The sequence below is a fragment of the Onychostruthus taczanowskii genome, unplaced genomic scaffold (assembly GCF_017590055.1).
Source record: "Onychostruthus taczanowskii isolate IOZ18803 unplaced genomic scaffold, ASM1759005v1 scaffold94, whole genome shotgun sequence".
Classification (NCBI taxonomy): Eukaryota; Metazoa; Chordata; class Aves; order Passeriformes; family Passeridae; genus Onychostruthus; species Onychostruthus taczanowskii.
In genome coordinates, this window is record NW_024507435.1 from 469,584 (window position 1) to 541,672 (window position 72,089).

The following is a 72,089-nucleotide window of genomic DNA, read 5'->3' on the forward strand; positions in this document are numbered from 1 at the left end:
GTGAATTTTTTTTTGTGCAGGGACTAGCTCTGCTGAGGCATACTGTGTGGGGACATGCTATTCCTAGAAAACACCTCTTGAATTCATGGTCAGGAGGTGGTAGCACTTTACAGAAGCTTGCTAGGTTTTAGGTGAGGCTGAGGAGCTGTTGTCTCCACATCCCTTGGCAGCTGGGGCTCACTGATCCTCCTGTGAACATCTCAGGCTGGCTACATCTCAGTGCCCCATCTGCTGCTTGCTGCCCTCCACTTTCATGGCATTTAGGCTAAATTGGGTCCTGCTTAGTCAGACATGGAGAAGGAAAGACCTAGAAGCAAGCTGAACTTCTTGATCAAGCCTTACTGCAGAGGTTCATGGAACCTTGGCACTTAAAGTAAATTGTATGAACGCTGTGAGTGGTCTCCAGCCTTTCTAAACTTTCTGGAATAAAGGTTCATGCGTGCAGTGGCTAGGGGAGGCGGTCCTCATTCCTGGCTCAGTCTGCTGTAATGCAAACAAGAGATATTAATCACAGACCAGCCAGACTGGATGTGTTTCAGACACACATCTAGCCCATCCCTCACTAACCAGTTCATAAAGCTCCCTGGTGATGGGGATTCCACATGTCAGACAGGAGTTTATATCAGGCCCTGGATCATATGCCCTTCTTGCTACTTTAGCTTCCCACCTTTTGGCATACCTGTTAATTTTTGCATGTCAGTATTTTTTGCAAATATTGTTGATTTTTCTCGTTCACTTGCAGGGTTATTTGATCTGTGTCTGATTTAGAAGGAGACCCAGTGCACGCATTTTATACAGTGTGAACACCTCAGTGCACTTTAGTACTCAAGATCATAGAGCTCTTTTGTAAACAGAGAGAAAAAAAACAGAAAGAAAATAACCTCACAACTGTTTTATTTCCTTGAAATATGTCCTTAAAAGCATACTAATGCTCTTAATGCTCATATAGCTACCTTAAAAAAAAAAGTAAAAAGAAAACACATTCTTTCTAATCCCTACTATATATCCTTGGAGTTGGATGATGAGTATTTCAAAGTGTGTTCTGTCAAAGCTTTTCTGACAAGCAGTGATATTTGCTGTGAATCTTAAACTTCAAAAGATAGGAGTATTTAGTAAATGAATTCATTTCAAAGGATTAGACTTTCACTGCAGATGTTTTTGTCTGCCTTATTTCCCTTGAATCTTATAATTGCATCTCTCTCCTGTATCTGCAACAGATTAATAATCTTTGCTTTTATCACACTCCAGTAGCTTTGGTTTGTTTTTATCAGCTGCTTCTAATAGTTTTGATTTTCTTTACTTAAATCTGAAATGGAAGCATCAGTGGCAAGGTAATATGCTAAGTGATAATAATATGCAATGATGCCTTCAATCTCCTTTTTTCTCACCTCCCCCCCTCACTCTAATGACATTCACATGATAGTAAAAGTAAACAAAGAGCACATGTATACAAAAAAGGGAGAAAGTTCTTTATATTTTGCTAAGCTTTTATATTGTTAAAATGCTAAATTTATGCTGGTCTCTGTATATGGGCCCATGGCATGAGATGGAAAATCTATGGATCAAGGGCTCCAGTGCAATGCTCACAGTCTCTAGTCTGACTGACCATATAGCTGAGACTATATCGACATTTCTGCACCAGCCTGGAGAGGGTGGTAACTGGGATCATGAGTCACATATTTCAGAGCTTTCTTTTCTCAGTTCTTGTTCTGGAGGGGCCTGATGCACTCACCATCAGGCCACTTGAAGTGCCTCTCCCGAGCAAACGTGCTGCAGCAGGAGCAGGGAACTTTCTGTTCGTCTTTTGTGAATTCTCCGGTGATTTCAGTGAGTGGGTTTCTTTCCCTTGAGAAAATGGAATGTGCCTCCCATTTTCCAGCCACCAGGAGATATGAGTCATTTGATGGGAACACAATAAAGCCTACTATCACAATAACCTGGGACTGTGCTAGTTATAGGCAAGGAGGTTACAGCCCTTGATCTTATTTGTGTGTGTGTGTGTAATGGTTTAGGAATGGTGTTCCTAGATTTAGTATTCTCACAAAAAAAAAACCCCTGCCCCTCTGCTACAGGATGTTCTTTGAAGCTTTGCTTTGGTAAGTGCTATCACCTGTCCCAGGAAAGAAGGAATAAAGGCAGAATTCTTTCTACAGACAATTCTAACACCCTTGTTTATAAATGGTGCCATTATTTATTTCTGCTGTTTTTTTTGCTGCAGTTCCTAGGAACTTGTGTCATTCAAAATAAATTTAAATTTAAAAAGAAGTATTTTAACATCTAGTTCCAAACCCACTGAAATCAGTGTAAAAACTGTTAGTGATTTGGATGGGACTTTTGTATCATAAATCCACACCTAGCTGAGAATGGACATGATTTATGTACCCAGGCAGTGCCTTTATCAGCCATCTAAAATTATGGAGAGGTAGAACATTTTCAGTTTGGGGGCTTCAGAAGAGAATGGAGTTAAATTGTAAATAGCAGGACATTATAATTGACTTAACAATGCTCTGAGAATGTTTAATAAAAAAAAAAAATTATCGCCACCACAGAATTTACTTTTTTCTATAGTTTTGTGGTGGACTGCAATATTCTGAATTGTCTCTGAATGGATTGTGCTCTTTTGTTTGGCTGGGTAATTGTGTTTAAACCAATACACATGTTCAGCTTGTTTTACATGAACAGTGTGTTGGGTAGTTAATGTCAGCATTAGGATAAACTATTAACAATATATCTGCATGGATTTTAACACTATTTAATTAGGGGAGAGATTTTTTTTACCTAAGCTACAGGGTGTGTGTTGCTCCTATCGCATTGTCAAAGAGTAGATTGAAAGTTTTTCTGTGATCTCTCAGATAATTTTTTGTCTTTTTCCAGAAAGTGGCCTTTCCTCCACAGAGAGCATAATGACAGAAATATGTCCCTTAAGATTTAACCTGAGGAGAGAGAAAGAGAAACAAAGGTCATTGGTCTTTGAAGACAGGTGGAATATAAAAGACATGTCTCCTGTGCTGCTGTACAGATAATTTAATCATGTGGATTTTTCAGTGTTAAATAATGGATACTACAGTCTGTAATTTGGCAGTTGTTTTAAGGTTTGTGTGTTACTCAGTGGATTGACTTACACCATTTTTTTAGATAATAAGTGGACATGTACTACAGAGAGGACTCATGGGAATATCAGTTTTCCTCTTTTTAGTAACTGCAGAAGGTCTGAAGATGAGCATGCCGTGGAAAGTTACTTTTATTATGATGCTGTTCTCTCAAATATATCGCAACAACAACCACAAAATTAAGAAAACACATAGTGGACATTGCTTTTTCTCCATGTTCTCTCTGACTAGGTAGAATACTTCAGCTTTCAAGGTCACAAACAGGCATGTTTCAGAAACATGAGACTAATTTAAAATTCCAAGATGTTTTAAAAGATGAATAAACACATTTGATCAGATCATCCTGTGCTCCTGAAGGTTCTCTTTTCCTTCCTCAGAACTCTGTAGTCATCCAGTCAGAGGTACAGCCCATGGACACGATTTGAGTGCCCACTGTAAATGCAGGGAGCTGGGCTGCCTCTGGGGTGTTTATCAAACACCTCTGGGGTGTTTATCAGATTTGTCCATGCCTCAGTGTGATGGATCTCTTGGGGCACTGACTACAGGCAGTGGTCTACAGTGCTCTAGGACTGTGCTTTGAAAGTCTGGTGCTGTATTGTTTGTAAATGAAGCCTTTTGTTCGATGAGATTTACAGACATGTTTGGGCAAATAAAGCATCTAATTTGAGTGATCTAATTGCTGACTCTAAAATGCTGTTTGCACATTACACTGTTTAATTACTTCAGTCTAGTAGTTGTCTAGCAATGTCTCAATCTGTTATATCTGCCAGAATTAAAGTGGGGGGAAGGAATTTATTTGGGTGACATTCACTGTGCAACAATTGTGCAAAACCTTAAATGGAGAAGCAATGTTTGTCCATTTTAATACTTTTTGTTACAGTGCCACAATAGCATAAAATAAGGAAAAAAGTAAAATCTGTGCAGCTTCTCTCTAAGGTTTTGTGGTTCTTGACAGCAGTAAAATGTAGTCTGAGAATGCAGTTCATAAAATAAATGCCAACAAATTACAAACTAGCATAGTCTCTACATTTTTCCAACACAGCTCTTAAGATGAAATGAAATTATATGAGAGTATAAAGGGAAGAATAAATGCAATTAGCCACATTGTGCACTCTGCTCTACTTAATTCAAATTGTGAGAGCACAACTTGTATTAGCTTTATATATAGCTCCATTTAACTCACAACTCTCAGCAATCCTACCACAGTTATGCACATTCTTTACAAGGGATGAAAAAGTAACAAAGCTGGCTATCTTTTCAGGACATCACATTGCCTTCTAAACATGTGCTTGCATATTTGTAATCTGTTGTCCTCTTGGTAAAACTTGTCTAAGAAAAATGCTGGAGTGGGAATGGAGTCTCTATATGCAGCTGCTCATCACAGTATTTTTAAATCAAAGACTACCTCACCTTGTGGGAAAAAATAAAGAACATTAGCAGTATTTTCCCTTTGCTATCCTCTTGGTTATGAGTATTGCATTTATCACTTTGATAATTTCTAATTGTTCATGTTTGTGGAAACCTGTATTTTCTGCAAAGGTTTCATGAGGCATTGTACAGTGCCTCAAAGTTTATTGGGTTTGGTTATGAGTGGGAGCGCTGATTCCCTAAAGAATTCTTTCTTGGGGAACAGTATCTCACACAGGCCAAGAAGATATGAAGGAGGATTTGCCTGGAGTGCCTTTTTGCTGTCTTCTGCCATTTAATGTGATCGCCATCCAGATAAGCACAAAGAGAGCCAAGGAGAAGCTGCTCTTTTTTTAACACTGAGTTGGACCTTGGTGTCACACCCTTCTCAATACATCTGACTTCTGTAACTCCTTGGGAACTTTGGATATGAGACTATAAATGCAGAGGGAAAGCTGTTATTTATATATTTAAGAGTGCCATGCGGCATTGGTTTGTTTTGAAAGAACTGCATGTGTAAGGTAAACATCTGATTGACCTTTCTGTAATTTCTCAAGCCTTGACTTTCTTCCCCTCCTTTCCAAACATCATCTGTTCAGAACTGAAATCCTACTCTTTGCTACAAGTCACAGTCTGTGTTTGTTTCTGAGGGATATTTCCTGTGTTGCAAGATGAGAACCAGCAGAGATGTAAGCACTGTGGTATATTCCCTGAAGCTTCTCTAAAATGTTTATGCCAGTGGCAAAGATCCTGTTTGACATTTCAGCACAATAGGTTTGAATGCAAGAGCTTCAGGCGACTGCTGTGCACTCTGCTGACATTCACTTGCCTGCAGTGGTTGGAGGAAAAATCCCATTGCACTTGGTTTCTGCTCCTAACTTGCCAGACACCAGTCTCTTGTCTTTGTTAGGCTCTGCTCTTAAACTGAAACTTCCTCAGATCACTTAGGCTGCGCCTCAGGTAGCAGACGCGTAGGTACGTCTGGGTCAATGACTTGACTGCTGCTGGCCCTTTCTGCATATATCTAAATACCTTCTAACTCTCCCCGGGATGAATAATCTCTTAACCTGTGCTTGGGGAGTATTTTCAGTTTGAGTTGGCTGCTAAGCCCATGGGAACAAACTAATGTTCTGGTACTGTTAGCAGCTACTGGTGTGACCACTCCATTCCATATATTATCCATGTTTGTTCCTTCTAAGATGTTTTTGAAAACTGGATGGTCTTGGAGCTAAAAGTAAAATAAGTGCTGGGCATGCTGCCTCTTCATCTCACTTGTAAATACTTTTTGAAAGCTCTAGAAGTTTTTAATTGGCAGTGAAGCTGAAGAAATTAAAATCCCAAATCAGACCATGACTTTTCAGATGTGGAAATTCCGATGTCTTGGTTCTTATTCTATTTGCAATATTAATTCTGATAAAGATGTAAATTCCAGTATTGATTTTGGACTTTATTATTTCTTGTGGACTTACATATTAGTAGGAATCTGTTTTATAATCACACTCATAGACTCTTGGTGTTGCAGGGAATTGTGGTCAACTACATTTATTTTTATTGCAGTATTAGGACTATTCTGATTGGCTAAACATGCTACAAAAATAAATCCACAATTGTACTTGAAATGAAAATTAGTTTTAAAGTTTCCTGTTGTTTATGATACACTTTCGCTTTTCTATTGAGCATAATTTTAGTAAAACTCCTCTTCCTCCCTAAAGATTTTAATAATGAACTAAGATATTTTCCAGTCTGAAAATATAGGTAAATAAATAAATAAAATAGGTAAATTCTGAGGTCTCATATTCATTATTAGCAGTTCTCCTGCAACTCTGGTGGTGTACAAAGAAAGCAGATATCAGAAACTCTATTTAAGTGTTTTTAAGGGGGTACCAGTAATGATGAGTAGAACAGTCTGGACAAATTATAAACTGCTTTGTCTTTATGTCTTGCTGCCTTTTACCTTCTCTCCAGCTATTTTAGAAACTTTAACATTCTTTAGTCTTTTGCTTTTATTTTAGTCTGTGCTCCTTCTATTCTTTTAGGATTCAAAGAATCCAAGTTCTCCACAGCAACTGCTTTCACAAACTCAAGATTTGGAGATTTAAGGTAGGCTCAGAAATTGCTTTGATATTCAGTCACATCCATCGAGACAATGAAAGTAACACTAGTAGTGGTGATAGTATTAATGATTTGTCATTCCATGTCTTAGATGAATCAAATCTGAGAAAGTGTTTACAACAGATTTATGAAAAAAAAAAGTTGAGCAAAAGGACACACTTCATTGCAAATGTTGCAGAAAATTTCCAAAAAATTGAGTGTTTAGTTTTATTTAATTAGACACTGTGGAAACACAGATCTCTTCTATTTCCTGTAAATAGATTGTCTTCCTGATTAAATTATTAGTATTGAGCAAACATAGGAGATAAAGGGGAACAAGCAGTGACTGATAAAAGACAATTCACAGATTTTTATTTAGCTAATTCATAAAGCAGTTTTAATATGCTGATATATTCTTTGAAAGTTTTGATCAATTTAGTGGCATTATGTTATAAAACAGACAAAATTCAATAAGCACATTAAAAATAGAGAAGGTTTGATTGGATTTCCTTATTAGCTGTTTTGGTTGTTTTTTTTTTTGAAAATTAGGGTTTATGACGTATGGAAAGATGGTGGCTTAGGAATGTTAGATCATAACTTTTTCAGTCTGATAGACTTGATAGAATTTTCTATTAATTTAATTTAACTACCATTGCCTGCTGCTAAGTCTTCCTTTTAGTTGATAAATTAACAATACAGCCATTTAAAATGTTTTATTTTTGTGCTTATTTTAGAGATATATTTAAAGGAAAACCCCATACTTAGGCCTTTCCTGTACAGCGTTGCCATTTCTTTCATATTTCTCAGAGTTAAAAAAAGATGAACATTCTAAACTTACTTACAGTGTACACTGCACGCTAAAGAAGCTGTGTACTTATTTTTTTCTTTCATGGACTCATTTTATTAAATGACTATGACTACCTGTTTTATCCAGATTTTCTTCTGTTTTGGGAGGAAAATCTCAACAGAATTTATTTTTTTTTTCATTACTTCTGTCACTGGGAGTGTTTCTCTCTTAAAGAGTGTGAAGTAATGATTTTAGAGATTGCTCAAAGTTTCAAGAAAATATTTCCAACTAGGGTCTGATATCTTGCAACATGACCTAGTTCTAATTAATTTTCTGCATTTGGGACACAGCCTTGGGGGTGGAGTTGAATCCTGCTGCCATGGGTGGAAGGCGTCCATCATCTCTGCAACACACAGGTGCAGGAGAGAGGAGTGTTTGCCACGCAGGTTGCTCTGGTGGTGGTTTGCTGGCCATTCAGCTTCCAAAGGTCCTACTGTCTCCAGGCTGTCTGGGTGCTTCCTCTTGGAGCTGCTCATGTTTTGGCTGCTGCGCTTGTGCTCCTGCCAAGTACTGATGCTCCTTTAATTGTCCTTCTCACTTTCACTCAGTAAAGTGGATGAGTGAAATGGCTCTGGCTGTAAGACCCAAGGCCTCACAAATTTCCTAGCGAGCAGCACTGGTTTTTACACAGCCGGTTTGTATCTGTGGCTCTTCTGAGCTGCAGAGCTGAGGGAAGGGTTCAGCTTTTCTGTCTTTAGCCATTCACAAGTTTGCCTACCCAGGTGCTTCTATATTAAGCCCGGAGAGAGACAGGCGCTTCTAGTGCCGTGCTAAGAGGAATGAATCACCTTTCAGCATACCAGCCTGGTGCCTGATGCACAATCAGCACTGATGTTTAGCTGCTGAATGAATGAAGTTTTGTAGGAGGACTCTTGTAAAGAAGGATGTGTCTGCAGAAGCGCACAGCAAAGTCAGCATGCAGGTGAGCCCTGGTTTTCTTTTATTCTCCATGTAACTCTTTGTGTTCAAGTGGAATGACAACAACATCAAGAAGTGCAAGTAAATCTTGGCATATGTTTGCTATCAGGTGACTTAAATGTGCCCTTCCCCCCCCCCCCCCCCCCCCCCCCTCCCTTTCATACTTTGGCACATAAACAGAAAGAGCAGAGTAATAGGTCAGAAAGTTAGCTATTAGCCAAGTTTCAAATCTTGCTGATGAGTGATAGTTGGTGTTTCACTGGCCTGGCAGCTCTCTTGTGATGCTGGTGAGGCAGGTGTTTTAAGCCAATCATCAGTATCAGATGCAACTTTTAAATAAACTCATCTATCATGAGTATTCATGTTTGGGCAGCAGTTGCCCAGCTGTGCTTAGACTGTGGCACTGAGCATGTCAAGTGTCACCCTGCACAGACAAGCTCAGGAAAAAGTTTCCCCAGGGCCATTAATATCTTCATCAATGCAAGCCAACAGACATCTTCTGACAAAGTGTGGACAGAGAGTGGGGGGAGGAAATGCACTGTATGAACTAATATAAATTCAGGCTGTGCAAAATCCCTATGGGTTCCAAGGCAGAACCAGTGATTGAGAGGATTGCAGGTAGTCCTGTGGTGATGGAGGATGAGAGGGATTCATATCTGACCAGGTATAAAGGGTGTAGCAGATCAAATGCTTTGCTTCTGTCAAACAAAAACAAAACAAAAAGGGCTTTTAGTTAAGGAAATACTTAATGAATAAGCAAAGAGAACAGAAACATTAGCATTGAACCTCTGCCCCCTTATGAGGGGGTTTGAGTCTGTGTTCTTGCTTTATCGCTTCAGAACAGACACAGGTTTTTTTAATAGAAAAATTCTGGAGGTGAGCACTGACTACATTAAAATGTCATCTCACAAAGTAGGGGCTTTAAAACAGGATTTTAACAGAGTATTGCCCAAGCAGGCCATGAATAGTAAGCAGAGATATATTGCAAAAGGAGTCCATCTTACTTAAATGAGTTTCATTAGCCAGCCTCCAAACACACTAAATATGGGTAGACTGAAGTTGCATGTGGTATTCACAAGCTTGGTTTTCCTAGTAGGTAATTTTGAGTTTTCTCAAACAGATTCACACCTAATGTGAACTTTTCAGAATCACTGTAGCCTTAGAAGATGAAATATCCTTGAGGGGGAAATTGATAGTGTTTTCATTTAAAGGGAAATATGTCTTATTGCTGTTAAAGTATAAAAATCAAATTACTGTGCAGGGGATGAAAGTGAATTAAGGGAAATAAATGTGGGTCTTCAGACAAATTTTCATTTAAACCACCTGTATCTCAATGAATTTCAGGCATGGCATTCAGATTAGTTTTTGTGAGTTTTTTTTTTTTCTTTTTGCACATAAACAGAAGTCTTTGCAGTAGCTGCAAAAGCAGATTTCATCTGTACTGCACTGGTTTCCAAACTGTTGCTTGTGGAGGGACTTGTTTCACTCTGTGCTCTTCCCCAGACCCTATGCCCTGGCTTTATTTGAAGCTTTTGTGCTACAACATTCATGTTGCTAAGGATGTGGAAAATGTGACATTCAGAGGAAGGAAGAGAAGCATTAAATCACTTTACCAAGTGTGCCATGCTGTACAGAGGTAAATGTGCTTAGTTATCATCAGAAAGAGATTCCTTGTGTAAAATTTAAGTGAAAATCAAAAACTGCACTTTGAACTTGTCTGTCAGTAGCCCTCTTCTATAGCTATTTGTCTGCTTTTCCTCTAGGTGAGTTTTTCTTTAGGATTTGGGGATTTTTAAAATTTTTTATTATGCTGGAATATTTCATCTATTATCTCCTTTTCACATGAGTGTTTGCATGGAATATATAGGCCTGTATCTCTAGAATACACCCAATATGGGACCATCTAGGTCAGATCACGAGCAGTCAAGTTGTCCCCAGAATTTAAATCCAAGTTTGACATCAGATTGCAAAACATTCTCAGAATAATGCTCCCTAGAGTTTAAAAAACCATGCTAATACATTCATATTAATTTGAATGGCAAGCCCTGTTTCTGTCCTTGGGCTGAGCCTTAAACCAATAACGTGCCTGGGGGATTATTGTTAGTAGAAGAAAAAGTATTGGTTACAGTTACACAGAAGACTGAGAACTGTGACATTTATAGGAAAAACTCAGTAGAAAAATCCTTTTGGAACAAAAGGGGAACAGGAAGGAAAAAAGTCATCAGCAAATCTCATGTGTTCAATGCATAATGCCACATATTCTGTTGGCTTCTAAAGGCTTTCTCAGATTCCGGCCGTTCCATGGCTTTCTCTTACCCATATGGGTGAGATGCTCTGATGTTGCCTAACTGCAGAGATCAGTTTTGATTTACTGATTTCACCAGATGTCAGACAGCTGAGAAGCTGGCTCACATTACCTGTCTGAAGGTCTCTGTGGGTGACTGACTTCCATGGACTTTAGAGAAGATGAGACCTGTCTGTACCTGCTGGCGAGGCTGGAAAACAGAAGTCCCAGTTCTTTTCTGCTGGTGCAAGCAAGACCTAACTCCATCGAATTAGATGAATTAGCCGTTCCCTGAAGCTGCAAATGAAATGAGACTCAAAAGCAGCCATTTAGTAACAACATAGATAATGGCTAATTCAAAGTATGAGAGAGGTCAATAAAGGGTGAAGTCTAATTGCACAGTCCCATGGAAATAATAACCTTTTGTGATAAATACTCAAAGAAAGCACATGGAGATAAGTTGTTTGCATGTCAGCTTAGGTATGAAGATCTTTTATTGAAAGTGTAAAGGCTGTAGATACAGTGCAGTTTGCATAATTGAAAGAGTAGAGGGGACAAATTTTGTTTTAAGGAATTGGCAGTGATACAAATTGTTCAACCCTCAATGTTTAGAAGGTCCTGAAATAGGCTTAAAAATTAGACTCAACAAATAATCACTGTTTTCTTACATTTACTTTCTGAGCCATTAGATGTGGGTCACATTTTGTTTTCCAGTTATATAATCCCTGGACATTAGTCTTTGCAGCTTGAAAAATACCTGTTATTGTCTGCCTGGCAATGAAACTCTGAGAACTAACAATAGCCTAAAAGTGGCACTGAGTCTCAAAAAGATCAAATCAAATTTTGTAGTTTGTGAAACAAAACTGTTGTTCAAGTCAATGGGTACGCAACAGAGCTGATGTTAAAAAGGGGGGAAATTTTTTTTGATGACTGGAGACAGAATCTGATGCTTAGAAACAGAGGTATAAGGAGACATTTCAGTCAAGTTTCAGCTGCAGCCTGCTTGCAGTCCGTCTAATCCAGTAGCTGCCAGTCCTTTAGGATAACCTCTGAGAGGATTAGTCTGTATGAGCCTGTACAAGGGCCAGGAGTGGCACTTGATGCCATGGTGGTGCCTGCCAATGAAGGCAGAGTGACTGCAGCTGGGGTGGGTTTCCAGGGCACCCCGAGTGCAGGGCTGTCACCTTGGCACGGAGCAGATCAGGCTTCCCTTTGTCTCCACAAGGGCTGCATGCTGCCAGCATCACTCCAGGATGAAAAGCCTGGTACTGGGCTCTCCACTGAATGTGGTAGCAGAGTAAATGGTTGGGAGGGACCTGCTCACTCCTTTTGCATCCCAGCTCCACTGAGGACGGTCCTCTTGTCCCTCTGCTCCCTCACACGTCTGCGCCCCCCCCCCCCCCCCCTTTTTTCCCCCACTTTTAAATTTGATTTAATCCTTCCAACATTTGTCCCAGCTTTTGGGGACTTGTGATAGATGGGAATGAAAATACAGCTTTCCAATTGCAGCTAACCCAGGTGGAGAACAAGGAATAGGTAATTAACTGGGAGCCACTGGATGAGTGCTGGGCAGGCAGCTGCAAAACCTCTGTGCATGCATAGACCAAATCCTGCCTGAACTGTGTGGAAAAGGCAAGGATGTGCATTTCCAATGACAATCTCTCTGCAAGTCCTGGGCTAAATATTTTGCTCTCTGGGCATGTAGGTGGATTTCTCCCGACATGATTAAAATTTGATCCAATATCTTCAAGCCTAATCCCTTTAACTGTTTGAACCCACTACATTTTGTTCTCCCTGAGTCTATTCCACTCTCTTTTGGGTAGATGTAAACTTGCTGCATTTCTAAAACTTATTTCTGCTGCTTTGATGTGTCAGAAGGTGTGATGTTGCATTTTAGTTAAATGGTATGCCCTGTCTCACCCTTCCAAAATGTACGGTTTATTCCAAGCCTGTGGTCCTGCCCTGAAGGATCATGTATCTGTAATCCCATTGACCCAAGTCTTATTCTGCGCCCACTTTGAATCTCCTTGTTAAGCTGTGTGAGGCAGACCAGACACTCTCTTGGCCCTTCTCTCCCCTAGGCTCTCTCTCTCTGCCCCTCTGTCCCCCTTCCCCCCTTCTCCCTCAGAAACCATGTTGCTCCTGGGGGTGGGACCCCCAATAAACCCTCATCTAATCAGCACCCTCAGAAGCTGTGTGGAGTCTCCTTGGCTGCTACCAGCCAACATACAGCTTAGAGCCTCCCCCCGCCCCCCCCGGGGGACTCTCTGGGGTGTCCCCCCCCCAAACGAAATGTAACAAGAAAGCAGCTGTTAAAGTTGATGAAGTGGGTGACCCAAAGTCACAGGGAGCCTGAAGGTTCAGACCAAGTTTTTCTCTAGCTGTATTGTCCTTCTCCTGCTCCCCTTGTACAGTGTTGGGACCCAGGACATTCCTTGGGCTGCCCCCTGGCAGGGGGCTCAGAGACCTTGGCACAGAGCCAAAGACACCTGTGCCTTTGATTATAAGCCATGAGAGTTTAAGTAGAATAATAGTTTGTCACAGGGTGAAAAAGCAGAATTTTGGGGGTTTTAGAATGGGGGTTCAGGAGGCAATGTGGAGGGATTTGGGTGTGTCCTGTCCTTTCTCCTTCTTAACCTCCATCTTCTGTGTGATGCTGGCACTTTTAGATTGGTTTAGAGTAGAGACAGACTATCAAACATAGATTATAGGTATTGAAAAATTATTGTAAACAAAGGGCACGTAGTTCTTAGTATAAAATGTTGACCCCACCCCAAGGGCAGACACTGTGTCATGAACTGACCTGCTAGAGAGACCTCAGTAGGTCAGAAAAAGAATGTATTAGATAAGAGAAAATAGCCTTGAAAACCAGAGCAAAGGAATCCTGACTCCTTCTTCAATCATGGGGCTGGGAAAAAGAGACTTTTTAACATCTCAGGGTCATCTCGACCGCAGAGACTCAGAGATTACAGGATAGCAGAGGGCCCTGCAGACACGAAGATCCTTGTGTAGCTCCTGTACCAGCAGCACTGCATCCTTGTCTTTAGTCTAGCCAAGTCACTGAGCCAGCCATTGCTCCATCTCCTCCAGGCTGTTGTTGGCTACTTAGTGCCCCACCAAGGGTACAGAGACAGCAGCTGGCTTTTGATGTAGATGCAAGTAAATTCCAAAACAGAGATGGAGGGAGATAAGACATAGTGGTTGATCTTTGTCAGTGGTGGCTGACAAACTGTAAGGAGAACTGAGGTTTTAAAGATCATTGGATTGTGGTTTTTCTTTGGGACATGGTGATAAAGTGGGGAGCAGAGGGAACTCTGATATACTGGCTTGCATGGGCATCATGGCAGGTCAGCTGTGGGGAGAAGAGAAGCAAATGTGCTGAGTAGGAAAAATGGGCAAGGAGACAATCATGAACTCAGAGAACAAAGTGAGAAAGGCAGGCTTTGAAGAACAAATATACTGATGGTTTAAATCTGTCCAAGCTGAGAGGCAAAGCCGTTTCACAGATGTTAACAGCTCTTCCAAAATTCAGTCTACTAGGACAGAAAGGACTTTCATTTTCACGTGAAATCAGTAAGTAGCTAAGTAATCCTCTCTTTTCTCTATTTTAAGGCTAACAGTGATAAAGCTCAAGCGGGAAAGTTTTCAATCAAGTAATTGTTTTATTAATTGCAATGCACATTTAAGTGCCAGGGGCTGATGATGACTGCATAGAGTAGCAAAAATTCAGTGGCTGAGAGGAACTGTACAGTGAGAGGTAGACACCTGATGAAAATGTGACTTTTTGTGTATTCTGCAGCACTGTGTAAATTAGGTGTTGAGAGCTTTGTAACAAGCTGGCTCCTGGATAAGGGCCACAGCCAGATTAATCTGCCTGAGATACAAACAGGAGAAATGTAGAGGATTTTGTAGATAGTTAGCTAGCTAACAAAGATCATGCTGGAAGCAAGAAGGAGACGAGGATAAAAGCGGCAAGGTCACTGTGCCCTTGCCGAAACTTGAGGTTGTGGGAGAAGCTCGTTAGCTAGCAAGAATGAAGGAACGATAGTAGAAACCATAACAAGGTGAACACAAGAATGTAAACGTAGACGTAGTTGACTGATAAATGACTAACCAATGATGAGCTCAATTTTTGCAATATGCATTAGCCTTATTAACACTGCTATAAATGTGTGTGCCTATTCAATAAACTTTTGAGGCTTGTTGTTCATCATCTGGTGCGCAAGCCTTCCTTCTCCATCAAATGGCTGACCCCGACGTTGATCCGACTACGGACGAACACGGCTGCCACGGATCGGAGAAGTAGGAGTGAGTCCCTCTGAAAAAGGGGGGGGATGGCAAGCGGACCGACTGCAAGTTCGCTGCCCTGGGAGCTGTATAGACAGTCTCAGCCTACGTGCTGCCGAAGCCTGAAGCATTGCAACAGTGCTGATTAGGTATGGATAGGCAAGCAGCATATTATCTTTTTACTAGTTTTCTGCGTAAGAGGCAGATTAAGGGGATAGACTTGAAAAAGGATTTACCGGGGTTGTTAACTTACGGGTATGCGCAAGGACTTTTTCAGAATCCTCTCACAGTACATGAATTAATGGGGTGGTGCAAGTTCAGGACCATAAGGGCAATAGGGGCCACGGGAGAGGCCGGGGTAGACGCGGCAGCGAAGATGCGCGTGGCGGCGGCGGTATGCTCCGTGCCGGCGGCGGCGGCGGACACGCGCACCGCGGGTCCAGTGACGCGCACGGTGGCAAAAGCTTGCACGGCAGCTGTCTGCAGGGAAAGCGCACAGGTCGTGAGGAAAGTGCCGGCCAGGGCCAGACGTGGGGACCGAATACACGGCAGCGACAAGTGACCATGTGCAATTAGACAACTATCTCTACTCATACCTAATACTTCCATAATTTTAAATATGAGCCGTCACCGTCATTGAAATAAAAGAATAGCCCATGCATTTGTTGCTGACTGCCAAAACAATGTAGTATTTTAGTCCCCAGAGGCCAGAGTAGCAGCATCCTTGTTGACTCCAGGAGTATCAACAGCAGGTGCACATGACATTGTAAATAAGCTAGGATGCTAGCTCGCTAAACAAACTAATGCCACTTCTTTAACACTTTCTAGCCTTTTGCTTGATGTTGATTCTATTCGCCATGCAACACTGCAAAATAGAGCAGCAATTGATTTTTTATTATTGGCTCAAGGCCATGGCTGTAAGGAATTTGAGGGTATGTGTTGTATGAACTTATCAGATCATTCTGTATCAATACATACAAAAATTAAAGAACTCCAGAAAAGGCTACACGCCCTGAAAGAAGATGATAGATTGAGACTAGAAAGATGGTTAAAGAACCTGAGACTGAGCCCTTGGCTAAGAACAATAATTATGTATGCTATAGGTATATTAAGTGTGATAGTATTGCTGATGCTTGTATTACCATGCTTGCTTAGTTGCGTACAAAGAATGGTGAGTCAGATGATGGAAAAGGCTTAGAAAACAACACTTCTGGCCCAAAAAGAAAACGGGGGAAGTGTTGAGAGCTTTGTAACAAGCTGGCTCCTGGATAAGGGCCACGGCCAGATTAATCTGCCTGAGATACAAACAGGAGAAATGTAGAGGATTTTGTAGATAGTTAGCTAGCTAACAAAGATCATGCTGGAAGCAAGAAGGAGACGAGGATAAAAGCGGCAAGGTCACTGTGCCCTTGCCGAAACTTGAGGTTGTGGGAGAAGCTCGTTAGCTAGCAAGAATGAAGGAACGATAGTAGAAACCATAACAAGGTGAACACAAGAATGTAAACGTAGATGTAGTTGACTGATAAATGACTAACCAATGATGAGCTCAACTTTTGCAATATGCATTAGCCTTATTAACACTGCTATAAATGTGTGTGCCTATTCAATAAACTTTTGAGACTTGTTGTTCATCATCTGGTGTGCAAGTCTTCCTTCTCCATCAATTAGGTATAGCAGAACAACATTATTTCTCAGAAAATATTCCTGTCAAGATACTGCTCCTTGTAAATCATCAGTCAAGGTGACAAATGGATGCTTGTTTTGCTAAGACAGGCCGCACAGGTACTGCTTAAGCAAAGATTACTCTCAAACATCTTGACGTGTTTGGGGTGTTTCAGGTTTTTGCATCCTGTGCAGTAAAGGCATAGTGTTTTGGGTGTGGTGCACTCTTGTACAAAATCATCAGCCTTCTCAGTTCACCCTGGTGGGGATCTGGTGTTGGCATCTGTGTGCTACAGCTGTGCCTTCAGCATGGCTCTGGGAGGAGCCCCCAGCTCTGCCCAGATTCCTTCCTGCCCTGGAAGAGGAGGTGTTTCCAGAAACAAGCTCTCTTTCCTCCAGTCCAGCCTTTTCTTTTCAGCCCTGTGAAATCCATAAACAAAACATGGCCTGCTGATTTCAAACCCACTTTGTGCAGCACAGCAGCAGACACCCTTGCTGCAAGATGTTTTAGCTCCAGCTGATAATTCTGCTCCATTGAATTTTACATTTGATTTGGGCAGAAGAACTGACTGCACTACATGTATCATCTAGTCTCCATCAAGAGCAGTGATGGTTGTTGTGCCTTGTGCTTTTATATCTTTCTTTAATAATAATAAATTCATTTTCAGTAAAGAAAATTAATCTGTTAGCGCCTTGTTAATGGGTTTTCAATGACCTTATAAAGCAGGGCATATGTTTCTTGAATTCTTTTTACTCCAGCCCTTTCCAGCTCTTTCCCTAAGCTGTGGTAGTAACTATCTGTTTGGGGAGCCTGTGATATTCATCACACGAATATGCTTTCAGTACAGGAGAGCTCCCTCTCCTCTGAGCAGGATAAACCCAGGACTGAAGTGCCTTGACCACTGTCACAAAGTTGACCATCCAAGAACAATCAATTTCTAAATGTGCTTGAACCTTGGGTGACCTGAATTACAGCAGCAAGTGTTACAAGCTGGGACATCTGGTGGGCAATAAAATTTTTTTTATTTGTTTTTCCATGAAGCAGCTGTACTTGAGCAGATGACCAGGGGCTGTGCAATCAAAGTGTGAATAGCTGAATTAGCAAATTATATTGGGCTTCTTAAGCACTTATTTGAATGCTGCATGCTCTTTTTTTTAATTTTGCTTTATTAACATCTACCAAAAACGCAGCAGTGTTGGCATTATTGTTATTAGTGACTTATTTGCTTCATTAAAATTTACAGCACGTTTTACATTCACCATCTGGGACAGCTTCTCCCATGTTCACGGTTAAAATGCAACTTAAACCCAGGCCTAATACTCTAAAATAAAAGATTTTATAGATAAAACTCTTTATTTGGATGCCAGTGTTACCTCTTTTTGCTAGTGTGCAAACAGAATTCTACTTTGCTCTGTTACTGTGGAACAACTTAGTGCTAGGATACAGAAAAATATTTCTGCTTTCATTAAAACTTGTTGTTGTACATAAGGCAAAGGTCAATCATGCTATTACTTGGAAAGCTGCAGCTTTTGGGGTATGGCTGGGGTGGGAATTGGACAACTCAGAGAGACTTGAGACTAAAGGATCTTCTGGGTCACTGAGTCTAAACCCCTGCTATTGCAAGTAACTACCTTGGATAATCCTTTTCCAAAGAACTGGAGCAAGAATAAGCAGTGCAAGACAAACGTGAATGTGGTGAGAGGCAGCATGCAGGAGCTGAACCTCAGCTCTGAACCTGAGCTAATGTTTCTGGATTTGTGCTGCCTTGCTCTTAATCATTTCAAAGCATTGTCAGAGTATGTTTTCACTCAAATGCATATGCATAGCTTTTCATTCTTCCTCCCTCTTCCTGTATTGCTTTACTGTTCAGCAGTGAGGATGGGATACCATTTTCTTATTTGTTCAGGCTGGGAGTGTGGAAAGGATGTGTACTCTGATGGCAAAATGGAGGGAGATGGAAAGGAGAATTTGATATACTATCACTAAGAACTAGTACTAGGAATGTCTTCCTCACTTTTGAGTCTGAAAAAAAAAAATCAAATTTGAATATTTAAATGAGTATTTTTTTTTACTGCTCCTTGGGAGTCCAAACATTGAAATATGCATTCACTCTCCTCTCCCTTCCCATCCCTCACATTTTTTATTCTGCAAAGACATCTATTCTCCACAAAACAAAAAATTTGAAGTTAGCAAAAAATTAGTAAAAACTGTAGTCCTTAGCAGCTTTGTGAGCACACAGGCCCTCACTGGGTCACAATGTGGGAACTACAGATGCATTTGGGTGTCTCAGAATCTATGGGTTTACATGTGCTCCTGTGATTTTTCCCTTATTTAATCTACTATTTAGATGTGTAGCTCAGGTGCTGGGAGAATGACAATAACCTGGACATTATGGGCAGTACATACCCTTGTTTTTTGTGATTTCCTACTGCTGCCTCATCAGGATTTGCAGAACCTTTGGATTTCAGCATTATCTGAGAGATGCAGTTATGTGAGTAGCTTTTTCTGCCTCTTCTGCTGTGACTCTCTCTAGGCTTCAGTGCAAATTCCATGCTGTTTCTTTTCTTTTTTGAAGCTGTTGTATCTAATGGATGTTTTTTTTTTCATTTTTCTCTTTTGCCTTGCATATCTTCAATTAATCGTTTACAAGTAGAGCTGCCTGGAAATACCTTAGAAGGGAGAAAATGATGAATATGATTGATTAATAATAATCTGATCAAAAATCCTGAAGCTTTTCTCTTTGAAGTGCTTTCCTGTCTTACTGCCCTTGAAAATTCTCTTACCAGTATATCATGAATAAACAAGAATAAAGTGTAGAAAATACAAGTAACATTGATTGTGCTTCATAAATTTAAATGGAGAGCAGGTTTCAAATGTAGCTTGAACTTTTCTATCTGTCTTATAGATTGAATTCAGTTGGAAAATGGATGCTGAGATTTTTTGGGAATTTTTTCACCTATATATGTATTGTAATATATTTAATTCTCCAGTTATAATACTTGGTTACTCCCACTGCCTACAGACGTGTGAGAGCCATTGATGATTCTTTATTTCTCTGTAATTTTTATTGACTCTAAATGATTATAAACTCAATATTCTGCTTTTAAAAACTTTTATTTTGATGAAATAAATGTCAACACTTTCAGCTTCTTGGTAGATGTGCTTTGTATGTGCTTTTCCTCTCTTTACACTGCTAAAAGTGGTTCTCAAAATCCTAAGATGAGTGCAAAGCACTCATAGTTTGAGGGGTTCTTTTTGGTCATTCTTGCAATCTTTTGCATGTATATTTTCATTTTCTTGAAAGTTTCTTGGTTTCTCTCTCCTATGAGTTTCTAGTGTTCCTGTTTGGTGCTCTGTTTTGGAGTTCTTTTTGCTTTACCCCTTCCTTTCCCTTTTTACCTCTATCTACCCACAGCTTTTTTTCCTTCTCAGTGACTGGAATTAGAGCATGCAAAAGCCACCACTCTTTTCCTATTTCTGTTTTTTTACAGACACTTAAATGCAATATACTTGGCAAAAAAGGGCTGCCTGTTTGTGTGCTGCGTTTGTTTGTGGGTGAGGTTGTTTTCTCTCACTCTCTCATGCTGTGTTAGTCTGTGTGTTAACAGTTTATGGTTGAGCTGCTCAGGAGGTCTGAGCCATCTCACGAAAAAACCAAGATGAAAATCAGTTGTTACTACAAAATTGTCTTTAAAAACCTGATGAATGTTTGATTTTTGGACATGCTGGGTCTGAATAATGGACAACAGGTGTGTGAAGATAAATGAAATTTTGTTTGCATGCGATGTTAACTACTATAGATTGATAGATCAATGCTTAGATGCAGTTACAGGCAGAGCTGAATGCCAAATTAAGTATAGGCTCCTCAATGCTATAACATAGATGTAGCATTATGGAAATGTAGATCTAATATATTGACCTACCTTCTGTACTCTTTAAAGCAATATTGCTAAACATACTGTTTTAAATATCTGTCTTTCCCAGGCCTGGACAACACTCCTATATCAATCTCATGGCTCATAATTTGAGCCTCTGTCTTCAGTCATCTAGAACTGAAATTTGTCTGACTGCAGTTGAGTTATACAACATTCTATTGCACAAGGAGATGGACAGTTCCCATGTAACATCTGTTTCAAAACAGTTATTAGAAGACTGGAAGCCATGAAGAAAAGGGGAAGAGCACCTGAAAAAGGAAGCACAAAGAAAGCCATTCACTATCTTTAGTAAAACTTTTGCAAGTTTTCTTTCTAAAAATGAAATAGTTCCATGTGCCTGGTTCAAAGCTATTGTTGTCATTCACAGGACATAAATTAAAGACACTTCCCATCTATATGATTTTAAATACGGGTTTAAAAAATCCCCCCCCAAAAATAAAAAAAAAGACAAAAAACCCAACCACAAAAGACATGAAGACTGAAGTTCTCACTTAGCATAAACTGTTGTTCCATCACTAGGATTTGGCAAATTAGACATTTGATAGAAGAAATGTAGGCAGTAAACTGTCATGCAGATGCTATGCTGGCAGGGAGAATGGTCTCATCTTGAATTCTGTTCCTAAAATTCTTATAATAGAGATCAGCATCAATATATAGTGGTCTTTTTTATTAATGTAAAATTTACAAACGTAAAACAATCAGGATCAGAGACTACAGTAAATATGAATTTTCAGTTTCATATATAAATAATCCCATCTCTTTTGATTGAGCATTTAAGCAAATGTTTAAATTTCACTGTGTGATATCACTGATCTCCCATTGCAAGATTATGCATATGTTAGATATTCATTGAATAATTGATATTATTTGAGAAGTAATTATTTTTATCTTTCTCTTTTAGCATTTATAATCCTATGAACTCTGTCACTGCAAGTTCTGACTTTGTAAATAATTGAATATGGCAGAAATCTCAAATATAGGCTTTACATCAGAATATATAGTGTTCACAAGCTCTAATGTCCGTCCATCCATCCATCCATCCATCCATCCATCCATCCATCCATCCACTTTCCTCATTTGTGGCTGTTTTCTTTGTCAAGTTCATCTCCCTTCTCTCTGAAGTAATATGTATTTTTTCTACTCAAAACTCACTTTTCAGTGAAAACTTAGCTGTTTCAATTTTTTTAGGAAATAAAGCATTAATTGTGTTTGGCCATACATAATAATAAAATTGAGAGAGAATATGCATTTTATGATTCTTTAATCTCACTTTAGTATTACAGAAAGCACTGACTAATATATGTTGCTTTTCTTCAAACAGTGTAATATCTACCTGTTGTGTTCCAAAACCCTTAAATTCCATGTTCAGCTAAACACTAATTTTTGGGGTAGGGGAGAAGCAGGAAGGAATAATGGCCATATAGAAAAATATCAGACTAGGCCTGACCCCTTCTTCTCTAGTTTGGTGTAGAATAGAAGCCAGAAGATTTCACATTGATCTTGGACAAATAGTTTTCTTTCTTAATGCTTCTCCTGTCTTCCACTTCTATGAGCTTCTTTTGTTTGGACTGTGATTTATTTGGTGAAGAGACATTGTATATTTATTTCAGAATGCACTGAGGCAAAGTTTGTCCTGTCTCACAGGGGACTGCTGAGTGTGCTGTTCTTCTTCTTCCTGTACATGAAAGGTAAATGCATCTTATTCCTGCCATGACCTTCTGGCACACTCCTTCAGCTGTGACTGTCTTATTACCTTTAAAAGGTTCAATGTGATTTTTTAAATGCACATTTTAAGAAGTTTCTTCAGCTGATATATTAGTTTATAGTTACTGTTAGCTTTAATAAATTTATTATTAGTTTATTTTCTTTTCTGGATGTTCCAGAGCTGTTCTGACACTGAACAGGTTAAGAAAGAAGTTATGGGCATCTACTAAATCCAAATACTGAAGAATTGTGAGCAACTCATATATTCTACAAAAGAAAAACACCCAATCCCCAATGCCTTGGAAATATTATTCTTTTAGAAAGCATCAATGATTTTTAGCGATATTCAGAATTCAAATAAGAAACCACCAGGGCATAGAGGCTCTTTTGACTGTATCTAAGAAGACTTCAAGAGGAAGGCTGAACAGCTTTCAAAAGTTCAAAGGACTCTAGAAGACAGCAGCCTGTACAGGGTATCAAGTGAAATTCCAGCCAATTCCTACATTCCTTCTATCAAATGTCTATTCAAGCCAAGTCAATGAGCATTTGCAAGAGGCGACTGAAAATCACTGTCATCCTCATCCAGGTTTTTTTCTTATCCAGGTCATTTTCTTACATACTGTCATCTTATCCAGGTTTTTTTTTTTTTTTTTGGTTGGACTTACCAAGAGAATATATAGTCTAGCACATAGGGAAAACATACTTTCCTATTAGATAGCCACATTTTTCTTTGCCTTCTTCTCACTGCTCCACAGATAACTATTTTCCTGTTATGTTCCCCCCCCCCCCCCCCCTTTTGTGTAGGGTCTTTAAAATTGGATGGGGGAAAATAAATTGTAAGGTTCTTTGCCATTATTGTAAAATCAAATCTTGGAGAGCTTTATGGTGACTGCCCATACAGAAGTAGTCCATAAAGGAGCTGTTAATGAGACTTTATTAACCTCAGACTATATAGCATGAAATATTATGTTACAAATAAATGTGATGCCAGGGCCAAGCTGCCTAATAAATGGCATGATAGAAGGGATCATGTGCCTAGGGAGTTATGACATAGAGCATTTCCCCTCCAAGTCACTATTTTAAATTCACCATGGGTTGGCAGTGACTGAAAGCCGTTATTATCCAATGATTCTTTAACATAAATAAATTGGAGGTCTTGGTTCATTTCCTCAGGGAAAGAGGTCTATGCTCCAGGTTACAGTAACTGTCATCTCAGTTCAAGGCTCAGCACAGGAACTGCACTTGGAAAGGATGTGGCCAAGGAGTCACTCCCTTGCCTTGTGCCTTGTCCCCTTCTTCAGCACTCTACAGCATTGTCATGTTGTGGTGTGAGGGTTAATATTGAGGGTTCCTGCAGAGGCTCATTCTTTGGATAAGCAGAAAGCTTTGTTTCAGACCATTACCAACAATATCCTCCAAGGGCTTCTTCCTGTACCTCACTCTGATAAATTAATACTATATTTAATAGTACTCTTGGTACAAATAAATGAGATAACTTATGGAAATATGTATAGCTGTGGTGAATATAATGAAAAATTAAGTCCTTTGTAATTACTAAATTCATTTAAAAGGAATAATGATTTATTATTAAGTCTTGTTAGGCAATAAGGAAGAAGATAGGCAGTTTGTAAGTCTATTTCTAACTTTTAAGTGGATTCTCATCATCTAGTCTAATTAAATGGCATACTATTAGTTTTTAATAACCTGGGAAAATGAAATTACAGTTGTATAAACCACTGACTAATGATTTCTTCAGCAACCCCAAGAGAATTAAGTATATAAACCTATACGAAAGCTAGTTTAAATTTAAAAAGAAAGCAAACAGCAAGGTAAACTCACGAATGGACTCTATTCAAGAAACTAGAAGAAAAATGGAAATATTAGAGAGTGTTTTCTCTTAAAAATTTGTGATTTCTTCCTTTTCACTTATGCTCACCTTTGTAATTTTATTTCTTTTTATTTCCAATTAGTCTGTTGGCAAATTGAAGAATAAGGAAAACTGAATTTGTAACATTGTCTTTGTGAAGCAAAGTAAACAGAAGCAGGTTTAAAACAAATATGTCATTGAGCATGAAGATTTAAAAAAAATTAAAATTATCACAAATTTGCCATTGGAGGTTATTTTTTTCTTTTTTTTAAGAGGGAATAAAGTTTCATTTAAAATATCAAGTAGCAGAAATGTGTAGATAATTTCACCATTAAAAAAAAAAAAAAAGAAGGAAAGGAAAACAGCACAAGATGTGCAGAATTTGTCACCAAATTTACATATAGCACTCTGGGAACTGGAAGCAAAATAATCATGCAAGGTGCCTTGATGCTAAGTTCTGGTGACAGGAGTGGGTTGTAATATTAGATATCCTTGGGGAGATGTAGAGCAAGGTAATGGTGGGATTTTTCCTGTGCTCTCACTTGTTGGCAGATCTTGAGGATTAATATGAAAAGTAAGCCTAAGATCTATCATGTCCTCGTGGACTTCAAGGTGAGTTAGGTTCTATGGAGTGAACATGGTCAATTAATTTCAAAATAGGACAGCAGACAATCACAAGGTAAAAACAACCTACCAGCCTCTTCAAATAAAAATACCCACAAATGCCTCCAAATATCTGACCTTCCTTGGCCAGAAGAAACAAAACTGGAAGAAACAAAACTGTTCATATTTATTTCGTTATTTTTCTCTCTCCCTTTGAAATCAAGACCATAGACCTGAACAGGAGACCTCAGCTGGGACTTAATTAGAGGAGGTTGGACTGGGAAATGACAGTCTCAATACTATTATACTGCTATGCCACAGCCTTACTTCTGTTTCTCCTGTGAATATAATTAATGCCCTGCACCTCTTCTTAATAGCGGCAATAACTCTAGTGCAGAGACTTTATTGCTCCACGGCCCAAGGAGAATGCTCCTGCATTTCTGGGCTCAGTGTCATCTGTCAGACAGATTGGCCCTGTCTCTGGGAAGGGCCATTACACACACTGTTAAGGCATTGTTCCCACATGTCTTGTGAGAAAGCAATCATTTATCAGACACGTATCAGATGCATGGACTCTTTTTTTGTTGTTGCTCTTCAGTGCTCTACTGGTCTTTCTCTCTCTCCATGTATTAACTGGTGTACAATTATTGCATTCCTAGTTTCCTCAGTGGCCATGTAGAATCTCCTATTGTGTCTCATAAGCTATATTTTCTTCATCTGGAACACAGAAGGGAGGATATTTGCTTCCTGATGTCAAGCAACAGCACCTGCAAATTACCTGCCAAGCCACAGTAAACAGCAGCATGGCAAGGAATGGGATACCTCAAAAAGAGCAGAGTGTCTCTGTAAGACACTTTGGCATCCTCAGTGGTAAATTAGCCATGAGGCTCTGAGCCTCATTTCCTGTTTTGTCACTCACAAGAGGAACAAGAGAGGAGGTATCTGTTACCTTCCTCGATTTCCCCTGATACAGCAGCAGTAGTTGACTTTGAACAAGGAGGGCTTGGTCACCAGGATGGCGTGGTTGTTTGCATGTGTGCTTGGTTGGTTGGGCTTTTGCCACTTCCAAAAGATGTGTCCAGCTTTGGAAAGCCTTATAATTACAAGTGAGATTAGATGCTACTACTGCAGGTGTGAGGAGGTCTGGCAGAAGAGTGGAAGCTTTCATTAGCAGCATGTGTGTTTTTTGAGACAAATGAAGCCAGTTCCTCCTGTAGATGGGTGAATTGCTGTGGCCTGAGGGAGAACAGGAGTATGTTCAGCTTTTAAGTCTATGGTTGTTGTAGTAAGAGCTAGGCTCAGAGAAGTAATGGGTGGCTGCTTGGACAGTATATATCTACCAACAGTGGAGCAATGTAAAAAAAATGGATAAGAAACTGAAGTAATTCTCTTTGTTCAGCTTAATTGTTATCTGTCCCCCTTCTTTACCACAACCACTGTCCAAATTGTCAATGAGAGAGCAGGATTAATCATAGAGTCATAGAATAATCAAGGTTGGAAACACGTCTAAGATCATTGATTCCATTCCTTAACCCAGCACTACCTCTTTATGATTACTTAATCATATCGACAGGTGCTACAGGCCCATGCCTTTTGAACACCCTCAGGGATGGCAACTCCATAACTTCTCAGAGAGCCCATTACAGTGCCTGACTACCCTTTTAGTGAGGAATTTTTTTCCTAATAATTAATCTAAACCTCCCCTGGCACAACTTAAGGACATTTCTCCTTGTCCTGTCATTGCTTGCCTGGGAGAAGAGACCAACCCCCACAAGGCTCTACCCTCCTTTCAGGCAGTTGTAGAGAGTGACAAGGTCTCTCCTGAGCCTCCTTTTCTCCAGGCTAAACACCCCTAGCTCCCTCATACAATTTGTGCCCAGACACTTCTTCATCTCTGTTGACTCTGACTGGGCAAATTTGTTCTCCTTGGCTTTCTACCTTAGTGTGTAATCAACATGTAAAAAGGGGTCATCCTGCCTAAAGAACCCTGGTGATAAGCACATCTGAGTGGGGACAGGAGACATTTGAAGATATGGAAACTTGTACATTACTTCTCTCTGAACTTCAAATAGGATAACCTTAAGATACTTTCCCATGTATCTCTTCTCGACTGTTGCACCAAAAGCTTGTCCTGAAAATGTTTAGGATTCTTGGTAGAAATGCATGCTCTCTGTGTAAAACCAAAAGAAAAAAGTGTCAAGATTTAGGCTAACTAAAACCTTCTTCTTCTCTTACAGATATATTTTTCTGTGCCTCTTGAAATACCTGGGAAGTAGGAATGAAGTAGGAAGTAGTCTTATAGGATAAGCCAATACTTTCTTTTTCTGCTGATTTTCCAGGCAGTTTCTGGTGGAAACATGTAAAGATATAACCCTTTGCTGCTCATCAGAGCAGCATTGATCAAATCCTACTGCACATATGCTACAGATGCAACTTTAATGCCCTATAGTTGCTGCAAACTATTAAAAATCTTATTCAAAAGAATTTGCTTTCTCTCAAAGAAACAACATATAGCACCAATTTGTGTTCTTTTTGCTCTCAGTTAATAAGAACATGCAGAATCTGAATTTTGCTTTTGAGCTGTGGTGTATATTTTTCTTCTCCAAACCCCAGGATGATAAAGATGGTGTTCCAAGGCTAATAGGTAAGAAACCAAAGTAGTTTCTCCATCTGTCTTTGAAGTAGAAGCAAGCTTTGGTTTTTGCAGGTCCATACCACAAGGAGTGATATGCCCAAATGCGTACAAGCCAAGGAGGTGACAGTTTCTCAAAGCAACCAAATTTGAGACTAAGAGGCCCTCAGAGATTTTTAATCATTAGCTTCTAGAAGGTACTATTTGATGCATGTGAGGGGATATTTTTGTTTCTTTGTCCCTGTACATTCCCTTCACCACACACATGTAAAGCATATTAAAAAGTAGCCTCCGCATTCTCATTTAAATGTGAAGGTCATATGTTTGCACTGCTAATTCCTTCTTAAAACTGCTTGGTCTGCTCATGTTGATTTATATATATGTTTAATAAATAGTTTCTTTACATGTTTCCCATTGTTGATACTCTGAATGAATGATTTTAACAGTACTCAGACTAAAGTAATATGGAAAATTGCTTTTGAGGTAAAAAGGGGAAAATGGTCAGTAAATTAGTCTTCTGTGATCTCTGGTCAAAACAGAGTTTTGCCAAGTGACATTAAAAAACAACTGGGCAAGACAGAAACCTTGACAAATAAGCTTTCTACGACTGTCCAGCTGTAATGCCTTTTCTACTCCATTAATAATGTTTCTAGAGTATTTACTTATGTGTTTTTCCTGGTATAATCACAAGATTCCTTTCAGCCTTCTGTTAGGCCTGACTCAAAGCAGATTGTCGCAAAATGCTTAAATTATTAGCTTTCTTGTCTAGCAAAATTTGGCTCAAAATATGTGGTCAAACTCCTGCTTTTGTTCTTTAGCACAGCCCAGGAAAGAGCAAGATTTTTTTTCTCTGCTGAAGCAGGGCATTTCAGAGGTCTTGTCAAGACTCCTCACTCTGATGAATGTTGCTGCAGCCAGGTTTTTATATTGGTTTTCATCAGTGCCACATCCAAGCATTTTTGTGTTAAGTTTGTGTCTGTACAGCTGATCACTTGAAGTACCCTCCACTGCTAACAACTCAGTCTTTTTTTTGGTGACTATATCCGAGTCATAAATCACTGTGAGCTTAGATAGGAATGACCATAACATTTTTTCCACCTCCTGTTCATTCCTATTCCTCCTATAGCTTAGATTCTACCTTACATTCCTTGCATACTGCAGGAAAAGCATGTCTGTATCGGAATGTACTGAATCAAATACATTCAGCCTGCATAGTTATCTATTAAATGGAATACATACTGCATTTTTAAAGTTGGCTTGTCCGCTCCTTTTTTTTGTTGAAATGAAGCATATATTTAGATTGACAAACTTAGCAGACACACTGCATATTCTACAGTCTCATAGGTCACTGTAAAAATTTCAGTTTCCAAATACAAGTATTGTTGGTGCATTCCTGTTGTAACATTATTTACCAGTTGCATGTTGGCATATGAATACTATACATTTAAATTTCTTTTGATGTGACTGGCCATAAAACATTTTTTAGACATTTTGTTTCCTTGATAGTGATGGTAAATTAAACAGTTACTCATTTGGGCATTCTTTGTGCTGGTAGAGGCCTTTTGTTGCAGTTTGGAAGAAAGTGTAGTCATCAGTTAATGAGATTTTTAAACCATGTGTGTTTTTTCAGTGCTTGGCTCGTCACCTTGGAAGAAGGATATGTTTTCTGTGCTAAATGAGAATGGAAGTACTGCATCAGTTCAAATTAAACACAATGTGCAGATGAGCTGTAGTGTCTGGGAGCACACTTTCAATGCAGCACTCAGGGAGCTGCTGGAAAACCAACAGAATGAATGCAGCCAGAAATGTAACCAACAATATGGTTTCACTGAGCCCTATGGTGTCTGTGCGTTGCTGCTGCCATAGGAGCAGTCCTCTGAGATGTCACTGTGGTTTGGAGAAGCATACTACCTTCACCAGATGCTGCTCCGAAATTATGGGTGCACAGCTCCCCCTGCAGCCCAGCACCTCCTCTCCAAAAAACATGGGGATCACAAGAATGGATGCTTCTGGCTTTTGGTGACTTTGTCACTGGAAATGATGTTTTGCACCTGAGTCCATTTCACTAGTGGGAACTTGTTCATGTCTGTAATAAATTTCCAGATTGACATTGTTGCAAGGGATTCTGGTCTCAGCTGAGGTCTTTGTTTTCCTGCCTCTCCTCTCCTCTCCTCTCCTCTCTTTCTTTTCTTTTCTTTTTCTTTCATTTTGGTAAGAATGTCTCAAGACTGGCCCCCTGCCTGCTGCTTCTTGGAGCTCTCCACAGGCCACCCCATGTTTTCCATAGAGGAGTACATTTGTTAACTTTAAAAGTAAGTATGAAGATAACTAACCCTTCTCCTCTATTCTCTCTCTCCCTTCACCACAGTGTATTTTCTGGTTAGTTCAGTCAAACTAACAAAACACAGAGAGGATCCTCCTGGTTTTGCTTCCCACTGAAATGACCATGTATTTCTTTTACCTGTGTTTGCTTTCTGGCTACATTCCAGTCCTTTAGTTTATGCCACCTTTCTCCCCTCCTTTCTGAAGATTATTTTGTTTGATATGCATCTTTTTCTATGAGAAAAATATCTTAGAAAGTGGAGGTCAGAGACAGGCATGTAGAATTTGGGAATTCAGTCCCCATACAGTGATACTGAGGGTCCAGGGAGCCATATTTGAATGGAAAATTGAAAACAGTACTTTGTGTGCTTTGATTTTTTTCATCAAGCCCTGATCCTGAACTTGCATGTATAGAAAAATTGTATTGGATATTAATTCCTGGATCACAAGGGTTTGCCTGATATAAAGTGAAGGTACATTAGGTAAACCATATTAGAGCCCTGTGAAACCATGTATTTTAAAAAACCCAACAAAACATGGCCTAATTTAATTTTACTTAATTTGTTTCTGCAACATATTAAACTAAAACAAATTTAGGTTGTATTTATGCTAGGCTTTTAATGTGCTTCAACTAATCCACTTGAAAAGACAATTCAGATGAATTTTCCTGAGTGGAGTCATGTAGATGAGACATGACATGCAGCACCATGCTGTCCAGATATACTCTCTCAGGAGATCAAAATGTGTAGTTATAGCAATGAACAACAAGTGACAACATACAGATAAAAGATCAAAAGCAGTAGGAGCACTGGGAAGAAGTCAAAATCAGGAGTGGCAGAGGAACTGTTGTGGTGGGTGAATCTCTCACATAATGGCCTTTCTTGCAGCTTTCAAGCCCACCAGAGGAACCAATTAGTGACCAGATAAGTGCTTGCTAGAAGGTATCACGCCTGAGAGGAAGAGCCAAGAAAATGAGGTTTTGGGGACAGATTCTGGAATCTTCATTGTGATCAAGGGAAATCGCTTTGCACAGGAGAAGTAAAATTTGAAGGTTGATCCTGAGTCTGCATATGATGTTCCAGGAGGAAGAGAGCAGTTTGCAGGGGTTTTAATTATTTCTGACATCTCCACTTCCCATTTATCCTACCAAGCTAGAGTGTGGAGAAGCCCTTATGAGCACCACCTTTTAGTAAGAAAGTTCCTGTGCTTTCAGCTAAAGGTACTAAATGTAAACATCCTATTTGTGGATTGCGTGCAATGCATTTTGACAGCTGGGTTTTACTATTTATTGCACTTTTTTCATATTTATAAATGGTTAACTCTGCTATGGAAAGGGAGCTATTTAAGCAAAGGGAGGTTACTCCTAGAAGAGGTAGGTAGCTACCATTTTGTAAGGACCTGCCAGTGTGGCCTATCAGAGGATTATGAGAGTCACACTGTTTACTTTTTATCGTATTTCTGTTAAGTTTTCATCTCATCTGCCAAGTGGGATACACTAAGAGGAAAAGAGGAAGGATTTCTGTCAGAGAAGCAGCTGGACATGTACTTGTAGTTAATCTCAAGGGGGTGAATGATTGGGATATCTTGCCTTGTATGCCTTTTTAATTCCCAGTGAACCTCAGCACAGCAATCTCTATGACAGATGAAAGACCCGAATTTTTTTTCCCTCTCTGTGTAAACGGTATACATTTTGTCCCTATTTTAGAGCTTTTGCTTTTCTAACAAAGGAAAAACAACAGACGGCCAGAAGGTTTGTGAAACCTGTTGTGACAGCATCCCAGGAAGCTCCCTGCTGGGGAGAGACAGTGGCATGGATAACCTGTATGACTGTGGGATCTCCTACTGCAGATCAGCAGAAAGCCATTCCTTGCTCACTTGCCTATCATGTGTGCTGGATTGAAATGGCTTTTAATTTGCACAGGTATGCTGAATGGGAGTAAAAGTCTGCTTTCCAATAACTATTGGTAATGAATAAAATAGAAAAGCAGGAGTTAGACTTGATTGCAGATAATGTGTAGCAGCAGACACATCTTAGGAACTGGATAACGAGTTCTCAGAGTATGTTTCCCTTCGTCCTTAAGTGTAACAATCTAAGAAGACAAGGCAAAGCTCTGGCATGTATAATGCTAAAAATAACAAGTTAGAGTTCTCAGGCTAAAGGTCAGCTGCTCAATAGCAGCTGAAAGGAAATCTCCTCTAACACCCTACCCCATATTTGGTACCAGTGGTTTCTTGTACACATAGAACAATGTGATGCCATGCCTTTTTAATTAGAGTGTATAAAGCAAAGTCAATTGCCTTTCTCCAGCCAGGTAAACTATTTTTAGTGAAGAATCTATTCAAAGAGGAAGTCACACAGTCCACCCTATACAATTAAACAGATAAAGGTATGACAAATAATAGATATATGAAAGAGATAGAACCTCCCCTTCTTTGAAGCAAATACAGTTTTGGATTTTTTTTCAGAACACTAGAAATGAATTTGAAGGTAGGAAGGTCCTCAACCACTAGTTAATGCTAATTGTATTAACCCCTCCAGCTTTAAAATTTTTTTCAGTAAAAAAAAAAAAAAATCTCTTTTCTCAATTCTTCATTGGAATAAATAGCTGCCTTTCTTTTCTCTACAGGCTGGAGATGGTGAATTTAAACAGCCATAATAAGAGTGGCAGCCAAAAACAAGGGCATTTACAAAGGATAATTATTACTTAGATTATGAATATCGAATTTCTATTGACATGAAAAAATTATATCTTACAGACATATTATAAGCATTGTCATTCACAATGAAACATGACAGAAAAGATTTTACTCTCAGCTGCCTGTAGAATTAAGTCACATGAGCTATTCTTTCTTCAGAGAAATGTGAAGCTGAAACTTAGAAGGATGCATAGTTCTATGTAAAAATAGCATCATTCCTCTCCCTTGAATTTGGTTCAACACTAGCGTGGAGAATTGCTACATAGGAAAGACAGATGGGGAATGTGAAGTTCTCTGGGGGCAGAAAGAGCTTTCAGTTCCCCACCCACTTGTTATCTTCAGCCCCATTTGATTAAGAGTGTCTTTGCCAGGTAAGTGGGTTGGAAACTTCCAAAACTCTTGCTCCAATGAGCAACTGAGATCCTAAATCTCCAATATCATTTCAAGTGACAGCAGCAGTAGCAACCTCAAAGTCTTAAGGACTGAGGAGGCAGGAGATGAACACGCATAGCTTTACAGCTCAATTGAAAATAATGGCAAGATAAGTAGATAAGTAATATACTACATCTTACATATATGGTGTATTGATTCATTTTTTTTCTGAAGATGAAAATAATGCATTTCTTCTGTCCGAGGTGTGCTTTAGTCTTGCTGTCACTGCTAACATAAATCCAAACTTGTTCCAACCATATAGATATTTTTAAAAGCTGTTAGTAAGAAAAATGCTTAGTGTTTTCATCCTTAGAAATTGCACACAAAATTTGTCAGAAACTTTACAGCCCCTCTTTGTTTAAAACAGCATTTTTTGTGTGCTGTGCTCCATAAGGCATTATATAACTTGACTATCATGTCAAGAAAAAATTTTCCAGGAAATGTATAAGCTACAAGTTAAAAATTGAGGCAGTAATAATTGAATATTCAAAACAGGGAGGGTCTAATTTTGCTTAAAAAATTAGAAGCAACGTAACTATACTGCTTAAGGTGGGATGTGGTCCTTCAAATGGAAATTGAAAAATTCATTTGTATTTTCTGCTTCTGGTGTAGCATACTTTAGCATTTCCTGTTCTCCAGAAAATTTAATGGTAATTTTGAAGGCATATTCATTACTGGCAATTTGAAGCCATCCAGAAATGGAGATACAGAAGTTTCTCTCTAGTTTCTTCTGTTCTACAGGTTCTGCACTTCTTGTCCACTACTCAGAAGCCTTTGGGGTCCTTGGATGCCCAAGGCACACAAACAACCAAGAACATATTTGATGTCTGTTTGGTGTGGTCCTGATATTTGGGTTTCATATATTTCTCTTAACTAAATAGGAAATGCTTTTTGCCACCTCTAAACTATTTCAGCTCAGTTGCTATCTACAAAATTCACCTTAGTCCTCCTGGGGATTCCACCCATGTCCAGCAGTAAGTAGGAGTATTGTCCCTGCAAGACACACACATCAGGTGGGAAGCTGTGTCCTGATGGAGGATAGTGGGATCCCCAGCATGCGTTGTTTCTTTTCTGGCATAATGATTTAGAGTGCTGAAGACTGGCTTGGGAGAATTCAGGAGTGCAACTAGAATTTTCCTCCTAAAGGCTGTCTGTTGCAACTCTGTTTCATAGATTAAGTTTCCTCTTAATATATATTTGTGATCATTCTGTGATTTGAATTTCTGTAAAGGTCAGCAAATGCTTTTTCCATCTTATATACGGAACTAATTTTCTGGAATTCATGGCTATTAGCTGAAATTTCACAGGATGTGATGCTTTAAATATGGGACAAAGAGCATCTGCTTCATTTGTCATATAATTTATTTCTCTTTCCCTCTTTATCATATGTATCCTTTTTTAAAATGTGTCCTTCCTTTGTGTTCTACCTGCCTGAAGTCTTTAGGGAGCAATCACTGTTTATTTGTGAATTTCTTGCAGTGAAGATGTCTCTTCCAGTTTAGATTTGCATCATAATTTTTCACCAACATATGTTAGGCCTGTGTCAACTTTGCATTTTACATTCTTTAGGATGTTCACTTTCTTTGTTATCTCTTGATTATTTTGTAAGGAAAAAATGGAGCAATATCTTTCTGATGGAACATCATAGTATTGGGAATTGGTTTTGATGTTACTGTGCTTTTTTTTCTTAGCACAATTTATCACTGAACGAATGGATGTTCACCGAGTTGCTGGAAGTTTTAAGCATGTGAAAAATAGCATAAATTACCTGCCTGAGAAACATCAGTGAAAATGGATGATTAGAGGGAGTAAAAATGTCTGTTTTGATAAATTAAAGTTGAACAACCACAGAAAAAAAATTGCTGTCTATTTGTATTTTGGGCTGCATGTATAAATCTAGATGCATTAGTACTGTCAGTGGCATTTATACACATTTCTGATGCATACCAAGGACACCACTGGTCTCTGCATAATTAAGTACAACAGAACTGAGCCTATGGAAGATGACCTGTCTGCAACTCTGTAACTTTGGTATTTGCCTAGATAATATTAGAAATACTTAAGCTCTGAAAAGAGATTTTTCCTGCTAAGATTGGTATTTTTGATAATAAAAAAACTGAAGTCAGGTTAAAGAAAATTTAATCCTGGAAATAGTACAAGCCAATTGCCATAGGATCTCCCACATTACTCTTTAATTATAGATTGACAGATTTTTCAGGTAGAAAACTGATACACTGGAGTTCTTGAAAGATGGGTATCAAGGTTATTTAAAATGTTCAAAGCATTAAAAGTAGAAGCAGTATTTTTTATACATAAGATTTTAACTTTGGGTACTTAGGCTCTTGTATGGTTCTAAGAACAGTTGTACAAAGAAATTTAATAAATGAAATCAAAATGAAAAGTCAAGGCTACTATTATAGGCAAATCAAGTATTTTCACAATTAGGTGTGGCACTGTCTCTTTTTCTTCTCTTTCCACTGATGGTGTTCCCTGCTGTCTCCCCACATATATTCTTGAGATTATCTGACACAAAAAGTATCTCATACACTTTGTGAAAAGAGCCTCCCTTATAAAGTTCCTTACTGTGCATATTGTGAGCATTGTGTATGCACGCTCTAGCCTCTTTGCTCCTCACTTAGTGAAACTATAGATTTAAACAGATGGGGACAATTGTGCTGTGTTGGAGCAGTTAGGCTCAAAAAATCTCCCTACTTTCAACTACATCAGTCTCACTGGAAAAGCATTCAAGCTGAGCTATATCTCCAGCAAATTATGGAAATGCTGAAATGATGGATTGCATACAGACTTCTCCACACAAGTCTCCCTTTCAGTTAGCTAAGTACATATATACATACCTTAAGGAAGGGGGGCAGCTGTAATGGAAAGACTTCTTAAAAGTCATTGAACTATATAAAAATGTTAAACACTCAAACTGTTGCCATGAAAGGCTCTAACTTTAATATTTGACAATGAAAATGAATAGGTAAATTAATAATTTTATATTATCTAAAACTTAGCACAAACTCCTTCCAGGTTAATTTGTGGGTGGATGAAAGCTTTATATTCTTCGTAGTCCATGTTAATTTATAAAGCAAAAAAGGCTTCAACGCTTTTGGTGACCTGTGGCTGAGGCTTTTGGTTGCTCTTTTCATATGTGTTACTTCTGTCAAAAAATTGATTTGTCTGGTTCAGTCTGCTGTTTACTCTTAACACTGTCCAGCAGAGCCTCGCACGGAGCTTCTCCTGCCTGTGCTGTGTGCAACCAGTCATATGTATGTGTGTGTATATATATATATATACATATATATATATATATATATATATATGTATATTTCTTTATTTCTTTATTTATTTATTTTTTAGTTAACATTTACTTCAACTTTAAGAATAATGGCTCTAAGGCATACTAGGCACTTGAATCTGGACTAATCTGGAGTCAGAAGTGCAAGTAGCAACAAGAAATATATAAAAATCAGAATCCTCATTTTGCTGTACCACCTTGCAGACTTATGTTCGATAGATCCAATCTTTGGTTAGTGTTTGAGTAATCACTTCAAAACACAACTTTCCAGTAATAAAACAATGGCTTTAAAGTCAAAGTTAGGTTCTGTTGCTTTCATGTGAATTTGAAATACCCTCATTGCATTGTGCCTGGCATTACAAAACACACCAGTGAATACTACAGCATACAACAGATTCTTGAAACAAAGAACATCACAAACTGAGATAGGAGCTTTCAGATCTGCATCAAATGCTTCCAAGAGGATAAAATCAGATGCTGAGAAGCAACCTGTGGCACTCTTTGTTCTTGCTGTGGAGAGATGTGCTATTTCTAATAGCTCATTTGTGGTATCTGTAGAGACATAAAAAATGGGTTTTAACATAGCTGGTGTGCTTTTTCTCTGTTAGGGACCAATGATTAGCACTCTGTGACTTCAGCCAGTCACTTGTTTAAGAGACCATTTGTAGCTTCCTAAAAAAAAGTAAAAATCAGAACTGGTTTCTCTATGTTTCATGCTCCCTTTTCTCCTGTGATTACAGAAATACTGTCACTGTTTCTTTCAAATTGCCTTCTGAAATGCATAACTGAACATCAGAAGTTTTGTGTTTAGGGAAGTGGACAGGTGGGATTGGCATGGTGTGCCTCCTACTGATGTTGCATGAAACAGGACAAAGCTAACTGCAGGAGAAAGATGACAGAGGATAAGGTTTTTCACCAAGTGAGTTTCAAAGTTAATTGCCTCAAGCCTGTTCACTTAAAGTAAACTCAGTAAAAAATAAAGGGTTTTCATGACTGAGGAAGGCAAAAAGGTATCAACCTCCTTCTGTGTACTCTAAGTACCTATGAATTGAGGCTTTTATATGAATGGAGAAGAGGTTGGATGTTTTGGTTCTGGAAGATTTGTATCTAGGCCTTTAGCTGCAGTGAAGTACTGTTGGAGAGTTTTCAGGAAAGTTATGCTGATTTAGAGAAGCTGGATACCTGACATGATATAGTCTTTCAAAGTAGCAAAGTGTTAAACTTTCCATTACTGAACATCCACATTAAAGGATTATTTAACTCTACCAGAAAAATCGCATCCTCAGAAAAAAAGTTATCAGGAGAAATCTCTCTGTGAGCAATTGCATTCTGCCCTTTGGAACATTGTTGCATGTATCCTTAAATATTTCCAGAAAAAAAACCACCCTTCACAACTCCATTATTTTAATCACATAATAAAAATAACCCAGTCTTTCTTTGTCCCCTTTCTGAGAAAATAAACACACATTGAACTGCACAGGTTGAAGCCTCATTAAAAAAAAAAAAAAAAATCCCCCAAAAAACAACAAAACAAACAAACAAAAAAAAAAACCCCAAAAAAAACAAAAAAAAAAACCCCAAAAAAAACAAAAAAAAAAACCCCAAAAAAAACAAAAAAAAAAACCCCAAAAAAAACAAAAAAAAAAACCCCAAAAAAAACAAAAAAAAAAACCCCAAAAAAAACAAAAAAAAAAACCCCAAAAAAACCAAAACCATGGAGGTTAGAGGTTAGAATGGGTTGAGATAATTAAGAAAACAGTTTTCTTTTCACTGGCATAATTTTCCAGACAACAGACTGCTTAATGTACAACCTAGATATAAAGGTCTTCTATCAGAATTTGAAATGTTGCTTTCTGCAAAGCTGACATTAATAAAGCCCTGTTTTGCAATCAAGTTTTCTGGAATAGATCCCAACCCTCCTGAACTTCAGTATGTTTTGTTGTTTGTTTTTTAAATTTTTTTAACACTGTGGAATATCTTAAATTTGTGATCAGAATTTTCTCAAGCAAAAGAAACTTCAGTCTTGCTAAAGAAATGGAATGGAAATACCAGGCAAATACAAAGTCAAATCCTCCTGACAGAAAATCTGTCAGAGGTGGACAGAACCTGAGGAGCTTTGGGAAATTTACTTTCCAGTTTTTCTGATTATTTTTCTCTTCCCTGGAATGGATTTGAGATTCATTACAGTCTTCAAATAAGAGCCTAAAAAATTTAAGATCTGATATAGGATTTCAGGTGTCTGAAAAGCATATTCCCTGAGTTCTACTCAATTGCCTCTGCAGCCAAGGGAGCAAATGTTTTATGTTAGTTATTTTATTTGTATTAAGGTAAGCCTTGGCCAACTCAAAATTTGGTTTCCTGTTGTGTCCAGAAACACACAGAAAATGCTTCTATTTAGTGGGAGGGAGAGATGTTCCCTCCCACATTCTGTCCTCCACACATGTGGTACATTCCTTCTTTTTGAGAGCTATACATCAGTTCCTTGGGATAGAGAGGGAGCCCTGTGCCCTGGGTGCACCAGGCTAGAGTGTATTCTGTAAAATAAAATTTATCCTTTTAGGGAAGAAAGGATGTGTGTGAGCAGTTTAGTTTTGTAACTTGTTTATGGACTTAATCTTTCTTGTGATGATGTGCTTTCGTCATTTAGAGCAGAGGCTGCTTCCTTCACCTGGACTGCTGCAGAAGTCTGCAAAAAATACACCTGAGGCCAGGACCTGACACAGGACCACAAAAGAATATGCGACTATACTATATATAGACCAATATATAGGTAAATCTAATCACTCAGCAGCAGCAGAGGAGAGTGTGGCCAATGGTAACCTTCTTGTTATTAGTGCTTATGACAAGAAAAGATGTCATGCTCATGTCTCCTTGGAACTGCATCCCCCAAAATGTTCTGTGCCTAGATCTGATTGCTGTCTTTCATTTGGTCTTGCTCTCCTTTGTCAGGAAGGAGTTTTTAACCTCCTACTGAGTAAATGCTGTGGGTCTGATGTAATTCAGGAAGTCCTCTGTCTGATGTGTGTTGGATAAACACTGTTGCTGAGCACAGCAGTCAGTTTGGGACCATTTGATTTTGCATCTGTGCTTTGAGTTTTCCCTCAAGAAGAAAACACTGAAATCCATGTCCTGGAAGCTGAGCATAGTTTGGAAAGCAACTCAAATCGTTGTCTTCCAGTCCTAGTGGTTCATCACCTTGTTTTAGAGCTGTGGGCAGTGATGAAAGTAGTACAAGAAAAAAATAAATTTGCCAGAACTATAATGAGGAGAAAACCTCCTTAAGCCAAGAACCCTTATTTTCTTCCTTTTTCTTCCTTTTCATTTGTTGTTTAATTTGGCAGCATCTGCTTTAAAGTTTGTCAGATCAGCTGTTGGTAACTGAGATTTGCCTGAAGTTTTGACTTGCAATATTACAGTGTTAAATGCATCATATGGATGAATATTGAATTAATTCAAAAATCTGGTTTTGACTGTTAAGGTCACCTAGCCTCAAGAGCTCACAGCCGTGCTCTCCAGATCTGAGTGGTGTTTGTTAACAATGAGAAGCAGGATACCACCTTATATACAAATTCCCTTTTTGCTTCCCTCTTCATTGTACTGGATAAAGCCATCTAAGCATGAACAAACACTGATACATTATTGGCGGCTTTCCAGCCAGGGTATGCCCAGTGGGCTGCCTTTGTCTGGATAGCTCAGTCCTGCTCAGCACAGCCTGTCCGAGCTCCCAAGCAGCTCCTAGCCGCAGGCAGCCTTAGCAAGCTCAGCTCTCAGTGATTTCAGCTCTTTAGCGATTATCAGCTCTTTGTGATTTCAGCTCTTTAGCTTGCTAGGTGCTGCAGCAGACACAGGGAGAGAGAGGAGAAGCGCTGTGTGAGGTTCCAAAGAAATTCTTTATTGGGGTCTTCTACGAAGGTTCTCAGTGACAGCTCTTCTGCTGCACCAGGGAGAAGTAGGGATTTATATAGGTAACAGGGGTTTTGGAAACTGTCCAATAGAAAGGGTCAAGGGACAGTGACCTATAGGCTTACAGAGAGATAAGCAGGGTCCAAAGGCGGAAGAGAGGGGCCTCTAGGGCCCAGTCATCATGACTTGGCATTTCCTAGCTCAGGCTTCTGACCGCCAAGGAGCCATTACAGGCCCTGGGCCTGCTGCACTGCATTATATCCAGAAACTGCTATGATATCCATTTTGATAGGATACTTGTCAAAAATTATATTGTGAATTCACTTTTGAATGACTTTGTGTGACACACTTGAAGATCAGATTATAAAATACAAGTGGAAAGTCAAATTCATTTACAGTTACTCTAGCTGTTGGACTTAATGCTAATTAAAAAAGTAGGTTTTTTCAGTTTTACATAGTAGAAATAAAATATTGCCTTAAGGACTGACGAAACACTGGAAGACATTTAATGTAGAAATTTTTGAACTGTCTATTGTGTATCTCTACTGAGTAGTTTTAGCAAAGCAGACATTGGATCTAGTGTTTAACCTACTGCTGTTCTGAGGGGGTATATAAACCTGGCAACTGGCATGATGACCTCTTCAAGTTCTCTAACAGGAAGGAATTCAGTAGCATTAGAAAGGCCATTTTGGCAACAATCCTGTGATTCAGAAACAGTACTCAATTCTTTGCTAGACTTATTCCACGCTATGATATAACTTTGTAACTATTTGGAATATTTATCTTAAATTCTTTCATTAAAGTGGCCCATAAATTGTACTTATATAATTTCCATTGGAGTCCTTTGGGGTAGGTATTTCTTATTCCCATTTTATAGAAAACAGCCATAAAACATTAACAGAAGAAAAAAGAAATCCTACTAGATTTTGTGTCTCCTTTTTTTTAAACCAAAATGAGAGTGGAGTGGAGTGGAATCTCTGAGATGGAAAATCTCCCTTTAAAGTCAAGAGCAAAAATGTTCAAGACAGTTTTTGATGGAGAAACATTTTCTCCCCCCACCTCCCATTAGCTCCATTTCCCCCTTGCCTTCCCTGATTAAAACAATTCCAGAAAAAAAAAAATTTAAGAATAGGTCTTTAAAAGCCATAGAAAACAAACCATTGTTAAGACTTCTGATTATTTTTTGTAAATATTTTTGTCTGTCTCATAAAGGATGATACTGTACATTCACGGTGATGAACTGTTCATTTCTTTCTGAGAAATGCTAGAACATTTTAGGTCATGCTGCTGCTGCTTTACACGCAGTGGTGATGACGATGGCTGTGGAACATTGTCCCCACTGCTATGCACCACCACATCTAATGCTCAGAAATTATGTGGGCCCTGATTTATAACTGCTCCCAATTGTTATTAGTCCCAGTTGCTTCACAGTGACTCTTCAGTGTGTAAAAATAAACACTTGAATTTCTGCAGAATGAGGGTCTTAATATGTAGCTGCATAGGGCTGAGTCTGGCCCTGACCTCATGAAGGAAAATAAACTAAGCATGGAGCTTGTTAACATTTTGTTGAGTCCTTTCACCCAGCTTCAGTCACTGTCACTAATTTGCTTTGCTTATGGTAAAATTTCAAGTGTTTGCATACTTATATTTTGTCTGAATGACTCCGTGGGGTCTTGGTTATTTTATATTACCTTGACTGTCACAAGCAAAATCAGACGCTGATAAAATTATGTAAATGTCAATAAAATAAATTGTTCTATTTTTGCAGATGTTCTTCATCTGGATTGAATTTGATTGTGGATGCTTTTCTTCATGTATAATAATCCAAAGATAAAGGATGAAAGTGTTCTTGAAGCAAAGAAAACACATTCTGAATCTTTACTGTAAATTATACACTATAGAAAATCAGTCCAAATTGTTCAAACCCTTGGACAATTACAATGTTATTCTACTCACCATGCTGAGTACTGTGTAATTATCATGGTTAGCAGCAGTTTGCTTACTCTTAGTCCTGAAGGGAGATGCAAGCTTTACTGAACAAGAAATAAAAGCAGATGTTAGACCTTATTTTGTTTTCTGACTCAGCAACTGAAAATACCCACAGAATTTGAAGGATTTTTTTCCCACTTATTTATTTCATATAGCATTAACAAAACCAGTGCTATTGATCAAATATGCACTGTGCTGTACATAATGGATAGTGTGGTTAGTTGCATGATTAAAGAATTTGCTAAGTTGCAACCCCCAGCTTCATTTGCAAAAAAGAATAAAAAAAATCAGAGATATTGTTCCCAGAGAAGGAAGATCTAATTAACAAGAAACATTTCATTGGTTTTCTAGTTTACAGGATCACCCTTCTCCTATTAAGTCAATGATAGACTTGTTTGCATAGTTAATCATGCAGGAAACATGCTTCACATTAAGTCCATTTGTTTTGTAGGGTTAGTTTACCCATCCTCTTCACAAAGATGACCAGTCTTCCAGTCTTCCTTACTAAAAGCTTTCCAGTAGAGTTAAATTCTAAGAACTTGCTTGGCTTATGGGCCAATCTTTTGGACCTCAATAACTTTTGTGTAAATGTTGTATGCCTTCAATCTAAATGCCAGATACTTCTGCAGACTTTGGGTGGGCCTACTGCCCACTTGACATCAAAACTTGGAGCAAATGGATCAGGAAACTGGTAATAGGAGGCACCTTTGGCTTCACCAGTTAGAGGAGGATGTGGGATTCCTGTTGCCATCAGGCTGTTTGGTGTAGAAGATAGTAATTAATATTTTTATGCCTCTATGTAATTTCTGCTTAATAAAATTTAAGAAGTATTTCCAATCTGCCCACAAATATGCTATAAGGAACAGTCTGAAAAATAGCAACTGTTCTTGTGTTTGGATGTCCTATTAGATATTATAGAGTCTTTCTTTCCCTGGAGAGTTAATCCCTGAACTGGAAACTCCCCAATGGAAGTGTTAGCTAAATTTAGTCTCAGCTAAGTTATTAAAGTCTGCCTGGGTCTTCTGGAATGTGTTACTGGGCAGAGCATGCTCCATAGCTAGATACCTGGAAGACTAGAGCACAAGTCAATGTGCATATGCCCTTGTCTGAAGGTGGCAGCTGAAGAAGGCAGAAAATAAGATTAGTTGCAGTCTTTCCTTTCCTTTGTGTGGTACATGTCTTGAAGGAACTTGTAGAATCTTAATGTGTGTCCTGGAATAACTTCTTGCTACAGACTCACCCTCAAAGGTACGTGAGGTTTGTAGTGGAACTTTTATTTCTCAGTATTTAGATTACTGTGATTTCTCTTTAAAGTGTTTTCTTCTGGTTAAAGCACTTGCAGCTTTGACTCTGTATTGTCACAGATGTGCTCACCTTTCTCATCTTGTTTTTCTCTTTCAACTTTCAGTATCTCTTGGTGCTGACTGCAAGTCCCGCAATCAAAAGATCTTTTTTCTGTATGATATGCTTCCATATCTGTCTTCCTAACTTCTAAACATGTGCAATAGTAGAGGTTTTCATTTTCAGGGATATTGTGTGTTCCTAACAATTGTTTTGGTAGGTATTTCACCTTCTCATCTCGGGTGGGAATAAAAAGGAGAGCTTTCTATTAATTTCCATATACTTGGGCTAGCTTTTTTATTCCTTATCCTTTTAATGTTCCCTGTAAATGTGATTAGGCCATTCAATTGTTTTGGTTCACTTGAGGTCTCTGTGGGATTAATTCAAGCAAATCTTCTGTATGCCCATGCAAGCAAGAGGCAATTTAGGCCTTGTAGGTCACATTTTTATCTAGGTGGGTTCAAAAGGAAGAGGAACACTCTTAAAAAAAGATATTTTATTAGCAAGCTTTGTGCATTTTTAAACTATTGAACAACATTTATATGCATTTACTATAAGCAGCCTTGAGACCTAAAGATAAAAAAAAAACACTGCATAGAAGCGTAGCATTATTATTGTAATAACTTTTTCTATGAAGCCAAGTATTATTTTGGATTATGATACTTAATTTTAGTTCACAAAAAATGGAGCTTTTCTTACCTTGGATACATTCTTGTGCCAACCCAGTAAATAAGGGTTAATTAAACTCCATCCTCTACTGTTCTTTTCCTTTCACTTTTTCCTGGTTTTTGACTGAGATTATAATTTTCTTCAGCTCAAAATTCTTAATTATTTTTTTTTTACTGTAGAATATTCTGTAAGTGCCAGAAGAACCACAGTGAAAACTGTTTTCTCACTTATGTATTTTATTTTAGTGAAAATTCAGTTTCCAAGAGAACAAATATCTTTCCTAGAAGAAAAAAAATAGTGTTATAAGTACCTTTGTGATATACTCACTGTATTCTCTTTTGATCTTTGTCTTGCTTGGAATGGAACACTCAAATTTCTTAAATGGATTTGTTTTAACAAAAAAAAGAAAAAAGAAAAAAGGCTAACATTACTGTGATTGTGTATGTTTTAGAAAGAAATGGACTGAACACACACTGCCACACACACTGAGTTGCTAACGTGTAGGATGTTTCCTTTAGTGTGCTGCAATTAATCCTGCTGAACTGAAAAATTAGCTCACCAAGTGCATGCTACTAATGAGCAGAAAAATAAATAAGCTTTATTGCTAGACTTTACAGGTGCAGTGAACAAAATCAGCCACAACTGCTGGGGTTTAATACTTATTTCTTATTTAAACTAAGTTTTCAGGAACCTCTTAGAGTCTTTTTTTTTTTTTTTTTATGCAAAGGTCTTGAGTGATAACTTGAAAACCAGCCATGGGCTGGACTTGAAAACTAGTCATGGGCTGTTTGTGGGAGAAGCCAGCCCCAAAAAAACCATAAGGTCTGGTGGGAGTCCTTGCTTCTGTGAGGAATAACCCTGGAGCTGAATACTGCTAGGGAAGGAAAATAGCTCTGTTAGCCACCTGAGTGTATTTTGTGTCTGAGAAGGGAGAAGGTCCTGGACTCACAGCCTTTTTTATATTCAGCACTCATCTGGCTGACACTATCACTCACTGTGAGCAGCTTTTCTCTTTCATTTTGGCAAAAAATTACTCAATTAAGTAAAAAAGAAAAGTGCCTAAAGCCTCACACACAGGGAAGATTTCTCCTAGGCACTTAGCTCCTGCACAGCACAACTGCCTAGAGCTGAGTGGCATCCTGTACTTCAGGAAAAACACAAAATATCTTGGCTACTGCTGGGCTTGGTGCCCATCTCCACAGTTTTTTAGCATAGAGTAATGTCACTGAGGAGTTCACAGTACACCAGGGTGTTCTGAAATGTCGGATGGAAAATTGCGCTTCTTGTCGCATATTTTGGTTTTCTCTGGATGTGTGACCAGCTGGTTGCTTTTGATATGGATTTGAAGGAGTCCTGTTGAAAGGTTTAGCTGAGTCTAAGCATTCACAGCTATGTAATCATAGAAGTGGCTGAGGAATCAAGTTCCACAGGTACAGAGCTCTTTATTTTTCTGGTTTGGTAGCTTTTGTCCATCTTCAAGATCAGAAATCTGTAAATGTAGCAACCAACACAAGGTTCTGGTTTACTGTCAGAAAACCTCTTGGTGTCAAGTGGACCTCAGCTGACCAAGCTGTGGCGAAGACTGGTTCTGGTTTGCCATCCCAAAGTCTCAGTTTTAGTTCTAGTCATTTTCAGCCAGCTATAATCAATTTGCCCAAACTCTGCCTTCTGAGGTTTGCCTACAGTACTGTACTGCAACCCTGTGCTGCCCAGCAAACACATTTTCTGAGCTTTCTTGTGGCATTCGGGACTAGAAATTTCAAGCTGAACAAACTGCTTGCACTTGAGCAGCAAACCTTATATTCAAACCACTTTTGAAGTCCTGTCTTCAACTGCTTGGTGCCTTCTCTAGCTGCCTACACGGTATAAAGTGGGTTCCTGGTTCTAAACCCAGAGATCTAGTCTACAGCCATACTGAGGTCTTGCTGTAATGACATTAAAGTAGATTCTGTATTAAACCACTGAAAACCTGACATTCAAACATCTGCTACTGCTAAGTAAATATTATTAATGAATAAGTAGTTCCTCAAAGACTTGTCAGTGCTTATTCTTTGTACTTTTATCAAACTTCTGTATATTTTTTCCATTCTTTCCTCCTATGAGAGGAAAATATCTTTCTTCCCCGAACTGTGGGTAAGAGAAAAGCTCTGAGGAGTCGCATTAATAACCTTGCTCCCTGCATTGAATGGACAAGAACTTCTCTGTGGTCCACAGTTTTCCCAAGATAATTTTCTGTTTGTTTTCCATAGTACTATCTGGTGAATAAACATGACTGTTCCCCACTTCCCATCTCTCACAGCTCGCTGTAGGTGACCAGTCAGCCAGTTGGTGCCAGATTAATGACAGAAAACAGATTTTATTTTCCAAGTCATCTGTGAATGATGGGACTCTCTGCTAATTCCCATGAAAGCTAACTAATCTTCCAATTGAAATACTGCTTTTACAATCCAGGCTGTCATGGGGAGCAGATTTTCTTTTTTTTTTTAAGGAGCAAAGTAAACCACACACAGAATCTTTTTATTGATGGGAGGAAGGAGGGGGAAGGGGAGCTTCACCTCTTTGCTTGAATTCTATTCCACAGAGGCCACTTATATTTCATTGGAAATGTAAGAGCCCAGGGTCAGCCTTTCTTTGCATGGTCACATGGAAGTCTCTGCTTTCTCCTTGTCATCTTCAGCAACAGCAAGCTTAAAACTTAGAGAGGTAGTATGTTTTCTTAGTGAGACACTGTGCAAAACTTACTCAAATGTTGGACTCAAAGTTGAAATCAAGTGTTATATCTTTGGCAAAAAGTATTACAAAAGAATCTGTAAAAATTGCTAAAAAATTACCAAGCTGTCAATCCAGTGACCTGCTACTATTTATCTTCATATTATGTATTAGTTTTGTGGAATGAAATTATAGATAACTATTTAAATAAAAATATACCTTTTGGAATATTACCCTATTTCAAGAGTGAATGTTTGAAAGAAAGAAAATGCTGGTGCACTATTAATGCAACTCAGGCTTACAGGAAACTCTATTTGTTTATATCCCTCTTTTTCTATATTGTCTTCTTTGGGCATTTTGTTTCAATTTAAGGTAAAGCAAAACCACAGTTTCCAACAGGCGTGGGAGGGGATCTCAGGAAAACTGGTGGAATTGTTAGCTTTTTTTTTCTAAGCATTTTTTGGAGAAGCAAAAATCTTTTATCAATGACAGTGGAATTTATTTGTGTTACATGAGAATGGTTCTAGCCACAAGGCTATAATGGAGTCCAGCTGTTCTCTCCAAATCCATCCATCAGCAGCACAAGAAGGTGAAGAAGGCAAATGGTGACTGCCTGAGAGGAGAAAGAGGGCAGCAGGGTGAGGGATGACTGCTTGCTGTGGAGGATCAGGAGCAGGGAAATATGGCTCCCAGAGATGACCAAGGTCAAGCTTGGCTGAAGGCTCAGGTACTGCAAAATACATCAGCATACAAAGGATTCTTCTAACAAGCAAAAATCAGTTCATCAGGTTAATATGTGAGATAAGTTTATTTTCTATGCAATAACCTCAAAGAACATTATTGATACATTTTTAATTAATCTATTTTTAATGACTGAAGATTTTGTAGAACACATATTTAACAAGCTACAAATAATTAACTAATAGAGATATACATATATAGATAATTGGATAGTAATAATTTAAATATAACTATAATTTAGCAAGACTGCTTATTGTCATATAACTTTGTAAATTGTTATTTTAACTGTCGATTTCATTAGTTTATATTTCTCAACAGTTCACTGCATATTTTCTATTAAAATAACTATAGGGGAAATTAATCTATAAACAAATGCAATACAATGATCCTTTTATCTTTAGGTTACAACTTGCTGATCCAAACCTAACTCAGTTGTGGTACAGTTTGTTGCTGCAAGACAATACTGGCAGAAGAACAAATGGATCCAATGAATAAATTCAGCCTGATAATTAGAAGACAGTTTTTAGCCATCTGGAAAAGAAGGCAGAAGGTTATGGAACAGCCTTCATAAGAGTATTGGAATGAAATGGCTGAATTATTTTGAAGATGAAGCTTGAGAATTTTCTGCATTAAACTTTTCAGGATAATCATCTGCAACGATGCAGGGGGTGGGGGCAGAAAAAGAAAAGCTTGTGCTGTGGTGTTCAACCCTTTGTGCAATAAGAGAGAATGAGATGCTGGTCCATAACGATGAACATCTGTGTTACGGAGTACAGAAGATGAATGTGGAGGCCAGGAACAGGATGGACATGTATCACTTCTCCCCACTAAGCAGAGGTGAGCAGTTGCCTATCCCAGGCTTGCTTTGCTGCAGTTGCAAGGATTTTCCTCTGACATCAGTGAAACAAGAAGACATAAGTCGAGTGGCTTCTAAGAGTGCTCTAAATTTAAAGCAAATTTTGGGAGTCCTTTCCAAAGCTTATACTGGAACTCCTAGATGAAAATGGCAATTGGATTAAGATTAACAGAGTTAACAGGAGTCTCTTTAGTCTCTGCTTCCACGGAGGAAAGTTGTATTTCCCAAAATGAGGTCTCGTAGACTGGGGGGCTGTACTGAGTTGAGGGAAGTTGCAATGGTTGGTATTTGGTATTCTGCCTCAAAATGTACTCATTGCTTATTGGTTTTACTATATGATTCCTTCCTCAAAATAGATTTCAAAAGAGGGCAGGCAAGTTCATGGCAACTCAATCCACTGACAGCTGCTGTTCATTGCCCTGAATACAACTTTTGGCTCTGGAACACTTAAGCTGCTGATTACGAAAAGTTAGTGTTGCAGTTCATTTGGGGAGAGCACCCCCGGGTGTCCCCAGAGGGCCCCCTAGGCTGTGAGTTGGCTGGCAGCAGCAGGCAGGCAAGGAGACTCCACACGGCTTCTCAGGGTGCCGACTGATGAGGGTTTATTGGGGGTCCCATCCCCGGGAACAGCATGGCTACTGAGGGAGAAGGGGAAAGGGGGAGGGAGGGGGAGGGGGAAAGGGCCTAGGGGAGGGACAAGAGGGGAGAAAAAGGGGCTAAGAGGGGAGAAAGGCTAAGAGAGCGACTGATCTTGCTGGCACAGTTTAAGAGGGAGATTAAAAGTGGGCGTGGAATCAGATTTGGGCCAATGGGATTACAGATACAGGATGATTCAGGGCAGGACCACAGGTTTAGGATATACCACACATTTTGGAGGGGTGAGACAGAGCGTACCATTTAAATAAAATGCAATACTACATTAGAGGACAGGCAAGACATGAATATGCTCACTAGCCGTGTAATATACTGTCTCTAAAGATTCACTGCTGCCACTTATTGGAACTGGGGCTCTGAAACTGGTAGTCTACAAGCCCCACTCACTATGAAGTCTACAAGCCCCGCTCACTATGAAGGCTCTATGTTCGCTCCTGCTCTTCAAATACATTTTTCTCTCTGAGTTTTTTTGTTCCAAAAGAAATAGATTTAAAGAGTTTTAAAAAGTCGGTGTATCAATTTACATTTTCAAAACCATAGTTTGTATTACCAAGAACCATAAAGGAATATAGATGATTATTCATCTTCTTCAGGAGCTTTTGCAGGAAACTTCCCAAGAAAAGAAATCCAATGGAAAAATCTATTAACAATTTTTGTTGTTTATACAATACATTTGTTCCATGGAATATATTGAGTTGCTAAGAGTTTATGATGTGAACTTTTCTTGTAATTTTGCCATATAAAAGGGAGCAGTCCACCATAACCTTAGTTATGCTAGTTCAACTAGGTAATAAACTCTCACTGGTTTTAGCAACATCAGCATATTGTAAACCTGAACCCTTTATTTACCTAACAATCTTGATTGTTGACTATTATTAGATTACCAAGTATACTTGAAATATTGTGGCTAGTACCATTTCTATGATATTTTTAATAACAATGAAATGCTACTGAATCAGCTACTCTTTTGAACTCTGCATATCACAGACTATTACTTTTAACTAGAACTTCAAAAAGCTTGTTGTAGGTCAGAATGTTTTTGTTCCTTCTCCCCTTCCTGACTGCTTCCTTAGGTGATAGAAAACAGTGTAATATTTATTCACACCGTTAAACCATTATTTGCTTCTGCTTTCAGCTACTTTCTAGAAGGATTTCCTAAATACATATTGCCTTTGCAAGCAAAGAGATATATTTAAACTGATTCATTCATTTTAAAGGGATTTTTTTTTTTGTAAAGAAAGCTCTTTACGTGGAGAATTGCCGTGTGGGATGAAATGTTTTTCTTTACAGCAGCATAAACTTCGAGGGGCAAATCCTGAGAGCAGTCATTTGTTTTCTCTGTGTTAATGGCTTTCAGCTGGATGTCTGTCTGCTGAATAATGACTGTACTGCTACATCAACCAGTCTCTTCCACTACAAAACATGTGTTCGGTTAATGGCATTGACATATTGGAAGCTGGAATGAGCCTCTCCACTTGAGTTGTTCAAACATGATACATCCTACTAGAATGAAATTGAATAAGGAGATGTGACAAAAGAGGAGGATTCAAGGAAGATGCTATTGTGTTCTAAAAGTGCAGCATCAAAGACACTTTGGTTTTTGACATCACTTGTGCTGCTCGTTATTTAATCATTCCCATCCTGAGTATTTATTTTCTAAAGGGAAAAATTGTTTTTCAGTCTTCAAGTCCTATGTTTTTGATCTTTAATATATGCTTGTACTACTGAGTGATGTGAAAAAGTAATAAACAGTAGAAAGCTTGAAGCGCTCTCTAGAAATGCTGAGAGCAAAATTTGAAAAGTACTCAAGCAGCACACAAAATGTCACATCCCTTTCCCATTTAGTCATAGGATTAAGTTATCCAAGTCACAGAGACAATTAGAGAATATATCCTGGGCTTTCTATCTCAAGGATCACACATGGGTATAAAATAAGCACCTTGACTGTACCATAAAGTACATAGGTTTGTGAAATTGCTTTGATTTTTTTTTTTTTTTTTTTTTGTGATTACAGGTGGGAAAATGCATTGTAAGCAACTAAAAAGGAAACGAATTGCCTATAACAATTCAAGGATTGATTTGAAATAGTTATTGATTTGATATTGCCTTTCACCTGCATGAGGGAAGCTGATTATACTTTGAAGACTGAAACTGGTTTGTTTTGATTTGATAGATTTCCATTTAGCCAGGCTAGCTTTTCTTGGTCCCTTTTGTATCCCCCCCATCTGGCAACCTCCTAGGTGGACAGAGGTGCTCCAGGTAATGTGATCAGGGGCAGTAAGTGTGTGAAAAGTGGAAGTGGGAATTAGTAAGGTACCATGTGAAAGCTCATTGGCCTCCCAGAACTGTGTTCCAGAAATGACAAAAGCCATCCATCTTGTGGGAGCAGACCCTTTGGATTTGCTGACAGTAATAATTCCACCCCTAACTCTCCAGTAATGCATTAGCATTAACAGTAATTTTTGCCTCTAGACAGGCTCTGCAGTACAGCATGATGGTTCCTACCCTGTAATTGTAGGATCCTCATTAATCAGAAAGAATATTATGACATTGTGAGCTCACAAGAAAGACAATTCATGACTGACATAATAAAGGCCTAAATTATGCTGCTTTGATGATTGGAGGTGCAATTTTTTTTTCTCTTGTGAAAATAGGATTTAGCAGCTGTATGAAAAAAAATCTGTATAATGAAAGTAGGGAGCATTGAGAGGCAAGCAACACCAGCTTTATCTAAATGAGACCTTTATTTCAAAAGGAAATTAAAATTTCAAAGCTGGTAGTGGTTTTTTTAATTGATAAACCAGAATTTAAATCAGGATTTTGAGGAAGAACTATGTGAGAAGCTTATTGCTGCAGCACTGTATTTAGTATTTTCTACTATTACCCTTTATAATTACCGAAATTTATATATTGTTTTGGCCAGCTTCCAAAATGTGCTCTGACATATATGAAATGATTAATACTGAAATGCATCTCACAAATTTAATGCAAGTATATATAGACCTATATTCATTAGGAGCCAAAGATTGTAAATTATAAATGAAGAAGAGCACAAAAAAGAAAAACTGTTAAATCCCAGTTTCTTCTTCCACTGAAGGTGTGTGGACAAATTCATTCATTTCTTAGAGTCAGCCTGAAGGCTCTTTAAATTAGCACTGCTTTCTGTGAAAGCAATCCATTGGGAACCCAGCATCCCTTAAAGACAGAGGACTGGAGACTGAAGGGTGCTGAGGACGTGGTGGGCCCCAGAGGAGGGCCTTGCCTTGTGTGGCTGTATGTGATTGGCTCAGTGTGCTCTGAAGTGCTGTGATTAACAGGGAAATTCAGCAAAACTGTGGTTTTTCTTCAGGGATTCCTTGCTCCAGAACAGGCTGACTGCAATGCTCATGATCCAAGTAAACAATAACTTAAACAAGCATTTAAGATTCTGGGAGAGCCCCCAAAATCCCTCCTGAGCTGAGCTCCTCTCATGCACTAGGGTTAAAGGGTTAAATTACTTACTCCAGGCACTCGTGTCTATACATAAGTATTTACCTATGTTTAAGTATAGCCCTGACTGCTCAGACAGATTTCTTCTGAGTGCCTTAAAAATTACTCCGTCTTTTCTGGAAAATATGATAGTTGAGGAAAAACAAGGGAAAAAAAGTTATTTTTGAGTATTACACCATCTTTTCCCCAGATGAAATATTCTGCATGCTTCTTCCTTGACCATTGTTTTTGTTTGTTTGAGATTGTGACATGTAGAAGAGTCAAAATTAGCCATTGAGCATAACTGATGGGGAAAATAGCAATTTTAGTTAAAAAATATTTCCTGAGATATTTTTGGTGGTGGTAGTACATAAATGATTAAAAACAAGTGTGTATACAGTTTCTTTCAGGAATGATGCCAGGATAGTTCATGAAATTCTTGTTTTCTTCGTGGCTCATCCCCTGACTTAATGATTCTGTGCACCCTCTGGCACTACCTAGGATGCAATATGAGGGGATACCTAAAATTTCATTTGTCTTTAAATTTAAGACTAGACTGGATTTTAGACATTAATTCACAAAGGTATTTTGTCTTCCTATGGCCACAGGGGAGTGATTAAGTAGGAACAGCTACGCAGTGCCAGAACAAGTTAGACGTGTCCACTTTAGGAGCTGCTGGCTTTGCCCTGACTGCTTTTGAAGCCAATCTCCCAGCTGCCCACGTAACTGTGCTGGGTTTGCACTGGGCAGCAGCCCCAGAGGGTGCAGACTGAACCTTCCAAAAAGATTCACCCAGAAGTTGAGCTTCTTATACTCAGGGACCAGAATGGTGTTAAATTGACCAAAACTTTCCTTAAAATTCATGCAGTGGGTATTCAGGTTTTCAGCATCAGAGATTTTGTACTGTAAATCTGTTCCTGTGGGGATGTGCAACTTGTATCAAAGATACAGGATACTATCTCCAAAGACACTGCCTTGGCTCTTACTTTACACTGAAATCCTATGGTATGGTGGTACGTCAAATTGTGCTGGGTGTCTCTGTAAATACCATTAAGAAGATATACTCAATATCTGTTTGTTTGTTTGTTTTTAATATACCACTGCCATTTATTTATAACTCAAATTCCTGCAGTTGTATTTTTGCTGCCTTCAGGACTGTACCATCTGGAGTGATCTTCAGTCTCAGCCATTTCTTTAGCTCAAACATTCGTTCATTCTTGGGGGAGCTCTCCAGAAGTGCACATTACTTGGGCTGCAAGAATTCTGTGCCTGTGTCAATGATCACATACAGATGGTGTGAAAACACTGGGATCCAGTTGGTTCCCATGGTATTGAGACAAAATTACATGGAATGGAGAATTCCTTCTGAGAGACTAAAAACATGAAGATATTTCTATTAAAATATCAGTCTCTGATTTTTTGTTATATTTGGCCTATCCTAGAAATTCATGAATCAGACTCTTGTGAGAGGCAGCCACTTTTGCTTTTTTCAGCTCTTCTTGGAGGGAGCTGCCATGTTTCGTCACACTGACCCGGGGTCAAAGAAACATAGGACCAAAAAATGTTCATATTCAGATTCACCTTGAAGAGTCTCATGGCAAAGGCCTCATATTCAAAACTTTATCTAGAAAGGTGGATTTAATGAAATACCATAGAAACAACGAAATCTATTTTGAAGTTATATTTAAAATCATGACATATTTTTGTTAGTTTGAAAGATACTTAAAATTAAGTATGCATATGAATTCAAAATATTTAAGTCTCCAAAATGAAAAATTGTTTCTGTCATTGAAAATGATGAATTTTTCCAAATTGCCCAACTGTGCAGGCTTGCATAATGCCACTAAAATAGCCCAAATGAAAACTTACAATGATGCAGTTGTGTTGGTTTTATTTTTTTCCTCTGTGAGTGGAAATTGATTTTCTCCAATCTCTTCGAATATATTGTGTGCTGCTTAATGACCAGTATTACAGATGTCAGAGAGAGATTCACCAAAATGCTAAAAATCATACAAAGAGTGTAAGAATTCAAGCAGGAATGATTCATATTGGTGGTGGTATCTGCAGCTCTACATATGTCTGTTCTGCCTACTTGCGCTTCTAAACACTGAAGTTCAAGCTATATTGATAAAACATGGATTTTAATGATAATTTTGTTTTTAGGGGTTGTACCTGTATGTGATCATGTTTTAGTAATAGGATTATTTCATTTTATTCAAGTATTGTGATGTATAATATTAATTAATTAAATTGTATTATGTACTAATAAACATGCTAACAGTGATCATATGCTTAAAATACTAGCTACTACAAAAAAAAAAAAAAAAAAGAGGAAAAAAAGAAAAAAAAAAAAAAAAAAACATCAGAAAGACTGCCCAACAGTTTTTTTCAGCAGCTGGACAAGTTCTCTTCTTCTAGGCCTTATCAGCAGTAAAGAGAACTTAATGAAAACTTTTGCAGACTTTCTGGTTGCAGGGAAGAAATTACTTCCATTATACACTGAAGAATGAAATCCATTAAATCTCTTTTAACTCCTGACTGCTCAGCAACTTGGATGGGTTGAAGATTTCAATCTACATACACAGTACAGGTACTGTTCTTGGTTTCATTAAATGTTTCTTTTTTCAATAGACTGTCTACCTTGCCCAAAATTTAAAATTGGCTTCATGAAAACCACTGTCCTGATAGATATGCATCTGACAGGGAAGGGCATCATTAAACATTAATTTCCAATGATGTAAGCTTAGAAATACTAATGGAGGTAATTACTTGCCAATAGCCCTTATTAAAGCTTTAATATATCAGTCTCCATAATTAGCCTCTCTGTACAAGGACAGCATCTGGCTCTTCAAATCTCTTTCCAGGAAACACACTGAGGAAGAAGTCCAGGTTTCTACAGACTCTGTTTTTTATGCTGTACATACACTTTTTTGAACTTTGAAATCATAGTAGGACAAGTTTTTCCTTGCTGTTTTTTAGATTTTCAGGGTTGTATAGATCTCCTGATAATTTAACTATGATATATTAGATACCCTAGCCTATTCTTACTTCTGTTTTTCTGTCCCAGTTCTTCCTTGTTCTCTGTCACAGTAGGCTTTATGACACAGATCCCAGTTACAGCTAATCCTATTAAAAGCTCCAGTTATTTGAAAACATGTTCATTGGCAAGGACTTAAAAATATTGAGAGTCCTCTGTGAAGTACTTGCAGGGATTTTTTCTCATTGGTCTATCATCAAAAGAGATCTAATCAAAGACCTTTTTGGATAATTCAACCAAAAGAGCAGATAAATTTTTGGAAATATTTCTTTCTTTGAGCTCTATGAAGGCCAAGATCTGGCAACAGCAACTGGACAGATGGGTCAGGTTTGACTGGCCTGTTCATCACACTAAAGCAATACAGAAATATTCAAACCATTCTCCTTTCAGCACTAGAATGGGTTCCTATATTTTCACAACTCAGCAGATTTGTGGAGTTTGTTTGCAAATCCAGACTCCTCCATTGTGTATTTTATCTTTCCACAGCATTGCTAAGGACAAGAAAATGATCAATTTTCTTGTCCTTAGCAATGGCGGAATTGGCAGTGAATTTAGCACAAAACATTGCATTATGGATCTCGCTTGCAGAAACCTGCCTTAGAAGCACTGTGGGACAATCACTGCCTTTTAGCCACATTATTACTGCTCCAGAAGCTTCATCATCTTGTTAACAATTTCTATTGTCCTTCTATTGCAAATATATATTTTTTTAAGGTGATAAATGTATTTTATGAAATTTCATAATGGAGATGGCACTTCATCATGCAATAAAAGGTTTGGTAATATCAGGTCTTGCTGAAATAGCTAATTGTGTTGCATTATCATATTACATTAACAGCACTTGGGAATTTAAATAGAGAACTCTTGTCCCTACAGCAGTGGCTGTTATTCAGAATTAGTGTGGTGTCAGCTGGAATGCTTATTTAAATGGTTGAGCATAAATAATTTTATCATCTTTGTCTCTCTCCTGTAGCCATGATATTATGGAAAATCCTTGCTGGGATTTTTCCTCTCCTGAGAAGCTGAGGAGCCTCAGGAGAGAAAGGTAAACAATTCCTATCTGCTGCTGTGGAATGCAACAGGTGCATCTGTGATTGGTGCATGTAGATTGTTTTCCATTGATGACCAATCACAGCCACCTGTGCCAAGGCTGTGAGCAGTCACAGGATTTTTGTTATTCTATTCTGTTCTGTTCGTTCTTGTTGAGCCTTCTGATCTCTCTGTTCTTTTAGTATAGTCTTAATGTAGCATTTTAATATAATATCTAACATAATAAATCAGCCTTCTGAAATGGAGTCAAGCCTCGTGTCTCCACACACGGAGAAGAATCATCAACACTCTCCCCCTTCTCTGATGTGACCTGGGTAGTGTCATGAAAGAATGGATTTGAGATCTGCCCTCCTGCTGCAGTTTGGAAAAGGAGTAAGATAGAAGTGTTTTTCCATGTTTTTAATTTAAGTTTTACTTCCAGATTGTCAGTCTGAAAGCACATCACATTTACTGATGTAGTCTTATCTAAAAGGTAAAATGAAAATCAAACTGCTCCCAAATTGTGTTTCTTTCTTTCATTCCATATTCTAAGTGTAAAGAGTTGTAAATTAGAAATGTTTTGCATAAACCACCCCCTCCCCCCTCTTTCCTCCCCAGTTTTTTTAAATTTAAATCTCTTTTGGGGCAATGATATATAGAAAAAAAGTCTTAGATAACAACATCCAAGCTCAGTGATAGGGATAAAAATATAGTCATTTTGAAGTTCTGAAACTCATAAAATTGCCACATCTAGTTTATTCTGCATTCCCCAGAGCATTAAGCAGTTTAGCACAAAACTAATTTCTCACCAAACAGCTCAAGGCAGTTAGTGCTCAGTTTGGTTCCAAAGAATTAAACACACTGTTATAAATTGTGATAGTCTGTGTAACTCTGTAGATAAACCCATTTTCCAATATAAGTGTACCAAGCATGAAAAAATAAGAGGCTGCTGTCATATGAGGGGTGATTACAATGGAAATAAAGGTGAAATTAAAGGAAAATTTGCTTCAAGGCTAATTAATGACAACTAGTAGAAAAGGAAGAACTTGTAAAGATCAGTGAGTAAAGCATAAATCAAAGGAATTAACAGGTAAAGGATATTCACTGTCCTAACCATTGTGAGGTGTAAATCTTACCACAGAGTGCAGCAGAATTTCTCTATGATTCTAAAATATTTATGTCACAGTGGTGTGGAGTGAAATGGATTTTCTGAGCCCCCTAATCTGCCACTATGTAAAGTCAGGAAAGGGGCTGTGATAGCTGTGACTTTAGTGTATTAATCTGGATTAATATTAAAGAGGATATATGAGCTGAGAAAGTCAGTTCTGCAGTTCCACTACATATGCAGCATAAAAAAGTATCAGGGAGTCTGGAATCTGACTCAAATCGTACAGGATACATGGGCAAAGAGATAAGAATTTCAATTTTCTAAATTCAAAGACAAAATGAGCCTGGGAGACCTGTGTGGCAATAACATTAAAATTGAAATGGAAGTCTCCAAACTGCATCCCCTGTACCCTTTAGGAGAGGGGAAAATACTGAGAATAACACACTAGTATATGATAAGAAGCTACTGTATGTATTATATAGGTCACAAGTGATTGTAGCTGTCTTCACAGATACCTTCAAACCTACATTTCATAAGGAAAAGTTAAATAAAATCAGAAACTTAAAAACTAAAACCAACACTGCAACTTAGAAATGCCATTGAGAAGATGAGGAGAGTTTCACCACTTACTTATTAAAACCAGGCTTTTATCCTTACTGTTTATAATTAAAGCACTCTTTCACATTTCTGAGTTCTCTGTCTGAGAAGAATAAGCAGAGGGATTTTGGCTGTGGGACCCAGGGACCTCCAAAAGTCAAATGCCTGCTGACTGCCAGGATGCCCTTTTAAAAGGTTACCTGTGGGAGAGCTTTCTTCCCCCTGTCCCTCACTTAGGGATGCCTCCGGTAAGCTCTGCAGGAGAAAGCTGTTTCATGACATTCTGCAACACACCTGTTTCCTCCCAATGACAGCCTGATATTTCTAGATTTGCTGCAGGTGTATCTTCTTTTTCCTAAGGAAATGTGTGCTTCACAGCAACAGGATACAGATTAAGAGCATCCTGCCTGTCTGAGGGAGGAGAAGCCATCCTAATCTCAAATGACTTGGAGATGGCCTTAAAGAGTGATTGTACATATCTCCATTTTTATTTGTATTACACCAATCCTTTGATATCAGAGCTGAACCGTGCTCATGTGGAGCTAGGAGCACAGCTAGGAAGGAGATCGTCTTTCTCTGAAACTCCTAACTCAGGAAGAATGGACAAGAAGGGAGAATGTCCCTGGGGTGGCATTATATGCCAGTGATGGAGCTGACAACTGAACCTTGTGCTGTAAACTTCCAGGTTTAGTTCCTGAGTACACTGCTGTAACTGCAGTGAAACCCTCCACATTGCGTTTAGCCCTTGCAGGTTTAAGCTAATTTTCAGCAGGTCTTGTGTTTTTTGATACACGGGTAAAATTCCCTGCAGTGCTAAAAGGCATCTTGAGACATAGAGACCATAAAAATCCCAGTGTTTGAATGTAAAAGTAGGTCAAATGTATGTCAGATGCTTTGCAAAAGGGGGAGTTTTGCAAATCCTGTGGGTCATGCTATATTCTTTGGATGCATTCTTGTTCTTGAATTGTTTTTCCCCTGAGTTGTTTCCTTTTCTGTGCTGTTGTTCCTCAGTTAGCCTGAGATGTCTGGTGCAACTCCAGGGAATTTATTAATCTGACAGGCAGGGAATGCAGCATTCAGTTTTTTATTATACACTTCATGTTTCTAATGAATCCAGTATGTTTCAGCTTAATGGAGCTGAATTACTAGTACTAAACACTGTACGCAGCACTGCTAGCACCTTTCATTGCTGCTGCTGCTCCAGTGTCAAACTCTCTTCTAGGCCAGATGGCAATGGTGCATAGACTTCTACACCATACAGAGCAGTCAGATAGATAGATCTTTTTGGGCTATGTAAAATGGAAGGTTCCTGAAATTAGATCTTTGGACTTTATTTCAATTTGTACAGGAGTTTTCAGTGGCAGGGTTCTAGATTTTGCATCAGAAGTGACCTGTCACAGAGAAGAATGTAAGAGAAAGTCAAGATTTTGATGGACACAGATGGAGCTAAGCTAATAATTAGTTTCCTGTTCCTTAATGTTTGTTTTTTTTTTCGATTCACTTTCTTCTAGAAGATTTTCTCATAAGCTAATACTTCATAGAAGGAACCTTCGTGTTGTCCTGGAATAAATGCTGTCAAATGTCAAAGAAAATACATATAAATCCCATTTTAAAGCTATCCCAAGATGTCATCTAAAGTATTCACTACATGGATTGCCATTGTTGGTGTCTTTGCATTTTTTCTCAGTCTTGCCCTTTGGTAGGAACAAAAAAGCTAGTCGAAGGCTGAGTCCTGCTCTTTGCTGGTGTATTGTTCATAAAGCTAGAAAAGTGGTGAATCTTTCACTAAAAAGAAACTTTTATTTTCTTAGTGATGTATTTTCTAAGTTATTTTTGACAACTATTATGTTGCAATGTCAATGTCTAATCCATTCTTCTGCTATGCAGACGGAATAAAAAAATAGTGTCAGACTGTCTGATCTCCAAATATTCTGCTTATAGTCAGAACTGAACAGCCCAATTTCTCCTGAATCCTTGCAGTTCTGGGCTCTTACCAGTCAAGTGCCTCTGGCATCTTGAAACAGCAATGAAATCCAGGTGGTATTTAGGGATTCCTATCATTGCCCCAGTTACATTCCAATGAATGTGAGGTTTTCTGAATGCTACCAAGGAGGAACCATGCTGGGGTGGAGATAAGCGTGCTTGGGCTGCAAGGGTGCTGAGCAGCCAGCTCCAGCCAGGCACAGTGAACGGGAAATATCTGAGTTTGAAGGGAATGTGTCTGCTTCCAGCATGTTAGGGTAATGAAGTAAGAAAACCAGGCACTTGGGAAGTATGGCTTTGAAGTGCTCAGAACCCTTATTGCCAATGTGAATTACAGCTGATTTTTCTTTAAACTGGGCTTCCTGCTAGTTGTGCTATGTGCTTGAGGGTCAACCATTGTTGCATTTTGCTGCCTGCAGCCTAGATGGAAAGTCTTGTCTTTAGATGCCTGGTTATCTGGCTGAAGGTAGCCTTGTGTCTGTAAAGAGCTATGAGTAGAAAGAAACAACAGAGGACATTTGTTTTAAATGCATCATTGTGAATGTAACAAGGTAAAGAAATATGAAAAGAGACTGCAAAAATCTGGAGTATGTTGTTTTAAGGTGTTATAATTAGAACAGAAATTTTGTCTCTTTCTTTCTGGGATGAGGAGGTCTTCTGAAAAGTAAATGTACGCGGCGGAAAGTGAGAAGAAGGAAGAGGGGGTCTTTCGGGGTGCTAATCCTCTCTGCATATATAGAGTACTCTGTGGAAAATAAATCTATCAGGTTAGCATACGATAGGCTCTTTGACCTTTGCATTCAAAAGATCAAGTGTGACACAACAATACTACTAATAAAGCCTTTTGGAGACTCTTGAATTGCTAACTTTTATTAGCTATACTTAGATCTAAGTAGTTTAAGTCTCCCTCAGGGACCACTGCTTTATTCCACTTGATTAACCATGCTTTGTACTTGCCTCCAAAGCATTCTTTTTTTAAAGAAGATATTACACAGTTCTGCTTAATAATATACTCCATGTGTTTTTACAGTAGACAGTGTTAACTGGCCACAGTGTCAGCAACGTTTCTTAACAGCCCCTCTCTGTGTTGGCTCTCTTTCCCTAGCAGGTAAATTTATCATTTCTACCACTCTGACATTTCCAGCTCTGCTTCCCAGGACCAGCTTCTTTCTCTCAGTAGATTAGTTTGCATTCTTCAGGATTAAAAAGGTTTAGAAAGCAACAGGGAGTTGGCAGGAAGAGTACGAGTTTTTAGAAATGTCAAAAAAGTGTCAAACTGGCAGCCATGTGGGGGACAGAAGCACTTTTCAATCAGTCTGTGCCAGAAATAGCATCACTAAGAAAGGACCAGGGGGCACCACAGAGATGGTAATAAAACTTTCTTCTGTTCTAAGCTGAGAAGGGAGAGAGATTTTCTCACTCCTTGAGGCAACCAAGACCCAATAAATCAAGCAGCAGGGCTTACAATATAATAAATAGCCAAACTTACTAAAATAACTCCATAGGGGTGTCTAGAGGGGAGGACAGATATAGCAGGATAAGATGGCTCTTAGCTGCATTTTTGTTTCATTGAGTTTCTTTTTACTGTCCTACCTTTCTATTTTCCTCTGCTATTTTTTTTTTTTTTTGCTCTCCTCCTTTTAGAAAGCATGTGAGGATTGCTCATAATGTAATAAAATATAATACTTGCCTCCTGTGGCAAAGATTAACAGTGCTAACAGTGCTGCTGCTTGGTGTGGGGCAACAAACAGCAGCAGTATCTTGACAGGTCTCAGAGTTAATCTCTTTGCACTTAGGCTTTAAGAATAAATTATTCCTAGTGGTGACTTACATCCCCTGCCTCTCCTATGTGATATGTGTGCTGGTTGTGGCTCTTTTGTAGCTGCTAAACTGTGCATGGAATATCTCATGGTTCTGGGTGAGTGTAGCTTGGTGGCATAGAGAGAGAAGGGAAGAAAATCAGTGAAGAAACTGTGAAAGTCTCTAGAAAGTCAAGTGGAAATCTAGGTTTTGCACTGAGGCTAAACCAGATTCTTTGCTTTTCTGGACCTGATCCTTCACAGCTTGGATGGAAAAGAGCCATTTCTGTATTACAGTCTGAAGATTCTACCAATAATTTTCATTCTTCACTTACTTTCTCTCATTCCAGCACTCCATGAGTGCTGGTACTCTTTCACTCCGTCAGGTAAAAGTCCCATTATAGTAGAGAGTGATGCAACTATCAGATGCACTTTGAGGGCAAAGGTTTGTTTATATTTAATCTCTAATTTGGAATCACCTACTCCAGGGGTCTGGCAGAAGACCTGCCTTAAAATTTTTGCTCTGAAAGCAGTCCTTATTTTTTGTTTTTTAAAAACATTACAGCTCTGTCCAGGTTTTAAAGTGGTTTTATTCTGGGTGAGCTCCATCTGTTCTCAGCATATTGTTTCAGTCTGATAAAGATTTGGAAATAGTTTGCTTCAAATGTTATCATCTATAATGTCTTATTCAGATAGGAATGTGATTTCTCACTCATGTTGGATAGAATAGAAACTGTTTCTTGACTGGTTGATTTAGGGGAAACTTGAATATTAGACTGTGGATTTTTATTATATCTTTCCAGGGGAAAAATCTGATAGATGTCAGTGAAAATGTCATGAGTTTCTGACATTTTCTTTGGCCAGAAGGTAGTTGGTACTCACAGATATTTTTCTACAATATCATATCAACACTGTCTTAGCTGCTTTACTTAACAAAATGCAGTGACAAGTCCTGCAACGTTCTACATAACTGCATAATCTTGTCATAAAGTTAATAGGTACTAGGCTAAAGGCATGAGGCTAAATCTTCATAAGCTTTTCCAGGATCAGAGCACAAGACAGATACCACATATATATATTATATAAGAAGTAAATTCTTGGGCAGTATAAGAGCACTCTTATCCCCAGCATTTTATGAGCTTGAGAAATGAGGAATGAAGCAGAAAGATAATATTTTCTTAGAAGACCCATTTTCCAAGTGCAAACCGAAAGATACACCTCTCTAAAACATCAGTCTCTGCATGGTTCAGACCTGTGAGTGATCGAGTCACTCGGTGGGGAGTCCATAATGCAAGAGCAGAAGGCTGCTGAATGGCTTCACTTTGATCCAGGTTACAGAAAGTTTTGGAAGACTGGAAGAACTCCTGGAAGACATTAAGTCTCAAAGTTGGTGACTGTTGTGGTCTAGCACCAGTCAGCAACTAGAATCATGCAGCTGCTTACTCACTCACCTCATGGTGGGACGGAGGAGGGAAATGGAAGAGTAAAAGTGAGGAAACTCCTGGTCTGAGATAATAATGACACTTTAATAGGTAAAGCCAAAGCCATTAACCCAAGCAAGTGAAACAAGATATAATTCACTGATTCTCATGGATGGGCAGATGTTCAGTCAACCCCAAGGAAGCAGGGCTCCATCACGTGGAACTGTGACTTGGGAAGATAAACACCATCCCTCTGAACATCCTCACGTCCTCCTTCTTCTCTCAGCTTTATATACTGGAATGATGCCATATAGTATGGGATATCCCTTTGGTCAGGTGGGCTCAGCTGTCCTGCCTATGTCCCTTCCCAGCTCCTTGCAGATCCTCTAGCCTCCTGGAGGAGCAGTAGGAGAAGCAGGAAAGGTGTTGATGCTGTGCAAGTCCTGCTCAGAAATAACAAGAACTTATCAAGTGCTGTTTCCAATGCAGATCCAAAACCTGAGCCCCATACAAGCTGCTATGAAGAAAATTATCATTCTCACAGTCAAAACCAATACAATGAGCCATGGATAGTAATTAAGAAATCACTTTAAGTGCTTTCTTTTTCCATCAGTTCTCAGACTGATGTTATTTAGAAAAATACATTTTACAGTATCATCTTTAGGTCTTTCAGCATATTTAGGAAAATATGCCAAATGTCTGCATCATAAGACAACCATGTGTCTAGGACTCCCTGTGGAGGAACAGATTTGAAGTGCCATGGGTTGAGGCAGAGCTCTCAAGCAAGCACTTCAAATTCTCAGACCTGTTACTTTCCTCTGTAGTTTTAATTCAATAGCTTCAAAACTAACCACCTTCCTGACTTCACACATTGGAATGCCGTCCATTTGTTCCGTTTCCCACACAGGCATACTTGGACTTCTTTCTGGACCCTACACGAGACAGGCCACAAGGACGTGATGTGAATGGGATGTCTTTGTGAGATTACAGTGTCCTCATGTGATATGACATGGAGCTCACCAAGACTGGTGCCTCTCTCCTGGGATATTTTGCTCCTCTAGTGCTGGGATAAGACATATGAATCAAAAAGCTTTTGGCAAGTGAAGTGGGTAGTTAGTGCACTTTGCATTTGGTTGGCTCTTGGTCTGCTTTTTATTTCTGCCTGTTGCAGAGTGATCTAAAACTGTAGGAGTGTCCTATAGGTCAGAAAAGAGCTGTTCTCTGTGTGCAAAGAGTCCTTTTTTCCCTGTGGAAGTGGTCTGTGAAGGGAAGCTGCATTTCAGTGCTACCTTTGTCAGGCAGCAGACTGTGTTCACAAGGTCTCACAAGGTTCCAATCACTGTCATGTTCATAATTTGATCCCTAGATCAAAAAATAAAATCAAAGTAAAATCTGGACTGATGGCTCCATATATTTTCTCTGAAGTGATAATGTTCAGGCATTAGCAGAATCTGATACAGCCTCATTGAACCATCCAAACAAAGTGCTTCCACACAGGCTGTAACCTGGCTGTAGTGCAGGCTTCCCTATGGGAAACAAGCACTTTTGCTGTATGCCATATCATCCTATGGCTCAGCTTCCAGACTGCCCCTTTAATTTCAGAGTGGGATGATGGCCCCGGCTTTACCTGGAAAACGCGAACAGAAAGGTGTCTCCACACCTTGCTGTGCGTGTATGTGTGTCCCTGGGCAGACACACCTCACTAGATGGCAGCAGCACCCCAGCTTTAAGAAGTAGCCTCTGGGCATCCTTCCCCTCCCCCAAACTGCTTCTGACTGCAGAGGCAAGGTAACAAAAAAAAAAAAAAAAAAAAAAAAAAAAAAAAAAAAAAAAAAAAAATTATCCAATAGAATCTTTCTGCTCCTGTACACGGCTCAAATGGAAAAGCTGTGATATGCTGAATTCTGTGCAGCTTCATCATATCTCTCTGTCATGCCTATATATATACACACATATGTAGGTATCTGTGTGTGAATGTAAATATATATATATGTGTGTGTGTGTGTGTGTGTGTGTGTGTGTGTGTGTATGTTTATATCTAGGCTTTTCTTATAATAAGGAACCTCATAGCCAGGACTAACTTCCCTAGTCACAGGAAAGGGCAGTCAGAGCTGCGATGGGCCACCTTGTGGAGGCTGTCTCCCCAGTGGTGTTGGCCAGTTGTCACATAGTCCTGCACTGCAGAGCAGCAGGTAAGGCTGACTCTCTCCTCTCCCACAAATCTGAAGGAAGCAGTCAGCCAGGAATGGGGCTCACGGCCTGCTCTGCTGATGACACCATGAGGTAGCAACACCTGGTAAAGGAAAACAGCTTATTTGTAAGATGCTAAAATTTGGCAGTGATTTTCTTCCTCAGAAACCCCCAGCCAGTTTCCTGGACTGGTTCACAGGCTGTCACAGCTGCAGCCAACTTCTGCTGTTGTAGGATGGCTCAGCTAATTAATAAATATCGTGCCATACATTTAATTGAGCCCAGGATTAAACGTCACATCAGTGTAAGAGAATGTCACTTTTGCTGCCAGCTGCTGGCCATGTCCTCACCGTCTGTGTGGGCAGTTGCATATGGTGAGTGTGATGCCCTGAACCTTCTGCAGCTCACAAGAACAGGAGTGGAAGTGTCAGGGAAGACACAGAGGCTTGAAAGAAAGTTCTTGTGTGTGTGCTTGGCAGGGGCAGTGCAAGGGCTGGAGGTTAAGCTTGGCAAGAAGGAAAGACAGCAAAATAATTCCTCAAAACAAGTTTATTGGCATCTCTAGTTCAATATAGATAAAAATTGTAACTTTGGACAGCTTCAGCTCTCAAGATTGCATGTAGCCCTCTACTCATGTGTGCCTATAAGTCTAATAAGTTTGACTGAGAGCTATCATGTTCTGGAAAAATCTACACTTGAAATTAGAAAACAGAGACTTTTGGTGACCACAGTAGTTACCTATGTGTTGCAAAGGCTATTTGAAACTAAGGATGTGTAGAACTGGGCCAGTGAATCAGGGTTTTTCCTATATTTAACTTAGCACTAAGCCATTCAAGACCTGCCAATCCGGCTTGTGTGAAGCCTGAAAGAAACAAGAAAAGGACAATAGGCTGGAGAGTACCACCACACAAATGAAGAAATTGTGGAGGTTTCTAGTACAACTGGCCTCTTTTAGAATAAAGATCCATCAGAACACTTGGGCTTGGAGGGATCCTTAGTCTGGGTGAAGCTGAGGATGCTGTGCTGAGGGGCCAGGCTCCCTCACTCCCTTCAGTGCCACTGCCCATACTCACTGGGTACTTGGCAGCAGTACCCAGCAGCTGCATCAGGGAATTGTGTTTCGCCAGTGCTCTTCAGGGCTGAAATCCACTGGTTTTATGTTTGGCTGGGACTAATTAATTTAATTTGGTAGCTGCAGTAGTGACAGTGCACTTTTATTTGGCTGGGTACAGGCATAGAGAAGCATAAAGACCTTTTTCATAATGTAAAGGTATTGTGTATTGTAATTTCTTAATGGAAAGGTATTTCCACACATCTCCAAGGCCTCTGTTGGACTGTTCAGCTGAACATAACTTCTGTTCTCAGAAGACAAGGTGTGTGATATCCACTGGTGTTGAAACTAGCTTAATTAAAGGTCTGGACTAAAGAACTGCATTCATGCCTGTTCACCATGTGTCAGAAAATTAAATATACTTTACATACACTGTCCATGGGCTCTGTGTTTACTGAAAGCACAATCAGCAGAGAAAGAGCTGTGGTATTATAGCTAAAACTGTGCTTGCATTTGTACAGCATGACATTCCAGCTGAAGTGAAGAAGGTCAAGTTGCTGGAAACATTGATTATAATTTTTAAACATCAATTCCAAATTAGCATGTTTTGTAAGTTTTTTTTAAAATATCAAATGTTAACTTATTGTTTAAAAGTAGTGTACCATTGGTTATGACTTAAAATTTATCTTTGACTAAAATGTCTATAATATCTGAGATATTTTCAGCTTCTCTGACAATCAGATTGATTTTGCATGATTCTTTCATTATACAAGCATTTGTTTTACTGATTGAATATAGCATACCTTAAATACACTTTCCAGTTTTAGTTTGGGAAAAATTCCTGTTTCTGACAGGGTGTCCCAACAGCACGTTGGGATTGCTGTTCATAATGCAAGGTAGAATGTCCCTATCTAAGATAGCAATTAGCTTAAGAACTGTGCTGATAACTATGTCACATTTTATCATCACTTCATGATTCAATGTCTACCTGAAGTCTACCTGTTGCTACCAACAGATGCACTTGTACCATACAATGAGGACCTTTGTTCTCTTATAGGAAGCAGAGCCTAGAAAAGTGAATTAATATATTTGCACTTATTAAAAGGTTCTGCTCATAGAGGATGGTTAAACACTTGCTAAAATGTGCACAATCTGAAAAAAAAAGTACAGACCACTTAAACATGGGACCATCAACTTCCCTGCCTAGAATTAGCTCTTGGTTATCCAGCATGGTCCTGAGAGTTTGTAGAAGTTTAAAGGTTATCTACTCACCCTTAATTAATCCAAATGCCATTTTAGTAGCTGAGACAGTGTTTCTTCTCATGCCTACACAAAGCTCTCTATCATGTATAAGACTGTGTGGTTTCTCTCATGATTTCAGATTGAATTTCCCAGTGAAGAAGCTGGGACACATGCTGTGTGTTGATAGGCACTGGAAAAAAAAAAAAAAAAGCAGTGAAGTCTCTCCTGGCAACTTGTGCAGCCGATATGAAAATGGCAAGGAATCCTGGAAACTTTCCCAAAACTTCTTGTTTATAGATTATGACAACATGGGGATTCCTACAGTCCTGGGCTGTGTCTCTGTCACTTGTCCTCTGCCAGAAGGCACTGGTTAGTGTCTCAATGGAATGACTCTTTCCATGTCTTGGCCCTTGATGATTTTATGCTTCAAAAGACTTGAGCAGGTTGTTGGGAAACACATCCCAGCTGCTAAGACACTCCAAATTTGTCTTGGTTTCTAGGTACCAAAAGGATTCTTCTGTAACTGTGCATTATATTAAGACTTTTTCTTTGGCATTCCTGGGAAAGAACGGTGCCTTGTGCTCATAGCATTACTTGAAATGTTGCTCAAAACCAGAAATAGTTTTTGGTGGGTTTTTTTGTTTGGGTTTTTTGTTTGTTGGTTCGGTTTTTTGTTTTGTTTTTGTTTTTGTTTGTTTGTTTTTTGGTGTTTGTTTTTTGGTTTTGGTGGGATTTTTTTTTTAACAAAAACAATGTTCAGCAAGTGCATCAAAGAAGCAAGTTCCTGATTATAAATGTTTGAAAACTCACCTATGAATGAACACTCTTAATAGCAGGAAGATGAAGACTCAGCAAGTGCCTCAGGAATTTCCTGCTCTTGCTGACTCCAAGCACTGCTTCAGGACCTCTCTCAGCTGCAGGAGTTGAAGAGACTCCACTGCACTGCTGGTCTCCAGGGCTGCCTCTTCTTGGGGACACCCCTGCTTCAAATGTGCTTTCTCAAATATGACACAAATTTCAAAGCTAAAACCAAATACCCCTAGGATCATGTTGTTCAGCTTTGAGAGCTTTTTGGAAATGCAATTTTTTTAGAAGTGTTGCTCTTTCTCTGTGTCACTCAGCCCCATGGAGGATATTGTCTGAGACCTAATCTCACAAGGAGGAGGGCATGGAAGTAGGGCTGAGAGGTGAAGGTGGCATCACAAGCTCACTGGAAGCCGTAGACAATTTGAGGAGGAGCAGGGCCTCAAAGTTCTAATACCCAATCCTAGTTATGTAAAGACAAGCAAAACCAAGCAATAAAATAGAAAGACAGAGTTTGTTTAGCAAAGACAGAATGGCAGTAAAGAGGGAAATGAGATGTGAATAAAAGGTTGCCTATAGCAAAACAGTCTAAGTGGTAAGGAAAAATATTCCTCTTGATAGCCTCAAGGTCATTAAAAAAAAAGAGAAAAGGGAGGTTTTACTGAGTAGTTTTCTACCATAAATCTATAATAAAACAAGGGAATTTCAGAAAGATCAGATAGATGCAGATTTAATCTAGTAAAGTTATTAAATATCTCACTTTTAAGAGAAATCTTTACCTGTCAGGGATTGACCGTAGCTGAACAATAGGGACTGTCCAAAATTTTATCAGACTGTCTTGGGATACACTATTTTTTATGGACAGAGAACAAAGAAATTAATGGGGAACTCTACCAAATTTGATTCTGACTAGGAAGTCTTACAGAGAAGGTAAAGGGGAAAAGCAGCCACTAGGAAAGAATGGTTAAAGAAAATCAGTTCCAAGTAAGAAGACTTCAGTAAGTTGAGGAGTTTGATTTCTATCAGTTTTTGGGAAAACCCTCTAATAGTGACGTAGAGGTAGAGTGTCAAGGAGGAGTCTGAAGCGTCCATTGTTGGGAGGTTTGAATGAATGAGAAAGCTGGATTAAGGGGCTGGTAATACTCTGCTGGAGCAGAGGTTGTCTGCTTGTGGTACTTTCTGTGCCTCTTGATGATCTGATGATAAAGAGATCAGATAAAGAAGTTACTGAGTTTATAAAGTAAGTCATATCCCTGCTTATGCCTAATTGCCTATAATGATATTCCGTATTCCCATGAATGCAACTATCTGCTTTCTAAAACACTTGGAATCATCCAATTACATGAAAAACACCATTAGCATGCAAGTTGCTCCTTCACAATAAACACCACTTAAAAAAGCAGTAGAGATGCCAACATTTTATGTGATATCCCTAAACTGTTTTTTCTTCCCCCACTGTACTCACCAACTGTTTTTTCAGACTACATTTGATGAAGAGACAAGTCTATATTAATATATTTGTATTTAAGGAAGGGATAAATCCATGTTCAAGCAGTTGAAGAAAAATGCACAGCACACTAAGAGAACACCATAAAAGGCGGCCCAGAATAGTATGGAAATGCCTGACAAATGTGAGCCTGCTAACATGGAAGGACACTTTTAATGCATTATTTATAGCTATTGCTTTACCACCACAAGCCATTGAGATCAAGGTCACCCAGTGGACTTCTGGGCAATGGGTCAAGATGTGAGAAGCAATATTGATAACAGCAGCTGTCAGTTTCTTGGATACAGCTGGTATTTTTCTAAGCAGCAGAGTTTTTTAACTTTTAATGAACAATGGAAATCTGTTTGCTGTGAAACTGCTCATGTCTGTCTTGGTCACAACTCATTAACTCTGGTCAGTCCCAGGCTTGGTGTAACTGCTCTCCCTCCTCCCTGCATCTTCCTGTAAATGAGCTAAGTAAATGCATCTAATATCAAAAATTCTAGGTGGGGTTGTATTTTTTAGTTTTGTTTTATGTTTCTCAGACCCTGTTTTTACTCTCTGCATGTTCTCTGCCAGGCATTTGCATTTTCTAATATATTGAACTCCCAAAGCTGAACGCTTTCAGTGTGCTGGGAACAACAATAATAAAATGTATGCTGTGACTGAGGAAAACACAAACAGTCTTTGTGACTCTCTGCATAAGATTTCTCTGTCTGTTTTAAAGGTTTCTAGCTCCTTTATAATCTGTTCTTCATGATTTTCAGGAATTGTGAAGTTTTGTTTTGGTTTAGTGGAATTTTTTTGGGGGGCTTGGGTTTTTTAGTTTGATATGCAGTTTGATTTTTCCTTAGTTCCATTAAACATAATTCCTTCTACAAGGAAGCTGGGAGGAAAAGCAATTTTAATCTCTTTAGTCAAATCACATTCTCATTTAGCAATCTAAGTCACATCTCAAGGTGAGCTGTGAGATTTTCTCCAAAAATGCTTTTGCCTGACAAGTATTCCTGAACTCCTGTAAAAGCTTTCCTCAGTCTTCTTGCCTGGAGACTAAATTTTCCCCTGACCTGCTCCTATTCCTTCAAGGATTGCTTCCTATTGCTTGTCTGCTTCATTGATTTACAGTTTAAACCACTTAACAAACTGTTGATGGAAGGTTTGATTAACATTTTATTAAATTCCTTTCTTGTTTTTTTTTTTTCCCTCTCTGTTTTTATCTTACAGTTACATTTTCAGTGGCATTATTAAACTAACCATATTTATATGTTCATCTCATATTGGATAATACATGTTCCATTCCAGAACAATCCATCAGCTTTTATTAACACATATAATGATCATCATTGAAAAAGTGAGCAGCAGGTGACCTCTTTTCAAGTGGTGACTTGTGTATATAGAGAGTATTAACTTTCTTCTGAGTGACCAGACTGCAAACCAGCTCTCAACATCTTATTGAAGAAAGAAAAAATCTTGAAAATAAATTACCTCTTATAATCCCCATATTTCTTTAAGAGACTTTGGAAGGACTTCATTCAAAGTAAGAAATAATCCCTAAGAGCAAGAAGAGTGAGGTGAAAATTGATGGATACTCTCTGTACTTGCTTTAATCACTTGGAAAAAACTACAAGATTATACAGAGAAAGCTGAAAACTGGGCACTACGTCTGCCAGAATTACAGAGTTTCCATTAACTGCCAGCCATTGTGGCGTATTTTGCTCCTAGGGATGGTGGTGTAAATTATTCTTATTGAAATTGAAGGAGTTGCACTGAAATTAATCTGGCATAATCCAGTGCAGACTTCCTCTCCTTCCTTTTCCAAAGCAATTTGGTTCACATTATGTATGTACAATAATTAATTTAAACTAAGATGAAATAGGCCATTTATCCTTGAAAGGAGTTGGGATTTGAAGAC

General features: G+C 38.8%; 1 long non-coding RNA gene across 3 annotated transcripts; it reads left to right on the plus strand.

Moving 5' to 3' along the window:
• The first annotated feature begins 43,040 nt into the window (after nucleotides 1-43,040).
• LOC121347827 lies at nucleotides 43,041-54,722 on the plus strand. 3 transcript variants are annotated; one of them, XR_005954288.1, is made up of 4 exons: nucleotides 43,041-43,240; nucleotides 47,239-47,438; nucleotides 47,854-48,289; nucleotides 50,977-54,722. It is a non-coding gene; the product is annotated as an uncharacterized LOC121347827 (long non-coding RNA). The 3 variants fall into 3 exon arrangements; XR_005954287.1 differs by lacking the exon at nucleotides 50,977-54,722 and adding an exon at nucleotides 50,253-50,931 and having other exon boundaries at nucleotides 47,228-47,438; XR_005954286.1 differs by lacking the exon at nucleotides 50,977-54,722 and adding an exon at nucleotides 50,253-50,931.
• The last annotated feature ends 17,367 nt before the right edge of the window (nucleotides 54,723-72,089 follow it).